The sequence below is a fragment of the Rhamphochromis longiceps genome, linkage group LG8 (genome assembly GCF_057381845.1).
Source record: "Rhamphochromis longiceps isolate RC_006_pf linkage group LG8, R_longiceps_female_GT1.1, whole genome shotgun sequence".
Lineage (NCBI taxonomy): Eukaryota > Metazoa > Chordata > Actinopteri > Cichliformes > Cichlidae > Rhamphochromis > Rhamphochromis longiceps.
Window position 1 is genome coordinate 4,511,445 of NC_140564.1, and position 70,851 is coordinate 4,582,295.

At 42.6% G+C, this 70,851-nt stretch overlaps 2 protein-coding genes and 1 pseudogene across 2 annotated transcripts; all 3 read right to left on the reverse strand.

Moving 5' to 3' along the window:
• Positions 1–28,453: 28,453 nt before the first annotated feature.
• On the reverse strand, positions 28,454–29,507 carry LOC146662933 (E3 SUMO-protein ligase ZBED1-like; annotated as a pseudogene).
• A 28,902-nt stretch (positions 29,508–58,409) lies between these two features.
• LOC146662934 (syncytin-2-like) lies at positions 58,410–60,018 on the reverse strand. Its single transcript, XM_085417337.1, has 3 exons — positions 60,007–60,018; positions 58,776–59,732; positions 58,410–58,514 (listed from the first exon to the last, which is right to left on the reverse strand). The coding sequence occupies exons 1-3, from the start codon at positions 60,016–60,018 to the stop codon at positions 58,410–58,412; spliced, it is 1,074 nt and encodes a 357-aa protein (XP_085273463.1).
• Positions 60,019–62,410: 2,392 nt separating this feature from the next.
• Positions 62,411–69,874, reverse strand: LOC146662935 (UDP-sugar transporter protein SLC35A5-like). The gene is made up of 2 exons (XM_085415526.1): positions 63,913–69,874; positions 62,411–63,289 (listed from the first exon to the last, which is right to left on the reverse strand). Exons 1-2 carry the CDS (start codon positions 64,132–64,134, stop codon positions 63,221–63,223), a joined length of 291 nt encoding a protein of 96 aa, XP_085271652.1. The 5' UTR covers positions 64,135–69,874; the 3' UTR covers positions 62,411–63,220.
• Between the last annotated feature and the right edge of the window lie 977 nt (positions 69,875–70,851).

The window sequence follows — 70,851 nt, forward strand, 5'->3', positions numbered from 1 at the left end:
AGAAACAGTTCATAACTTCCCTTCAACTCATTCATGTCACCTAAAAGGTAAACCTGTTTCTCCATCACCTGCTCAGCTCTGATGATCCAGTAAGGACATCTCCTGGTTTCATCTTCATGTTTCCCTCTCACCAGATAACCAAACCATATCATGACCAGCAGCTTTTTTTTTACAGCTGTGGCTCCAGCAAACATCAGCTGATACTAGAAATTAATATTAAATAAATTCTAACAACAGCTGATCAAGCTTAAACGTGCTGCTGTTGTTTAGCGCGACATCCGCTGGTTTCCTCTTTCGGCGCAAAGTGAGCGATAAACAAACAAGAGAGCCGATCAGCTGATCATTGATCAGTTTCATGATTGAAGTAGAAACAGGAGAGGGAGGGGGGAGAATAAGAGAAGAAGAGGCAGCTGTGCAGCAAAGACACAGAATAACTCCAGCTTTGTGCCTTTTTCATTGTAGCTGAATTACGGGACAAACTGTTCCTTTTCACCTCAATAAGAAACGCGTAATATTTTCTCTGAATACCAGACGGGACAGTTGGCAACTCTAATAACTTATGAACAAAATAAGGTTCAACATCATTAACTTCATAGCACCACCCAGCTGTATAGAAACTCCGTCATGCTAGCTAGCACGCAGTACGGAAAAAGTCAGAATAACGAAAATAAACTCCACCTAAACTTGGTTTATATCTGACCCAGAGAGACTGCAGGTCATAACTTCTTACCTGAAGTTCAGTTCACACTTGGACCGGCGGCCGCCTCGGGTCTCTTTTCCTTCTGCGTCCCTTTTCCTTCATCCACCTGCTGCCTCCACCACTTGCTAATGTTACTGAATCTGTGGAAACTCTGCGATGCCACCACACAAAGTAACGAGTAACGACCCTATCTAAATCCCAGTAACGAGTAACGCGTTCCTGATTTTGGCATAATAACTAGTTACCGTGCTCGTTACCACAATAATAACGTAGTTACTGTAACGCGTTACTTAATAACGCGTTAGTCCCAACACTGGTTATACCTGTATGCAAAAAAAAAAAAATTCATAGTTCAGCAATACTGATCAATCTAATAAACTTAAACCTACATCATCCTCCCTATTCTGGTATTTTAAAGAGTACTTAGCATAAATATTAAGCAACCTAACTAATAGGGTTCCAACTCCCAGCAACAACAAAAATAAATAAAAAAAAAATAGGGAACCACCCCTCACGCTCGACCTCATGATGCTTAATCGACGTAATCAACCTTAATTTGATGCAGTGTGAAAAAAAATGCACAGAAATCAATTATTTTTCAAGAAATATTAAACAGATTCAACATCTTTCTTCAACAAAATTGCAGACTGCACAGATGGTACCTTCCCAAAGGAAAAAGTACTATAGCTTACTAGGGTATATTAGACTTAATAGTTACTATATACAGTAATTGACTTCTATTCATTTTACATCAAATTAAAACTTTGGGTGTCAGATAATTATTTATTAAAAGCTAGACATTTTAAATGAGAATAAGAAAGAAAAGTATGTCTTTGTGCCCCCTTTTCCCTGTTAATGCCCTATCGGCCCCCCTGGCTAAACTTTGCTAGATCCGCCCCTGCACAGTTACCAGCGTCAGGTACGTAGGAAACGATCCTGGTGTAAAAAGTAATATTAAATAAATTCTAACAACAGCTTATCAAGCTTAAACGTGCTGCTGTTGTTCAGCCGCTGGTTTCCTCTTTCTGGTGCAAAGTGGGCCAAAAGCAAACAAGAGAGACGTACTGGCGACAGAAAAGCCGATCAGCTGATCAGTTTCATGATTGAAGTAGCAGCAAGAAGAGGCAGTCGCTCCATATATCGTTTGTTAAGCTTAACGCAGGAATGCTTTACAAACATTCAGAGATGGACTTACAGACTTGCTTTACTTCTCTCGGGGATAACTTTGTCGGAGATGAAATGCCGGGTTGCTAGCGAAGCTCCAAAATGCTATCCAGACCACCGACAGGTTCCCCATGCCACAGCCGCTCTATCACGTGATGCATACTGCTCCGACGTGCTAACGTTCTGAGGTGAGTTACGGCGTGTTGCAAGTTTTGTGAAGTGCTTTCGTGAAATTTAATGGATCGGATTACATTTTTTTATTTTTCTCCGATATCCGATCCAGTAATTTAGGTCAGTATCGGACCGATACCGATACGTAATATCGGATCGGTCCATCTCTACTCCGAAGTGGCCCGAGCGAGCCCCAGGCTCCAGGCCCCGATAAGCGGCCGCCAATGAGTGAGCCGGTGTGTACCTGGACGCCCATCCCCAGACACAAAGAACCACCAACGCACCGATGTCTGAGGGAGTCCGCCACTGGCAGGGGAAGTGGTGGTGGGGGGAGATAGGCCTCCAAACCTTGGAGGGCCTGAGATGTCCCCAGAGGGGTGGCGTCTGATACCCAACCTGACATATAGACACAGACATACAGGCACACACAGATACAAACATCCATTCCCACCCTCATGCTCTCATATGCACTTACTCCACACTCAACCAACGTGGAGACAGACATAAAGAGACGCTGTACACACGATCACACTCCCCAAGCGTACTCTACGAACCGGGTCTAGGTACCCCTGCCCCTGGAGGGGGGAACTGCACCCAGACCCAGGTGGTGTTACCCTTTTCCCTGCGGTGAGGAGAGGCAGACCGCCCCGACTCCGCAGCAGCAGGGAGGCCCCACACTCCAGACCGCAGTCGGACGGCCAACTCCTCCTCCTAGCCCCCCCGCTCCAGCAGGTCGCAGAGAATGGGGGTGTGATGGCATGCCACACATGGTAAGCTCCACACCTCACCACCCGCTGTTCACTTTAGTTTAATTTATAGTCACTACTTTAAAATATTCTACTTATTGTTCAATATTGTTTCTTTATTAAATGTATTCATTTTTCTATCACACCTTCCAATGTTTATATGGCGTGCACAGAACTTTGCAAGGTCAAAGTTCTGTTTTATGTTATATAATACATCTTTCTTTGTTTGAGTTACCTGGGGGTTGGTGTCTCCTCCTGTCTGGCAAAAGGTGTGGCAAAGGGCTGGGAGACCTGAAGTACTACTGACAGCCTAATTGGATTGCACCACATGCTTCATTGCCTGGGGGGTGTTTCATGTTTGTTTAAATGTTTTGTATTAGTTGGTTATATGGCAGCCATCTTGTTTTCCCCCGTGTGTGTCATTTGGTTTAGCTAAACCAGTATTTAAGTCCCCCTGTGTGTCATTTCAGGAGGTCAGTTTGTCATATGTTTGTTTGAGGTTTTGTTAATTATTATCTTGAGTTTAGTCTATTGAGTTGACCTCTTTTATTGGTCTGCCTGTTTTGGCTTTGTTAAATATGTTTTCATATTTTTGGGTCAATAAAACCCCTTTTTTGAATTAAAACCACCTGTGTCCTTTATGCTTTACTGCTTGGTCCCTGACAGGGGGTGAGAGAAGACTCCAAACCTCCCTCCACCCGCTCATTGTAGTGTTGATGCATGTGTGTTCTAAGGTGCATTTAAAACCCAGGAGGGCAAGGAGCTACCTGCCAGAGAGCAGCAGGTAAGCGCATAGTCCCTCCTGCTAGCCCTCAATGTCTACGTGTATTTAAAATTGAGAGGTGGGCAATGACGCCAGAGGTGAGGTGTACACCCTGATGGTAACTTGGACTCCGTGTATCGTGCCCACCCCCAAGATCCTATATGTATGTGTAATGAGGGTGTGAGTAATGTGAATGTCTAAGTTGTGGGATAAAATTGAGGCAGAGGCAGCCAGAAGGGGACAGAGGGGGGGTAGCCTCCTCTGCACCCTGGTGACATACCCCTACTCCAAGGCCCGGCATGGGTGGTTGTGGTGGAGCGGGAAGAGGGAGGCAGCTGGAGATGGGGAGGGGCCAGCTCCCCCGCTGACCCCAGTAGGCACCCCCATACTCCGCGACCCGCCAGGGAAAGGGGGCCCAGGCCCATCCAGACCGGGGCCCAGTGCAGCAAGGCAAGGCAAGGCAAGGCAAGGCAAGTTTATTTGTATAGCACAATTCAACAACAAGGTGATTCAAAGTGCTTTACAGAGACATTAGAAAAAACAAATAAAAAGCATGATTTAAAATTGATTAGAACAAGCAAATAAACTAACTAACTAATTAACAAACAAACAAACAGACAAACAAACAAAACAGTATATAAAATCAAAACAGATAAAATCAGAACAGTAGATAAAATCAGTAGTTAAATGTAAGTTTTGAAATTTAAGCTTAAAAGTGTGGATTTGGTGCTTTATTCAAATGCAGCTGAGAACAGGTGAGTCTTCAACCTGGATTTAAATAAACTGAGTGTTTCAGCTGATCTGAGGCTTTCTGGGAGTTTGTTCCAGATATAAGGAGCATAAAAGCTGAATGCAGCTTCTCCGTGTCTGGTTCTGACTCTGGGAACTAATAAAATACCGGATCCAGATGACCTGAGGGATCTGGAAGGTTCATACTGGGTCAGGAGGTCACTGATGTATTTTGATCCTAAACCATTCAGAGCTTTATAGACCAGCATCAGAACTTTAAAGTCTATCCTCTGACGGACAGGCAGCCAGTGTAAAGACCTCAGAGCTGGACTGATGTGGTCCACTTTTTTGGTCTTAGTGAGGACTCGAGCAGCAGAGTTCTGAATGAGCTGTAGTTGTCTGACTGATTTTTTAGGTAGACCTGTAAAGATGCTGTTACAGTAATCAAGCCTACTAAAGATGAATGCATGGACTAGTTTTTCCAGGTCCTGTTGAGACATCAGATCTTTTATCCTTGAAATATTCTTGAGGTGATAGTAAGCTGACTTTGTTATTGTCTTAATGTGTTTTTCTAAGTTTAGGTCTGCATCCATCACTACACCCAAATTTCTCGCCTGGTTTGTGGTTTTTAGATGTATAGATTGAAGTTCTCTGGTGACCTGTAATCGTTTTTCTTTGGCGCCAAAGACTATTACCTCAGTTTTGTTTTTGTTTAGCTGGAGAAAATTGTGGCACAACCAGTCATTGATTTCCTCAATGCATTTACCAAGAGCCTGCACAGGGCCTTGGTCTCCTGGTGACATTGTGATATATATTTGTGTGTCATCTGCATAGCTGTGATAGTTTATTTTGTTGTTGTTTATAATCTGTGCCAGTGGGAGCATGTAAATGTTAAACAGAAGGGGTCCCAAGATGGAACCTTGGGGAACTCCACATGTGATACTTGTCTGCTCAGATGTGAAGTTACCTATTGATACAAAGTATTTCCTGTTTTCTAAGTATGTTTTGAACCAGTTTAGTACAGTTCCTGAAAGACCTGTCCAGTTCTCCAGTCGTTTAAGTAATATGTTGTGGTCAACTGTATCAAATGCTGCACTGAGATCCAGTAAAACTAAGACTGACATTTTTCCACTGTCTGTATTCAGACATATGTCATTAAACACTTTGGTCAGAGCGGTTTCAGTGCTGTGGTTCTGTCTAAAACCTGACTGGAAGGCATCGTAGCAATTATTCTGTTTTAAGAAGTAATTGAGCTGTTGAGAAACTGCTTTTTCAATGATCTTACTTAAAAAGGGGAGATTTGAGATCGGCCTGTAGTTGTTCATTTGTGTCTTGTCAAGATTGTCCTTTTTCAGTATAGGTTTGATTACAGCAGTTTTTAGTGATTCTGGAAACACACCTGATAATAAAGAAAAGTTGACGATCTGTAACAGGTCTGACTCTAAAGTCTTTGAGACCTTTTTGAAAAAACTTGTTGGCAGGACATCTAAACAGCAGGAGGAGGAGTTCAGTTGACCTAAGATGTCCTCCAGGTCTTTGCTGTTAATAGGTTGAAACTGTTTCATGGTGTTTAAACAGTTTTTTGGTGGACACAGTACATATCCTGGATCTGCTGTTGATGTACCAATTGCTTGTCTAATTTTTTGGATTTTTTCTGTGAAGAATTTGGCAAAGTCATTGCAGGCCATGGTTGAATGAAGTTCAGCTGCCACTGACACAGGAGGGTTTGTTAGCCTGTCAACTGTAGAAAATAAGACCCGAGCATTATGGCTGTTTTTAGTGATGATGTCAGAGAAGTAGGACCTCCTTGCACTCCTCAGTTGTAAATTATAATTGTGAAGTTTCTCTTTATAAATGTCATAATGAACCTGGAGGTTTGTTTTTCTCCATCTGCGCTCAGCTTTCCTACACTCTCTTTTTTCATTTTTCACCAGTGTGGAGTTTCTCCATGGAGACTTTTTCCTTCCAGAGATAACCTTCACCTTAATGGGAGCAATAGTGTCCATTACATTTAACATGTTAGCATTGAAGCTATTGACGAGCTCATTGACTGACCCTCTGGACAGGTCAGGTGTTAATGGGAAGACCTGGTTAAAAATTGCACTACTGTGTTCAGTTATACATCGTTTTGTGATCACTGTTGTTGATATATTTGTGTGGGCTGAGATTTTACTTTCAAAGAAAACACAGTAATGATCAGACAGGCCCACATCAGACACAGTAACCTTTGAAATGCTCAGGCCTTTGGAGATCAGTAGGTCAAGAGTGTGTCCTCTATTATGTGTGGCCTCTGTTACATGCTGAGTCAGCCCAAAGTTGCCCAGAATGTTACTCAGGTCTTTAGTCCCTTTGTCCTGAGGGTTGTCCACATGAATGTTAAAATCCCCAACAATAATTACACCGTCGAAATCAACACAGATCACAGACAGCAGTTCACTGAGGTCATTAAAAAAATCTGTGCAGTATTTGGGAGGCCTGTAAACATTAAGAAACACAACTTTGGATGGGGCCTTCAGCTGTAAAGCCACATATTCAAAAGACTGAAAACTTCCAGGAGATAGCTGCTTACATTGAAATGATTCATTAAATAAGACAGCAACCCCCCCCTCCTCTCCTGCTCACCCTGGCCTCACTGATAAAACTGTAGTTAGGAGGGGTCGTCTCGATGAGAACAGCTCCACTGTTACTTTGGTCCAACCAAGTTTCAGTTAAAAACATAAAATCAAGGCTGTGCTCAGTGATTAAATCATTACAGTTTTTCTCAAATGTTAAAACACAAAAGCCAATTCTGTAACCCAAATGACCAGTAGTCTAAACACATTTACAAAATGTAGCCACCATATTCCAGTACCATAAACACATGTCACATGAAGACACAATTCACAAAACACAACCCTCTGTACTCATAAATCTAAACACATTTTCCCTTGCTAAAACACATGTGGCAAAACAACTCTGCTCATATTCTCAAATGAAAGCCCATGTGATGCAAAATGCTTGCCACAGTCACCAATCTGTGAACACAGGGAACACACCTGGCGTCAGTCACTACACACAACAACTCAAAATTGAAAACACGTGTTGCTAATGATGTGACCCCACCTATAAAAGCATAGTCTGGTGAAGATGCCAAACAATCACAATGGATGAAGGCATTCGAGCGTGCGGAAGGAGAAGAGCTGCAGGCCAAAGAGGAAGAGGGGTTGAGATCAGAGGAGGAAGAGGTGAAGGCCTAAGAAGAAGAGGAGTTCGGAGTAGAGGAGGAAGAGAAGGAGGCCAACAAGTGAGGGGAGAAGGTCCAGGTGGGAGAAGAAGACAACCTCGCACCATCATAACAGATGATATGCGAGCAACAGTAATTGATCATGTCATTGTCCATGGCATGACAATGGCTGAAGCGGGACGAAGAGTACATCCAAACCTGAGTAGGTTCACCGTGGCCACCATTATCAAGGCATTTAGACAACACAACAGGTATAGTACGCTATTGCTTTCTTTGTCACACTACAGTTCTACAGGCCTGTGACAGTGGTCTGTTACTTTACATGTAGTTTTACATATAAATCGGTCAATTGACAACACATGTTTCCTTCTTTAGAACTGAAAGAATGCCACATAGAGGTGGGAGGGTTGCCATATTCACAGCGGCACAAGAAACCCTCATTGCAGATATGGTCCATGAGAACAACTGCATTAGACTCCGAGAGATCAGAGACAAAGTCATTGCAGATAATGTCAACTTTGAGAACATTGATGCTGTCAGCGTGTCCACAATAGACCGTGTTCTCTGGCGCCAACAGATGAGGATGAAACAGGTCTACAGGGTTCCCTTTGAGCGCAACTCTGCGCGACACATAGAACAACGTTACGAGTACGTGCAAGTACGTATACATCCATGTCCACAGTACAGTTAGTGGACATACTGTGTTGCTTAGTGGCCTACAGTACTTCTGGACAATACTGTGCTACCTGATTGACCGTTCTAAACACCTGTACGCATTTCCATGTTCACAGAGGATAATGCAGTTGGACGCGATGGCCAGACCCCATGAGTACCTCTTCCTGGATGAGGCTGGCTTCAACCTCCAGGAACGAAGGCGAAGAGGCCGTAACATCATTGGCCAAAGAGCCATCACTGAGGTTCCTGGCCAACGGGGGGGGTTACAGTTTTTCTCAAATGTTAAAACACAAAAGCCAATCCTGTAACCCAAATGACCAGTAGTCTAAACACATTTACTAAATGTAGCCACCATATTCCAGTACCATAAACACATGTCACATGAAGACACAATTCACAAAACACAACCCTCTGTACTCATAAATCTAAACACATTTTTCCTTGCTAAAACACATGTTGCAAAACAACTCTGCTCATATTCTCAAATGAAAGCCCATGTGATGCAAAATGCTTGCCACAGTCACCAATCTTTGAACACAGGGAACACACCTGGCGTCAGTCACTACACACAACGACTCAAAACCGAAGACACCTGTTGCTAATGATGTGACCCCACCTATAAAAGCATAGTTTGGTGAAGATGCCAAACAATCGCAATGGATGAAGGCATACGAGCGTGCGGAAGGAGAAGAGCTGCAGGCCAAAGAGGAAGAGGGGTTGAGATCAGAGGAGGAAGAGGTGAAGGCCTAAGAAGAAGAGGAGTTCGGAGTAGAGGAGGAAGAGAAGGAGGCCAACAAGTGAGGGGAGAAGGTCCAGGTGGGAGAAGAAGACAACCTCGCACCATCATAACAGATGATATGCGAGCAACAGTAATTGATCATGTCATTGTCCATGGCATGACAATGGCTGAAGCGGGACGAAGAGTACATCCAAACCTGAGTAGGTTCACCGTGGCCACCATTATCAAGGCATTTAGACAACACAACAGGTATAGTACGCTATTGCTTTCTTTGTCACACTACAGTTCTACAGGCCTGTGACAGTGGTCTGTTACCTTACATGTAGTTTTACATATAAATCGGTCAATTGACAACACATGTGTCTTTCTTTAGAGCTGAAAGAATGCCACATGGAGATGGAAGGTGTATGACAGACAGCCATACACAAGAGAGAACCTCGTACGGGCAATGGAGCTGGCCTGTGCTGACATCCCAGTGGAGGCCTTCCAGGGATGGATTCGCCATTCCAGGGCGCCTTTCCCGCCCTGGAATGCCTAGCAACGGACAATATAGCCTGTGATGTGGATGAGGTGATGTGGCCCAATGCAGCTCGGCGACATGATGCCGCACAGTGACTGTGTGTAATACTGTAAAAAGACCGTGTAGACAATAAAAAAGACTTCACACCCTGATCATGTTTCCGAGAGTACTGTTGTGTGCGATAGATTCTGTTTTTGCATTGAGTTGTGTTACAGTAGTGTACGTACATGCAGGATGTTTTTATAGATTTATAGTCTTCATGTGAAACTCACAAATCTAAATTCCTAATCCTCTGCAGGGTTCTATGACGATCCGTTACTGTACAGTTTATAAAAATATGCATTGGCAGTTATGAACCAAAGAACCTTCTCACAGATTGTGCATTGTGTTTTCAATTGTTTTGCTGTAGTGTGTAATGCTGTGTATAGTGTTTACAGTTTTGACAGCTTCGAGCTGCTCTCTTGGTGTGGGAGTTTGAGTTTTGCAGTAGGAAGGTGTGGTTGTGTTTATGTAGCTTTAGAGAAGGGTGTTGTGTTTAGACATTGGGAAACATGGTGGAAACGTTTGTGAAATGTGTTTTAGCATTTGAGAAAAACTGTAAGCTGCGGAGTGCTGGAGTGGTTCACTTGAACCCCCAGAAGACACTCGAAGAGGCTACACAAACTGCCCAGTGATCCCCATGGAAACTGCAAGAGGCTCTTCAGGGAGTCCAGAGCAAACTGAGTCCTCCAACTCAGCCTCTGGATCCAACCTGGCCTGGGTCTCAGTCCCACAGAGGCTTAGATGAGCTTCATGGCTAGCATCTCCGGTGCAGACAGTCTTTAGGGGCCTTAAAGCAGTTGACAGAGGTGCCAGTTCAGCCAAATGATAACATTGTATGAGATCATGGTTTCAAGGGACTGACCTCCCAGCCCATTGTTCCTTCATTGGTCCTAGTTTCATTCATTATGCAAATGTACTGTTTATAAGGTTGGGGAAACCTGCAGTCAGTTGAGACTGAAGAAGTCACTTGGATGAGTGATGAAATGTTTTTCCAACTGAAAACACTACATCCGGATGGACAGAATCAAGTTTTGGGGATTTACTTACCTGAATTTTTGAGAATGCATTAAGATATACACTACGTAAGGTAAAATCATGCTAAAAACGTTCTCAGTATAAGCACTTAGTATTCAGGTCTCAAAAACACTGAGACTGAACTCAAGACAAGTAACCTTAACACTTGTGAGTGGAGGAATGAAACAGACAAAACTCACAAAACACAAGAAACAGCTAGACAATGAGGGAAGTAAAACATAATCACTAATAGCAAGGAACCAATTGACCTAACATAACCCACTCAGAGAACCTAAACATAGAATATTCTTTTAACCCAGAAACACAGTCCAAAGGAGACTGAACAGTAACGTAAACACAACAACTATAACTCATACAAAACCAAGGAATGTCAATCTTCAAAAAAAAAAGAAGAAAAAAAATAAATAAAAATGGACACTGGGTCACTGGACCCAAGACCATGGCATTTTTAGTCAGAAGAACAACCCAGTTATGGTCTATTTGCCCTCTGAATTTAAAAATTGCCTTTTAATCTTTAGGAGTTGAGTTCCTTGCAGGCTGGAAGGTGCTCCACCTAGAGACTCTGTTGTCCTCCTGTGTAGCTGTCACATTGAAATGTAATTATTATGTGATTGCAATGTTGAAAAATTTGGTGTTTAATCTGGATTCATGTTGTGTTGTCGCCACCTACTGGTGGGCCTGAGTGTGGCGCTTTGTGGTGCGCATGCTTTGGGGTGAGGCTCAATTAAGAGCACGTGTCACCAGAGACTGAGGCTCGAGCCACAAAGAGAATGCTGGCCTGTGTAAAGGGTGGAAATATAGAAAATATGGACTACAATTGCTCATGAATGTTCAGTAGAAAGGCGCACACGGTATGTTGGTGCATTTACTTTGTGTGTATGTTTTATTTGAGTTGTAATTTTTGTTCTGCTGATGTAATATCCGTGTTTTTCATTGATCATTTCACCATAGTTTTTCACGGTGTTTGCTGGTGAAAAGAAGATTAAAATACTGGCTGAACATCAGTTGGAGCATGGCCCTTTATTCTACTTCGAACATGAAAAACCTTCAGGAGCAGTTACAGTGAAAAACGTGGCCTGTTATAGAGCGAGCAGCCAGAGCCCTGCACGCCATTCTTCCAAGACGGCAGCCCATGTGGAAGAGTAGACTGTGAGATCTGCATAAAGAGATCTAAGAAAAAGCCAAAGGTAAAATTGTATGGTGTAGATATTGTACATCTGTTCATTTATTGAAAGTTTATTACTGTGCTGTTTGATATTTAAGGTAGTGTACTCTGGGTAAGTTTCCTTTTATTGTTCTAAGTTGTTGGTTCAAACATTGTAATGGAGCAGAGTACACAAGAAACTCATATCCTTGAGCAAATACTTATAGCCTTAGAAGATGAAAAGGCACAGTTAGAAAAGAAATTAGAAACTGAACTTGAAGATGCAGAAAGAGAAGAAGTTGAAGCACGCATAGGAGAAATTCATAGAGACCTTGAAATACACAAAGTAGGGCTGCCTCAGCCATCATCTAAACCTGACGCAGAGGTAAGACGGACAGACCGTCAAAGGCAACTAACAGAAAAAATGCGCGAGTTTAAACAGACAGAGATAACAAGCAAAGAAAGAAAGTTTATGTCAACATATTTAAACTTTAAGGCAGAAATTCAGCTCACTAGGTCCAAACTTAAAGAAGAATGTTCTAAAGCAGAATTAGCTGAAATGATCAAGTCAGTAGAAAAATGCGAGTTAGACCTACAGCAAGATTATGTGGCTTTACGTGCACTGACTACACCATCTCAAGATATGAGAAGAAAGATGGATAGCTGTACTTCAGTTTCTGCTGAGATGATGATACTTCTGAAAAGGCGTTACGCAGATGTTGACAAAGAGTTTGATGCAGGAGCTGTAAAAGAATCACTCCTTCAGTTACTCCAAAGAGAAGGTGCAGAATCAATTTATGGCTCAACTGTGTCTAGAGCTGGAAGAAATAGCCAGCACAGCCATAGTCAGCAAGGAAGTCATGTATCTGCAAGGAAAGCAGAGGCAGCAGCACGACTGGCATCGAAGCAAGCTGAAATAAACAGAGAAATGGAAATATCTGCCCGGAGAAAGGAGATATTAGCTCAACAAGAGCAATTGAAAATGTTGGAAAATCAAAGAGATCTTGAGGTCATTCAGGCAGAATACAATGTATATGCTGAAGAGGAATCAAAAATGAATGCTGAAATAAGAAATTGTGAAGTAAGGAGTACTTTGTCTTTCAGTCAGCTTCCTAAACCACTTAGCAGTCCCCCATGCACCCAAGTTCCTCAGAGCACTGCACCTCCTCACTCTGAAGGTAAATTCATCCTGACCTCACAAAGTGTTCACGCCCCTCAATATGATACTCAAGTGGTGCCAAAAGAAAGTGAGCTCTCTCTGGTGCAGGCATTAAAAGAGTCCTTAGTAATGTCTAGACTCCCAGTGCCAGAGCCGTTTACATTTACAGGAGACCCACTTAAATTTGTTGAGTGGAGCACTTGCTTTAAGGCGCTTATCGAGACTAGCTGCACAGATTCAGCCCATAAGCTGTTCTACTTGAAGAAGTACATTGGTGGAGAAGCTCTCTGTGTTTTAGAAGGGACATTTTATCGAAGTGACGAGGAAGCTTACAAACAAGCTTGGGATGCTCTGAACAAACGCTATGGACACCCATTTGTAGTTCAAAGAGCCTTTAGGGGAAAACTAAGCAGTTGGCCAAAGATTGGTCCAAAGGAGTCACTTAAATTGAGAGAGTTTAGTGATTTCCTCATTTCTTGTAAGAATGCTATGCCTCACGTCCAAGGCCTCAAGGTTTTAGATGATTGTGAAGAAAATCAAAAAATATTGCTGAAACTTCCTGACTGGGCCACAACCCGCTGGAATCGTTATGTCACAAAATTACTGGATGAAGAAAAGGCATATCCAGGGTTTGCAGAATTTGCAGACTTTGTGGCTGAAGAGGCGCGTATAGCATGTAATCCTGTTTCTTCTCTGTTTGCCTTAAAAAACACATTTGAAAAACCTGAGAAAGAACAAAAACGTCTGAAGGCCAGTGTCCTGGTGACATCAGCAAATGGGTCTAAAGATGTGAAGAACACAACTCCAGTTCAGAGCCACAGAAAATCAAAACCCAACCCTTCCTCAACTCAGAACAAACGGCAACTTGAATGTATCTGCTGCAAGCAAAACCATTTTATCTATAAATGTGCAAAGTTTACAGCAATGCCGCTTGAAGAAAAGAAACAGTTTATTAGGGACAACAATATGTGCTTTGCTTGTCTGCGAGTCGGCCACATTTCCAAAAACTGTCGACAGAGAGCAACATGTAATGTCTGCAGACGAAGCCACCCTTCTCCTCTCCATGAAGATCCTCCACAGGGAGATGAACCTGAACCACCATCAGAAGAGGAGAATGCAGTCACCGTATCGTGCAGTGTGAGAGTGGGCAACAATGATTGCACTTCAATGATTGTTCCAGTGTGGCTTTCTTCATCAGCGAAGAATCAAGAGACATTGGTTTATGCTCTGCTAGACACCCAAAGCAGCAACACATTTATTGACCAAGATATTTGTGAAAAGATACAGGCAAGCAGGGAACCAGTGAAGCTAAAGCTGACAACAATGACTGACAGGTGTTCGATTGTACCTAGTCAAAGAGTGGATGGACTGAGGGTAAGAGGGTACAACTCAGAAAAGTACATTGACTTGCCACCAACTTACACTCAAGAGTACATTCCATTGGAGAAACACACTATTCCAACTCGAGAGACAGCAAAGAAGTGGCCCCATCTACTTAGCATTGCAAATGAAATGCCAGATCTCTTGGACTGTCCTATAGCTCTTCTCATCGGTTACGACTGTGCAAGAGCACTAAAGCCAAGGGAAGTCATACCAGGAAATGATTATGATCCCTATGCAATAAAGACAGACTTAGGGTGGAGTATCGTGGGAGCCATTAAGCCATGGAAAAGTTCGATGGAAGCAGCAGGGATCTGTCATCGTGTCACAGTAAAGGAGCTGCCATCTGTCACACCTGCTTCTGTGATTAAAGCACTTGAAATTGACTTTCTGGACACAAACCATAAAGAAGGGAGTGTATCTCAAGAGGACATTCAGTTTCTAGAGATGCTGAATGAGAACATTCACTACAATGAGGAAGGCCATTTAGAAATGCCTCTGCCTTTTAGAGAACGCCCACAGCTTCCAAATAACAAGCAGCTTGCAATGTTTCGCTTGAAACGTTTAAAAGGAAAAATGGATAAGAACCCAAAGTACAAGGAAGACTACATCAAGTTCATGAATAGTGTCTTTAAGGATGGTGATGCAGAGGAAGCAGATGGCACATCAGGTAGTAACACATGGTACATTCCGCACCATGGCATGTATCATCCCAGGAAGCCAGAGAAAATTCGAGTTGTTTTCGACTGCTCTGCTAAACACGAAGGCATCTCTTTAAATGACCACCTACTCACAGGCCCAGACTTGATTAATGCTCTGGCAGGGGTTTTGTGCAGATTTCGAGAGCATCAAATAGCAATTATGTGTGATGTGGAAAAAATGTTTCATCGCTTCCATGTCAACCCAGAGGATCGAGACTTTCTTAAGGTTTCTGTGGTGGAAGGACGGGAATACAGATACTGAGCCTAAGGAGTATCGCATGCGAGTGCACATTTTTGGAGCGGCATCATCACCGGGATGTGCTAACTATGGCATGAAGTATCTCGCCAGGGAACAAAAAAAGGACTACCCACTGGCAGCCAGATTCATTCACAAAAACTTTTATGTGGATGACGGGCTAATCAGCATTGATTCAGTCAGGGAAGCCAAGCAGCTGGTCTGTGAAGCACAAGAGGTCTGTGCAAAAGGGAAACTGCGCTTGCACAAATTTGCATGCAACAACAAGGAGGTCATGAGCATTATCCCAGAAACAGAATGAGCCAGCAAGACTAAAGATGTAAACCTGAACTACTCTGTAATTCAAATGCAAAGTGTGCTGGGAGTAAAGTGGAACATAGAGGCTGACGTGTTCTCATTCAGTGTAGCACTCAAAGAAAGGCCAGCCACACGCAGAGGAATTCTAGCAACAGTTGCTAGTGTGTATGACCCGTTAGAATTTCTCTCACCCTACATTTTGACAGGAAAACAAGTACTCCAGGAAATGTGCAAACGCGGAGTGGGATGGGATGATCCTATTCCCCCGGCACTAGAGACCAAATGGAAAGCATGGCTCGGTGACTTGGAGAATCTAAAAAGGATTGAAATACCAAGATGCCTTGTTCCTGAGAATTTCGGCAAGGTCAAAAAAATTGAGCTGCATCATTTTTCGGATGCCAGCAGCAGTGGCTATGGACAATGTTCATACATCAGGATTGTTGCTGATAAGAACGTGCATTGTGCACTGGTCATGGGTAAAGCCAGAGTGGCACCCACAAGAATAATCACTATCCCACGCCTTGAGCTCACTGCAGCTGCAGTTTCTGCAGCTGTAAGTAACTTCCTCAGGTCAGAGCTCGAGCGGAAAATTGACGAGGAGTTTTTCTGGACAGATTCTAAAGTGACGCTTGGATACATAAAAAATGATGCTCGCCGCTTTCATGTCTTTGTGGCAAATCGAGTTCAGAAAATAAGAGACTCTACTGATCCGAAGCAATGGTTTTACATTGAATCTGATCAAAATCCAGCTGATCACACGTCTAGGGGCCTCAAGGTGGCAGATCTGCTAAGCTCGAATTGGCTCACTGGACCTAAATTCCTATGGGAAAGGGAAATTGTCACAAACCAACATTCCCCTAATCTTCTTGTTGGGGACCCAGAAGTAAAGGTCCTGAAGACAAATGCCCTTGAAGAAAACAGCTTTCTTGAGAGGTTCTCAAGATTTTCCAATTGGGATACAGCTCTTAACGTTGTGGCAAGAATTAAAAGACTTGCAAGGAGAGATAACTCAGGACCCATTAGTGTAAAAGAAAGACAAATGGCCGCTTTTGTACTCCTCCAGGCAGCACAGAGGGAAGTCTTTAAAGAAGAGCTCAAATGGTTCAGTCAAAACTCAGCTGGACTACCAAAAACTCATAAAATGTATCAACTTGATCCTATTTTGGCAGACAACTTGCTTAGGGTTGGAGGAAGGTTGAGAAAGTCCTCAGCATCATTTGCATTGAATCATCCAGTAATCCTTCCAAAGGAAGGCATTGTCACACAACTTGTTCTTGACCACTGTCACAAGAAAACGCAACACCAAGGCCGAGGCCAAACTCTGAACAAACTCAGGGAAAGTGGCTATTGGATCATAGGTGGCAGTAAGGTAGTGGCCAAATACCTTAAAGGGTGTGTCAATTGTAGAAAAGTGCGTGGGCCAGCTGAAGAACAACGCATGGCTGACTTGCCAGTTGACAGAGTGGATCCTTCGCCCCCATTCACCTACACTGGAGTTGATGTTTTCGGCCCCTTCTATACGAAACAAGGTCGAAAGGAATGGAAGAGGTATGGCCTTTTGTTTACGTGTTTAAGCTCGAGAGCCGCGCACATTGAGATGTTGGAGGATCTCTCCACTGACGCATTTATAAACGCTTTAAGATGCTTCATAGCAATCAGAGGCACAGTCAGACAGATTCGTTCTGACCAAGGGACAAATTTTGTCGGAGCTAAGAACGAGTTCAAGAAGGGTCTGTTGGAGTTAGACAAGGAGATGATTTCTACTTATCTAGCTAAAAACCAGTGTGACTTTCAAATGAATGTTCCTGAAGCTAGTCACAGAGGAGGCATTTGGGAACGACAGATCCGCACTGTTAGGAATGTCATGAGTTCTGTCCTAGCCCAAGCCACAGGGAGTTTAGATGACACCTCATTGAGAACTTTCTTCTACGAGGCCATGTCAATTTTGAACCATCGTCCACTCACTACTGATACAATCAACGACCCCAACAGTGCTGAGCCTTTGACGCCTAATCATTTGCTCACAATGAAAGAGTCTGTGCCACTTCCGCCTCCTGGTAGATTTGTAAGAGAAGATTTGTACGCCAGGAAGAGGTGGCGGAGGGTGCAATATTTAACAGAGTTGTTCTGGAGCAGGTGGCGCAAGGAATACCTAACCAGCATTAGTTTAAGACAACAATGGCATAGTCCTAAACAAAATGTACAGGTTGGAGATGTAGTGATTTTAAAGGAGGACAATATTCCAAGAAATGAGTGGAAATTGGCAAGGGTGGTTGAAGCCAATGAAGATGATGATGGGTTAGTGTGGAAGGTTAAGATCCAAATAGGGCAAAAGGATCTGGGAAAGAAAGGTGAACGTTTGAAACAAGTCTCTTTTCTTGAGAGACCAGTTCAGAAACTAGTGGTACTAGTTAAAGGGTCTAAACTACAGTGAAGTAGTACATGGGTTAAGAGCACAAACATAATATGTGATCTATAAGTTTATTTAAGAAGTGTTTTTTTTTTTTGTGACATAAGTTGATGTTTGATTGTCAATTTATTAAAAATTACAGGATTTAATTTTGTTTAACACTTGTAAATAGAAATCCTTTGTAATTTTGGTGGCAGTGTAGCTGTCACATTGAAATGTAATTATTATGTGATTGCAATGTTGAAAAATTTGGTGTTTAATCTGGATTCATGTTGTGTTGTCGCCACCTACTGGTGGGCCTGAGTGTGGCGCTTTGTGGTGCGCATGCTTTGGGGTGAGGCTCAATTAAGAGCACGTGTCACCAGAGACTGAGGCTCGAGCCACAAAGAGAATGCTGGCCTGTGTAAAGGGTGGAAATATAGAAAATATGGACTACAATTGCTCATGAATGTTCAGTAGAAAGGCGCACACGGTATGTTGGTGCATTTACTTTGTGTGTATGTTTTATTTGAGTTGTAATTTTTGTTCTGCTGATGTAATATCCGTGTTTTTCATTGATCATTTCACCATAGTTTTTCACGGTGTTTGCTGGTGAAAAGAAGATTAAAATACTGGCTGAACATCAGTTGGAGCATGGCCCTTTATTCTACTTCGAACATGAAAAACCTTCAGGAGCAGTTACATCCTGGGAGACTTCAATGCTCACGTGGGTAACGACAGCGAGACCTGGAGGGGCGGGATTGGGAGGAACGGCCTCCCTGATCTGAACCCGAGCGGCGTTTTGTTATTGGACTTATGTGCAAATCATAGTTTGGCCATAACGAACAACTTGTTCGAACATAAGAGTGTCCATAAGTGCACGTGGCACCAGGACGCTCTCCGCCGTAGGTCGATGATCAATTTTGTAATCGTATCACCAGACCTGCGACCATATGTTCTGGACAGTCGGGTAAAGAGAGGGGCTGAGCCGTCAACTGATCACCACCTGGTGGTGAGTTGGATCAGGTGGCGGGGGAGGACGCTGGACAGACCCGGTGCACCTAAACGCGTAGTGAGGGTGTGCTGGGAACGTCTAGCAGAGGCCCCAGTCCACGAGGTCTTCAACGCACACCTCCGGCAGAGCTTCAACAGCATTCCGAGGGAGGCTGGGGACATTGAGTCCGAATGGACCATGTTCAGCGTCTCCATTGCCGAAGCTGCTGCATTGAGCTGCGGCCGCAAGGTGGTTGGTGCCTGTCGTGGTGGTAATCCCCGAACCAAATGGTGGACACCAGAGGTGAAGGGAGCCACCAGGCTGAAGAAGGAGTCCTATCGGGCTTGGTTAGCCTGTGGGACTCCGGAGGCAGCCGACAGGTATCGACAGGCCAAGTGGAATGTGGCTCGGGCAGTGGCTGAAGCAAAAACTCGGGTGTGGGAGGAGTTCGGAGAGGCCATGGAAAAAGACTTTCGGACTGCCTCAAAGAGATTCTGGCAAACCGTCAGACGTCTCAGGAGAGGAAATCAGTGCTCTACCTGCACTGTGTATAGTGCTGGCAGAGCGCTGCTGACGTCGACTGAGAAAATTGTCAGGCGGTGGAAGGAATACTTCGAGGACCTCCTTAATCCCACTGACACATCTTCCGAGGAGGAAGCAGAGTCTGGGGATGAGGAGAATGACCCACCAATTTCTGGGGGCGAGGTCACTGAGGCAGTTAAACAGCTCCTTGGTAGCAGAGCCCCTGGTGTTGATGAGGTCCGCCCCGAGTTCCTGAAGGCTCTGGACGTTGTAGGGCTGTCCTGGTTGACACGCCTCTGCAATGTTGCGTGGAGATCAGGGGCAGTACCCCTGGACTGGCAGACCGGGGTGGTGGTCCCCATCTTTAAGAGGGGGGACCGGAGGGTGTGTTCCAACTACAGGGGGATCACACTCCTCAGCCTCCCTGGGAAAGTCTATGCCAGGGTGCTGGAAAGGAGAGTTCGTCTGCTAGTCGAACCTCGGATACAGGAGGAACAATGCAGTTTTCGTCCTGGTCGCGGAACACTGGTCCAGCTCTTTATCCTCTCGAGGATACTTGAGGGTGCATGGGATTTTGCCCAACCAGTCTACATGTGTTTTGTGGACTTGGAGAAGGCATTCGACCGTGTCCCTCAGGGTGTCCTGTGGGAGGTCTTGCAATGGAGTATGGGGTGTCTGGCCCATTGCTACGGGCCATTCGATCCCTATACAACCGTTGCAAGAGCTTGGTTCGCATTGCTGGCAATAAGTCGGACTCGTTCCCGGTGGGTGATGGGCTCCGCCAGGGCTGCCCTTTGTCACCGGTTCTGTTCATAATTTCACTTTGGTGGCCTCAGAATCTCATCTCTGATTTTTGCGGAAGATGTGGTTCTGTTGGCTTCATCGGGTGGGGGCCTCCAGCTCACACTGGAACGGTTCGCAACCGAGTGTGAAGCAGTGGGAATGAGGATCAGCACCTCCAAATCTGAGGCCATGGTTCTCAGCCGGAAAAGGGTAGAGTGCCCACTCCGGGTCGGGGATGAGTTTCTGCCCCAAGTGGAGGACTTCAAGTATCTCGAGTGATGGGAGAAGGGAGCCGAAGATCGACAGACGGATTGGGGCTGCAGTAATGCGGACGCTGCACCGGTTCGTCGTGGTGAAGAGGGAGCTGAGTGTAAAAGCGAAGCTCTCAATTTACCGGTCGATCTACGTCCCTACCCTCACCTATGACCACGAGCTGTGGGTAGTGACCGAAAGAACGAGATCGCGGATACAAGCGGCAGAAATGAGCTTCCTCCGAAGGGTGGCTGGCCTCACCCTTAGAGATAGGTTGAGAAGTTCGGCCATCTGGGAGGGGCTCAAAGTAGAGCCGCTGCTGCTCCACATCGAAAGGAGCCAGCTGAGGTGGTTCGGGCATCTGACAAGGATGCCTCCTGGGGGCCTCCTGGGTGAGGTGTTCCGGGCATGTCCCACCGGGAGGAGGCCCCGGGGCAGACCCAGGACACGCTGGAGAGATTATATCTCTCGGCTGGCCTGGGAACGCCTTGGTGTTCCCCCGGATAAGCTGGAGGAGGTGGCTGGGGAGAGGGAGGTCTGGGCCTCTCTGCTTAGGCTGCTGCCCCCGCGACCCGGCCTCGGATAAAGCGGATGAAGATGGATGGATGGATGGATGGATGGATGGATGGATGGATGGATGGATGGATGGATGGATGGATGTTTGTGTTTGTGTGAAAGTTTGTTTTTGCATGTGGACCTCTGACCTTTCCAGTTTGTAGGGCAAGCCATGCAGATTCTAAGGAGAAGACAGGATAAATTGCAGTGTAGCCACATCTGAGAGCTGCTTTCTGATCCTGGCCACTGGAGAGTTCTGGGATGCAGGTATATCATATAAGGGTGCTTTTAAATTCAACAGTTAATCTCTGAGTATGTGTTTTTCTATGTTTGTGTGTTTTTGCGTTTGTGTGAAAGAGTGTGTGGGTTTCTGTTTCTGTTTGTTTGAAAGAGAGAGATTTTGTTTTTTAAAATGCATTTGTTCACTTAATACTGATCAATGAAAACATCCAACTCAAATGAACACATTCCTAAATAAAATGAACTTCCAGTAACAGCCAATGTAAAGATGTAGATGTCCCAAGTCATTCTGTTTCCTTCAGCCTTGAAGCTTTTAACACACTAACTGTCATGGTCCTGGGTCATTTTGACCCAGCGTTTTGTGTTTCCTTGAAGTTCAGTTTTGTGCCTTGTGTTTATTCTGATTTTGTACTAGTTTAGGGTTGAACCTGAAGTTTGGTGTATATTCAGCCCTACCTGTGTCTGTCCTTGGTGCTCTGTTCATGTCCCCGTGTTGTGTTGTAAATCAGTCTGTGTGTTTCCTGCTTTACTTTGAAGGCTCGTGTTCTGGATTTCCTGTTCTATTCTGAAGGTCTGTGTCTGTTGTCATTGTGTTCAGCTTGTGTCCTCCAGTCATCATGTGTATTCAGATCAGCTGTTCTTCCCTCCTGTGTGCGATTACCCGATTACCTTGTGTATGTGTGTATATATAGTGGGTGTCGGTCTGTGTTTGTTGTCGGCTCGTCTGCGTTCATCTGTGTATCTCTGCGTTTTTGGTATCCTCCGTCAGTCTGCGTCTTTCTGCCTTTCACCCCGTGTCTTGAGGATTTCTAGTTGCTCTTTAGTTTTCCCAGTTTAGGTTTCCGTTACTATGTCTCATGATTCGTTGTCTGTTCTGCCACTGTCACCTGTAAATAAACCCTCACTCATATCGTCGGCTGTCTGCATTTTGGGTCCTCCTTTTCCTCCACACCACACGGCTCAACCCGCCAGCCGTGACAGTACGAGCCGACCAAACATGGACCCAGCAGCATCCGCACCTTCCCAGGAGTTTCGGGAGGAATTAATTGACTGTGTTTCTGTCACGGCCCAGCAGCACGAGGGAACAGAGATGGACACAGGTGCAGAAACCAACCCGGAAGCGAGACGATAAGGAACAAAGGATTTTTTTGCGCCCACAGGCAAACACAAGCAAAAAACAAAACGACGCCACCACACTAGTGGCGCGTAGGATAATCTAAGATAACGGAGGGTGACCTAGGCACCTCTAGGAGACGGCTGAACAGCAGAGGCAGCGGGGAGGCGGAAACAGGACTAGGCAGGGGCCGGGGCACTGGAATAAGAGGAGATCACGGTCAGTGGGATTCAGCAGACAAGCAACGATCCTCCACAGTTGAATTGAGTTGCCTTACTTGGTTCCAGGTGGAGGGGACAGGTGGGGCGGAAGGCCCGGAAGCGGTCGAGACGTGGGGAGGCAGGCCACGTCGTATCAGCAGCAAGCGGCCCAGATCCAGGAAGGCGGGAGTGAGGGAGACAAGACCTCCACTCCAGGTGCTACCTCTGAGAACAAGGAGAACAAGTAAGTCATCACACGGATTCTGGACAGAGTTATGATGCTCCACTTGACTAAGATGGGGATAGCAGATACTCAGGCGATGAACGGTTGAGAGCGCAGGTCTGATATACTGCTGGAATAATTGCTCACAGGTGGTCAGCCAGGGAGGAGCAACCGAACTCCGCCTAAAGGAGGAGGGGCCGCTGTTGGAGACCTGCAGGTACCCACCCAGACCATGACAGTTTCAAGGTTGGTCAATCTGTGGCTCGAACGTGAGGGAGAGGAGTTTCACCGCGCTGTAGAAGCCAGGCTACAGCAGTTAATCTCTGCTCACTCCTGGCTGCTGGACTCTCTTCACCCGCTCGCACAGAATTTCATACTCAACGAACTGCACCTTCACCCACCAGCCGCTATCGCTTCCCAACCCAGCCTGGCGGTGAAGGTTTTGCCCGGCCCGCTGGAGGTTTTGCCCGGCCCGCCGGAGGTTTTGCCCGGGAGGAAGCGACGATGGTGCCGTTGGCGCGTCACCCCACATCCGGATATTAGGACTTCAGAGTTGCCGGCTGTGGTGAATGGAAAAGACACTCTGTCTGTTTCGCCAGATCGTGTGACTGTTTATTCCGGGGCTGTGTTTTTTGAGTCAGCTGCCCAGCCGGTAGCTCGGTTAGCTGCCCAGCAGTCATTAGCTCAGTTAGTCGCTCAGTCATCACCTCCATCACATTCAGCCTCACTACCCATAGCCCAGTTACAGTCACAGCCAGACTTAGTAGACACTATGTTACAGTCCATAGCCCAGTCAATAGCTCAGTTGGTAAGAGACTCATCAGCCTTATTATCAGCTCAGCCATCATCTTCACCAACTCCTCCGGTACAAAAAGTTGAGTCCATCCAACCCGAAAATAACTATTTTTCATGTGTTCATTCCAAGCAGAGAGACACACCACACAATGTTGTAATCAGTCCTCAACAGCTGGCCAGTTCAGAGACTGTGACGCACTCCAGGGCCTCCCCAGAGGCTGGGTTTCAGCCCCCAGCCGACTCTGGACCCCTGGAGGCTGGCTGAAGCCAGCTGAGGACTGCATCCGGCTGTCGCTGCCTGAGCTGAGTCAATGCTCTGTGCAGCCGCAGTCTGCTTTGTGTTCGCCAGAGGCCCGTGCGCCTGCTGGTTCCGATCTGTTCCTGCCAGAGGCCTGTGCACCTACTGGCTCTGATCTGTGTTTTCCAGAGGCCAGTGTGCCTGCTGGTTCAGCCCTGCGTGTGCCAGGGGCCCCTGTGCCCGCTGGTTCAGTGACTATTTCCGCTGGGGGTTCTGGAGAGCCCGGCCAGCACTTTCCTGTCTCCGCTGGAGGGTCCGAGGGGCCCGTTCAGCCGCCTGTCTCCGCTGGAGGGCCCGAGGAGCCCGTCCAGCCTCCTGCCTCGTCAGCCGCAGGGCCCGAGGAGCCCATTCAGCCGCCTGTCTCCGCTGGAGGGCCCGAGGAGCCCGTCCAACCTCCTGCCTCGTCAGCCGGAGGGCCCGAGGAGCCCGTCCAGCTTCCTGCCTCGTCAGCTGGAGGGCCCGAGGAGCCCGTCCAGCTTCCTGCCTCGTCAGCTGGAGGGCCCGAGGAGCCCGTCCAGCCGCCAGCTGCAGCCTCATCATCCTCGCTGGCTGCAACAGCAGCTTCATCCTCGTCTGCTGCAGCTTCATCATCCTCGTCTCCTGCAGCTTCATCGTCTTCGCCTGGACCGGCTTCATCGTCTTCGCCTGGACCGGCTTCATCCTCGTCGCCTGGCTCGGCTTCATCCTCGTCGCCTGGACCGGCTTCATCGTCGTCGCCTGGCCCGGCTTCATCAGCGTCGCCTGGCCCGGCTTCAGCATCCGCTTCTGCCTCACCTGGCCCGGCTTCAGCATCCGCCTCGTCTGGCCCGGCCTCTGCTGCCGTCTCGTCTGGTGCTGCGAAGGCCACACCACCTTCAGGTCCCGAACTGCCGCCTCGACATCGGCGGTCATCTGCCAGGCCGCTTGTTGGGTGTCATCGCCGATATTGACGACCTCCCAAACGCCGCCGCTACTTTCCGTGCGGCCGGCCTCCAGACTTGTGTCGTCGCCGCCGTTGCTGTCCGCACGGTCAGCCTCCAGACTTGTGTCGTCGCTGCCGTTGCTGTCCGCACGGTCGGCCGCCTGAACTGTTTCCCCGTCCCCGACGTTGCTGTCCGCGCGGTCGGCCGCCTGAACGGTTTCCCCGTCGCCGCCGCTGCCGTGTGCACGGTCGGCCCCCTGAACTGTGTTTTGTTCTTGAACTCCAGCCTGTGTGTTTGTTTTGGACAATTCACTTGGTTCGCTGGAGCTTGTTTTTGTTCGGTGTTGGTTGATGGGGTCCTTCTATAAAACTGTGTTTCACAGACAAAGGGGTGAAGATTTTTGCAGAGGGACACACCGGCCTCGTCTTCCCTTCTAGAAGTGCATGCTTAAATGAAGATGAATAAAGATGAATAAAAGTTTTATGAAAATGACTACTGAGTCCGGTGCCATCTCTGGATGCTCGAGGAATAAAAAGAACCGGTGTAAAACTGATTTCTCAACAGTTTTGGTGCCGAAACCGCTGGGATTCGCTCGAGGCGCAGAGATGAATTGGCAGAGCTGAGATCATGAAACGAGGCGAACAGAGAGCTAGCTCACATGATTAAAAGGTAAGCACAACCTGTTTATTTTCGAACCGTGCATATTGTTTAAAGCCTAAATTATCTGTTCGCTAAGTTGAACGTATCCCAGTGTAAATTCACTCAGTAGAAAAAAAAGGCGGCTAGCGTCCGTCTCAGTGCGTTAAAGCAAGAGACTTTTCTAAGAACTCCAAGTTGATGTTTAGCGTACTGTGAGCGACTAAAGCAAGAGACTTTTGTAAGAACTCCAAGTTGATGTTTTGCGCCCCGTAAGAAAATCTCAGTGCGTTAAAGCAGGAGATTTTGGTTACGGATTAATAGCATCGGTGTTTCATCCGTCTTAGTTATTAGGAAAAAAGTGGCGGTGATCCGTCCTCGTGCGTTAAAGCAGGAAACTTGTGTTACTATTAGTTAGAAAGCGGGGCTGAAAGGCTGTGTCGCCAGCTGAGCGCTGCGCGTGTCACGGGTTTGGTTACCCCACCTAGTCTCGGACGCGGGGCTAGGACCTGAAGGCAGGAGATCCAGGGTGGTGACCTGGGGATTCGTGGCTCCTTAAATAACTAAGTCGGGGAGAGGTCCCTGTCACAGTCTGAAGTATGCATAAAAGCAGGATCGGTTGCTTTCGCGGGTTAGATTCCGAGCTGAGTTGAACCAGTGCCTGATGCAGAAGGAGGACGGTGTAGTGTGTGTGAAAGCGCCGTTAGAGTCGGCGTCTCGTCTGAAGTACGGGAGTTAATTAAAGTAACAAAAAGAATTCGTGTCTAAAAGTGTGTGTTTGTGGTGTGCAGAAATCGCGGCAGGATGCCGTGTCGCGAATTGTTGGAAACTGTGAAGTCAATTGGGGGTTTAATTTGGTTTTATATTGTTTAGGGGAAGAGAAACCGCGGTATCGAGTCCGTGGCGCAGTTTGAATGATTTGTGAAATGTACGAGAGCGGACGGCACCCGCTCTGTGTGCTGATTAGGGCGTTGTCCTGAATCAGCAGAAGTGTCTCGCAGAAAGTTTGAATGGGACTGCGAGAAGCATGAGGTGCGTGTGAGCCAGCCTCGAGGGGGCGGGTTCACAGGTGGAACGAACGAAGAGTAAAATGTGAGTGTGTGTGAGAGAGAAAGAAAAGGTGGGGGCGAGTGACCAGCCTGTGAGTGTGTGTGAATTCCTTGATGACAAAGAGGGAGACAAAGTAGATTAGTTGATTTTTTGTGAAATAATAAATAGTCAAGAAATCGTAGTGATCAAAGAGGAAAAAATGAACTAAAGTAAATAAAAAGAAAGAAAGAAAGAAAGAAAGGATTAGTGTTAAACTAATGATAAATAAATTGATAAAATTAACAGTGACATTTAAAGGTGATCAAGTATTCAAGTATTCAAGGATGAATGGAGAATTTGATTGCTGAGTGTATGAGAGCTGTTGGGGTGAAAGGAAAATGAGGTTGGAGGAGTGAGTTAACAGGTTAATGTGTGGGTGTAAAACAATGGGGTAAAAAAAAGAGAGAGAGAGAGAAAGAAAATGATGAAAACAAAGAAAACAAAAAGTGTGGAAGTGTGAGTGGGAAATTGTCTCCAACTGGGGGAAGCAGTGACGCTACAGGTCACCTTCTTCCCCTGCTGGACACAAAAGAAAACATAATTTGGAGTGTGGTGGATGAAAATAATTAACAATAACATTAAGAAGATTTTTGTGTTTGCGGTTAAGACCAAATAAAAAGTTCATTTTTGGGGTTTAAAGTCAGTAGAGTTCAAAACAAAATAAGCAGAGATGTGTTGCTTTAGGAGTGATGAAAACATATGCAGTCACAGTGAATAATGAAAGTCTCTCAGTCTGTCGATTACAGGTGGGGAACGGACCTGGATCAATTCTCCACGGGCAGCAGTCGGAAGAAAATTATAGGTTAAAATCATTAGAAAAAATAGAAACACCCAGCCAGAATTTTTTGGCTGAATTGTTTTGCAGCTTCCCATCCTCATCCTGAACAAGCAAGCTCCAAGGAAGCTAATCTCTCCCTGAAGACACCGAGTGCAGTTCCAGAAGCACAAGCATGAACATCAACGGTGGACAGAAGTCCAAGAGACAATACCAGAGTTCTGAGCAGAGAGGTCCAGCAGCGCTGTGGGCAAACAGCATCAGAAAGAGAAGAACCACCATCTAGATTGGATGGATGGAGATGCGTTTCCAGCAAGCTGCAACCTCACTGTGTGTGAAGGACTTTTGAGAAGACTGTCTGAGTTTGACATTTGCCATGTTTGGAGTGAGATGGCAATGAAAGAGACAGTGGGACAAAGAGAGACACGGGACAAAGCTGAAGAAAACTGACTCATGCAAGGGCAGTCACAGAGCACTGGCACGAGAGCGACAGCTCCGGGACTCGTGCTCTGCCACTGCCCTGTTCTATATTTATATACAACAGTAGGTGCATTTGATCAAAACATTGGAATGTGGATGTGTATATGTGTGTGTTTGTGCGCGTGTTCCAGGAGAGGCTCCTGCTACGAAGTGAAACTGCTTGTTAAGCTCTTATGTAGCAGGTACTGCTCCTTCCCTGCGTGATAACGGGTCACAGTGAATTAAAAACAGTCTGAGTTATAAAGAGATGATCACGCAGTATTCTATCATATGCAAACTTATATTATTCAAAAGATTATAATGACTACTAGGGCTGCTCGATAATGGCTAAAATGATAATCACGATTATTTTCAATGAAATTGAGATCACGATTATTTCACGATATTTATTTAACAATAACAATGCATTGAATAATTGCTTTAAAGATTGTCATAAAATAATGTGCAAATTCTGATAACCGTGCAAATGTTTGCAATATAAAAAATAAATAAAAAAATGTAAACATTAATGTTTAGTGAACTTCAAACTACTGCATAATATTTATGCATACAAATAACCAAACATCAAGGCAAGCTGTGTAGCCACACAATGCACAATTGCATCAAACTGACATTGAGGTATGTCAACTAAAGTTGCTGCCTGAACAAAAATAAAATTAAACACTGAAAGTAGTACCTTTTATAAGAAATAAATAAAAACTAGTAGGCCTGAGTCCCATACAATCTCAAAATGGCTCAACAAAACATGGTTCCTGCAACCTTTCAAAGGTTTTTAGCCAAAAACACCAGCCTATTGACATGATCAGGCTTCAGGGATGCACACAGGCAGTTGACAACATTTTCACCAGTGCTAAAGACCCTTTCTGATGAGGCACTTGTGGCTGGGATGCAAAGATATTTCTTTGCCAGGATGGAGAGTCGTGGGAAGAGGTTCTGTGATAGCTTCCACCACCCCAGTGGGTCTTCCTCTGTGTCCAGGGTCCCTGCCTGGAGGTAGGCTCAAAAAGCTCAAAAGCTATGGCCTGGTCCAGTTGAAGAGCATGTTCTGCACCTGGAGCTGTGCTGTGAGGGGCCTTAAAGAAGCTGCTTAGGCCCTTTTTCCTCTTCTTTTGGTTTGATGCACCATCATCAGCAACCTCCGTGTTGCCAACAGGTGTCCCCATCACTGCAGCCTCCTTTAATGGGACAAACATAAAATGACAGCAACACAGAATGAGGAACCGGTTTTATCTGTCTCGGGTTTGGCATTCTAAAATACAATCCTTAAATAATTACTATAAATAATGATAGATAGATGGATAGATAGATAGATGTTTAGTATCTTTATAAATACCATGATGGACTTCATTTCCATTGTCAGTCTGGCTTTTATTGTCTCTTGGCTGACCTCGCTTACATATCTCAGTTTGAACCTTGGGTCCAGGACAGTGGCCATGTCAAGCAACTCTTGTGTTGGTGAGTCACCATACTTTTCCTTTAGGTACTCCAGTATTCTCCTCTTGATGCATTTTGAGAGGTCTGTGTCATCATCTTGCTCAGCCAAGATTGAGTTGTTAAATAGGTGGAGTGTTGGTTTTATTAAAGACACACTCACATATTTCTCTCCAGAAAGTGCATCAGTGAATTCAACCAGAGGTCCCAAGGTCTTGTTGATGGCCTCAAGGACATCAATGTCCTGCCATGAGGGGATGAGGTGCCTGGTTCCTTTGTCTTGGGAGAGGACATGGGCAATGGCCTTCTGCTGCTCAAGGACTCTGGAAACCATGGCCTGCCTAGATCCCCATCTGGTTGGACATTCAGTCTTTAAGGAGTGGTCTGGCAGTTTGAGGTCTATCTGTGCCCTTTTCAGCTCTCTCTTTTTTTTCCAACTGAATGAAAAGGTGCTGAACACTTTTTTGCAGACCCCCACTGCACGCTCAATCCTGTGATCTTTCATGGCTCTTTCTATAAAAACATAAAAAATATAAACAAGCATTATCAGGATGATGATTGTCATTTCCTTGAGTGTGAATGAATAAGACAAAGTGATGGTAGCTTATTTATGTGTTTGTATAATTCATAGAAAATGTGTATGACTGTGAGAATGAATAAAAGTATCTCTGAATTTAAATTGTTTTTTATTTATTATATTCATTCGAAGCATTATGTTGTATACTTATTGAAAGAAAATCACATTATGCATCATATTCAGTAGGAATTAGGCCTACTCACCTATGGCCAAATGTAATCTGTGCCCAAAGCACTGGAGCCTCATCCAGCCATTCAGTTGTGCAGCCAGTATGATATTTGCAGCGTTGTCTGTGGTTATACAGACGAGTTTACTCTCCTCCAGATCCCACGTAGCCAGTGCTTGTTTCAGACCTGCAGCTATGTTCTGCCCTGTGTGGTCTTCTGGGAAAAATGCTGTCTGGAGACATTTTGTTTTCATGTTGAAATCCATGTCAATGAAATGTACCGTGAGGCTCAAATACGGCTCCATGGTGCGGCTTGACCACAAGTCCGTTGTGGTGGCAAAATATTGGGCTGTAGCCACTTCCTTTGTGACACCATCATGACACTCATCATATAAAGCGGGAATCGCCACTCGACTAAAATAGTGACGAGATGGCAAGTTATACCGTTTGTCCAAAGTGTTGATTAGTTTCTTAAAGCCGGGGGTGTCCACTGTGTTAATTGAGCATTGGTCTTTGGCGAGGAAAAACGTTACCGCGTTTGTTATCTCCTTGTGTCTCTGGGAGCTGGTGGGATATTTAGTCGCGTTGTACATGGTAGCGTGAATGGAGGTCTGTGAGGATGAAGCATGTGTTGTTGAGGGTTTTTCTCTATGCTCCTTCATTGTTTGATCGTATGTCACTTTGTGAGCGGTCTTCAAATGATTGAATAAATTTGTAGTGTTGCCCTGTGGTGCAGCTACAACATCGTAGCAAAGTTTACACACTATATCGACTTGATCCACGTCGGACTCATAATGTTTCCACACCACTGAAGTAGTTTTACCTCGCTTTTCAACCAACGGCATTCTTTCTTTAGCAGCCATTATCCTCTCCTCTCCAAATAACGTCTGGTTAGCTTTCCTCAGGTACTCTTAATTGATGTGACGTGTGTTCGATTTGCCACCTCGCGAGAGTAAAGCATGAGGGAGGGGCTAATAATAGGCCCAGTCATTTTTAATGATCGTTGAAAGCCCAGATCGTAATCGTGATTAAAATTCGATTAATTGAGCAGCCCTACTGACTACTAAGTACAATTTTCTATTGACAGTTCCTTTGGGTAAATTTTCTTTAGGTTATTTCGTTAATTTTGTAGAAAAGCCCAGATCCCACAACTCACTGGTTTGCCTGGTGTTGTTCTTTCTTTTCTTTTTTTGCCATCACTCCCTCTTCCTTTGGTTTTCATTAAACTGCATTCAAACATTGCTGCTTTTCAATTTATTTAAGGATGCACCACACTTATTTTAGACCATAATGACATTTTAAAAATGCATTGTATTACAGCTCTGACCTAATTCTTGTTTCTTCATCAGGAGGTATTGAATGACATCCGGAGTGTTTGGAATGCTCACCGTATAAGGCCCTCAAAGAATAACAACGTGCCCTGCGGGATACCTGATGTCATGCACATGGCCCCTCACCTTTAGGGTGCAGAAGACTGTCTCATTCCACTAACAGAAGATTTGACCTTGTGTAAAAATAGCTGCACTTTTGTTATTTCAGTCTCATGTGATGTGCAAGTGTTTGATTTGTGCACAATAATAATGGAGGAATCAAGCTTGTCCCATGTCCCAGGCCCTTGATTTATATTTTCATCTCAGGGATACAGTTCGTTCACAGTTATTTGAGGCTACTTAAATAGACACAAACATACAAATGTAGTACATTTTGTACTTAAGTACTTATTTCTACAGCTTAATGTACTTATTATTAAGTAATTATTTGTCTCCAGTGTGTGGTTACCTTGTCTTTGTATCAAAATTATCAGAAAAGACTGTATAACATAATTTTCATTTCATCCATGTCAGTAAATGAACTCATCATGAAGTGTTGCTTGCTCTTGGTAGCTACAAAGCGTGGAGTATTAAACTAAAATATGATACAGGTTAGAAAGAAAGAAATCTTTTTGGATTGAGTTAAACTTACCACACTGTTAAAGCATCAAATGTTGTTCATAATAGTTTTTGGTAGCAAAAATGCTTCTTCTTTTCTTTTAATCTTTGGGCTGAAGGAAGGACAGTACTCGGTGTATAAATGCTCAATCAACAATCATTTATTTCCATACAATTCAACACTTAAGAGCATTAAAACGTCCGGACGGGAGAGGTGTTTTGCAGAGGGTATGCAGCACGTCTCAACATGGCGACAGATCTCACAGTCTTTTATAGCTTCTGACGACCCCCACCTAGTCATAAAAGCTACATCTTCACATGTTTTTCTAATTCTTAGCGAGACTGGCTCCTGACCTTGGCTCCCTGTCTTTCTGCTTTCTGCAAAGGTGGGGGAATGGGCACGCTCTGAATTGCACTAATTCTTTTCAGCGCAGCGATGAAAATCTGCCTGCCTCTTAACCCGCCCATTGTTCGGGTGGAGCAACTTCATAATTTACACTGTATGTGAGTGTTGCTGTTAGTAGGAACTCACACACCCATTCTCTTACTTCTCAGAATCAGAATCAGAATCAGAGAGGGTTTTATTGCCAAATGTTGAGCAGGTTTACAACATTAGGAAATTGCTGCGGTGCTTCAGTGCAAACATAGTGTCATAAATTGCGCTTAAATAGACATGAAAAAAATAAAAGTAAGAATAAGAATTTAAAGTGCTACGTAGAAAGATATATGCATGAGATATACATGAGATATATACATGAGAATAAGAATTAAGAGTGCTACGTAGAAAGATATATACATGAGTGCAGGTGGTGATCAGTGCTAAACATGGAATGATGCAGTGAACACAGCGTAGGATCATGTGTTAGTGGTGGGAACAGTCATATGGTTATGACATGAGTCCAACAGCAGAGGGGAAGAAGCTGTTCTTATGGCGAGAGGTTCTGGTGCGAATGGACCGGAGCCTCCTGCCTGAGGGGAGCAGGTCAAACAGACTGTGTCCAGGGTGAGAAGGGTCAGCTGAGATCCAAGCTGCACGCCGCAATGTCCTGGAGGTGTACAGGTCCTGCAGAGATGGGAGTCTGCAGCCAATCACCTTCTCAGCAGAGCGCACAACACGCTGCAGTCTCTGTTTGTCCCTGATAGTGGCTCCAGCGTACCACACAGTGATGGAGGAGGTGAGGATGGACTCAATGATTGCGGTGTAGAACTGCATCATCGTCCGTGTTGGCAGGTTGAATTTCTTCAGCTGCCTCAGGAAGTACATCCTCTGCTGGGCTTTCTTTATGACGGAGGTGATGGTGGGCTCCCACTTCAGGTCCTGGGTGATGGTGGTACCCAGGAAGCGGAATGAGTCCACAGAGGTGATGGGGGTGTCAGTCAGGATGATGGGGGGGAGTGGAGCTGTGTGCTTCCTGAATTCCACAATAATCTCCACTGTTTTCTGGGAATTCAGCACCAGGTTGTTGTGGCTGCACCAAGACACCAGACGTTCAACCTCCCTCCTGTAGGCAGACTCATCCCCGTCCGAGATGAGCCCAATAAGGGTGGTGTCATCTGCAAACTTAATTAGCTTGACAGACTGGTGGGTGGAGGTGCAGCAGTTGGTGTACAGGGAGAAGAGCAGAGGAGAAAGAACACAGCCCTGAGGGGAGCCGGTGCTGATGGACCGAGAGTCCGAGACATTCTTTCCCAGCCTCACATGCTGCTTCCTGTCCGTCAGGAAGTCAGTGATCCACCGGCAGGTGGGATCAGGCACATTCATCTGGGAAAGCTTGCCTCGGAGATGGTCTGGAAGGATGGTGTTGAAGGCAGAGCTGAAGTCCACAAACAGGATCCTGGCGTAAGTTCCTGGGGAGTCCAGATGCTGCAGGATGGAGTGTAGGGCCATGTTGATGGCGTCGTCTACAGACCTGTTGGCTCTATATGCAAACTGCAGGGGGTCCAGGAGGGGGGGCGTGAGGGTCTTGAGATGGGAGAGAACTAGGCGCTCAAATGACTTCATGACCACAGATGTCAGAGCCACGGGTCTGTAGTCATTTAGTCCAGTGATCCTTGGTTTCTTGGGGACAGGGATTATGGTAGAGGACTTGAAGCAGGCAGGCACATGACATGCCTGCAGTGAGGAGTTGAAAATGCCAGAAAACACTGGGGCCAGCTCGTTTGCACAGTGTCTGAGGGTGGCAGGAGACACACCGTCTGGGCCGGGAGCTTTCCGAGCATTCAGATTCTTAAACTGCTTCCTCACATCTGCTTCATGAATATGAAGAGTTGTGGTTGGAGGAGGTGGTGTGAAATTCTCTTTTGTGTGGGGTGAGGAGGGGGGTGTTGTAGGTGAACAGTTTGAAGGTGGTGATGGCTCTATGGAGGGGGGAGAGGTGGGGGAATTAGTGTCCAAAGTGTCTCTATTGTTGGGGCCATTGGAGGTGTGAAGGCTGCCTGATGGCTCGTCAAAACGGCAGTAAAAGTCGTTGAGGGTGTTGGCCAAGAGCAGGTCATCAGTGGAGTGGGGGGTTTTAGGCTTGTAGTTCGTGATATTCCTAAAACCTTTCCACACAGAGGCCGAGTCATTCTCTGAGATCTGCTGCTGCATCTTCTCAGAGTGCTGATGTTTAGCAATGTCCACTTCTTTAGTGAACCTGTACTTGGCCTCTCTGTAGCAGTCCCTGTCTCCGCTTCTGAACGCCTTTCTCTTTTCCAGCCACAGCTTTTTGAGTTTAGGAGTAAACCAGGGTTTGTCATTGTTATAACTCACCGTGGTGCGTGATGGCACAATGCTGTCCTCACAGAAGTGGATATAGGAGGTGACAGTGTCCGTAAACTCGTCCAAGCTGTTAGAAGCAGCCTTCATTGTGTCCCAGTCTGTGGACTCCAAACACGTGCGAAGCTCCTCCACAGCCTCGTTGCTCCACAGTTTTTTAGTCCTCACGACAGGTTTGGAGAGCTTCAGCCTCTGTCTGTACGCGGGGATTAGGTGGATCATGACGTGGTCAGAAAGTCCAAGTGAAGCGCGGGGCACCGCGCGGTAGGCCCCGCTGATCATGCTGTAACAGTGGTCTAATGTCCTCTCCTCTCTGGTCAGGCATTTAATATACTGCTTATATTTCGGAAGCTCATGGCTCAGATTGGCTTTGTTAAAGTCCCCAAGAGCAATGATGAGAGAGTCCGGGAATGTCCGCTCCATGTGGAGTATCTGCTCTGCGAGTGCGCACTGAGCTGCCTGCGCATCCGCGTCTGGCGGGATGTAAAGAGCGGCCAGGATGAATGAAGCAACTCCCGCGGAGAAAGATATTCCAGAGAGGAAGAGCAGTGCTGAGCAATCACTGTCACATCTGTGCACCAGCCACTATTGATGTAGAAGCAGACGCCTCCACCGTTGGTCTTACCAGAGAGAGAGGCCTGCCGGTCCACGCGCAGCAGATGAAAACCCTCCAGCTCAAGCGCGCAGTCCGGGATGTTCTCGCTGAGCCACGACTCCGTAAAACATAAGACACAGGAGGAGGCAAAGTCTCTGTTCATGCTTCTCATCAGGGACAGTTCGTCTATCTTATTCCCGAGTGAGCGTACATTGGAAAGGAAGATCCCAGGAAGAGCAGTTCGCAGTCCGCGTCTCCTCAGACGCACGAGTGCGCCGGCTCGCTTCCCTCTCTTTCGGCGTCTCACTTTCCTGATCAGAGTCTGCAGTAAATCTGCCGCAGATGCGACAAATATCGGAAATAAATCCACAGGTGTTGTAGTCCTGTAGTTAAGAAGCACTTCTCTGGTGTAAGAGTATCCAGAGGAGTGCCCAGACACAGAAGAAATGCACAAAAACAAAACAAAAGTAACGCACTGAAGCACCAGGGCATCCATACGCGGCGCCATCTTGGTCTCCTGTTTCTCATTGCAAAACAAATGTAATTTATTCATATGCAAGAGAAATGACAAACCAAATCATTTTAACCTCTTCACATCGAAGCAGGAGGAGCGGTATAAGTCAGTGAACAACATGCATTCGGGTGTTTGTAACTACTGCTACTTAATTTGTTTTTAACACATTCATAGAGAACAAGAACACATACTCACCCTTTGTGGTTGGTATCAATTCATGATGGTAGGTATCAATTCATAGTCCTTAGGACAGTTAGTATAATGCCAGCATACAACTATACTATTAGAGGAACATCGCCAGAACGTGGCCAGAACACACAAAAACAAGAACAAGACGATATATAAAAGTTCAAGTTCAGGCTCAGCTTTGGAGAGCAATTCATGGAAAACAATTGTACTCCAGTTCTGAAACCTTTCATTTGAAAACCCGTGTTTGCTGCTGAAGATCCTCTGGGTGTGGACCCTTCTGCTGCTGCTGGCACAGTGACTAGTTATGCAGAGCCAGAGGACAGAGGCATATGAGATTTAAACAGACTTAGCCATTATCATGTCTGACATTTAGTAATAACGCAGTACTTACAGCTCTGCATGTCTAGTTTTGGAGGTGAGATGCTCAGCATTGCGTCCTCCAGGTCTTTATCCTCATCCATCCCTGTGATGCAGGCAACAATTAGATAAATATATACTGAACTTATTTCACATCAACAATGTTATTAAAATATTATTAAAACAACTTACCCAGGGGCTTAGTTGGAGCGTTTGTGGAAGCAGATGCAGACTGCTGCTTCTTCCACAGGTACTGCTGCAGCTTATGCATCCGTGTTCCTTGACTGCAGCTCTTCCTCGTGATAAAGTCCTGGAGAAGAACTGCATTGTGCCTGCAGTTCTTATGTACCATGACTACCATGACTACATCGCAAATGTTGATTCAGATTTTGTCTCTTCATTGTTCTCCTGCATCCTGCTGTTAAACCCAGCCACAATGTGCAGCAAGATTAAAACCTGAAATGTCTTTGTTTCTGTTTGGAATCAATTTTGTTTAATATAATTGTTTATTTTTTCACTGAATGTCAAGATTTTCCTGAACTGTGGGACTCTCCCCAGCCTCAGGGTCAGGTTAGAGATGTTCTACATCACCCAACACAGTTGGTCTGCGCAGGACCTGATGCCAACTTGGTTTTAATCCTCCTCATTTCCCTCCTAACCTGGGTGGTTGAGAGAGACAGGCTGGAGCCTTGTGTTAATGTGTGCTGGATGCTGTTGTTGGGGGTAGGTAGTAGTGAGTCTGCCCGAGGGTACAACTGCACTACAACTACACTTACTACAACTGCACATTCCAGGGTGGCCTTTTGTTGTGGGCAGTCTGAGGTACACCTGTGCACTACTCATGATGTCAGATCAGCATCCTGATGTGGCACACCTGTGAGGTGGGATGGATTATCTCAATATGGCAGATGTGCCCACTACCACACATTTGGACTGATTTGTGACCACTGTTTGGGAGGGATGGTTATATTGTGTATCTGGACTGAATTTTAGGTCTCTATGTCCATCCCATGGGGAATGGGAGCAGTAACAAAGGTGTTGCGTTTATATTTTTGTTGAGTGTACGTTCCTTTTCACCTCAATACGAAACGCATAATATTTTCTCTGAATACGAGACGATTCCGTTTTTACGGGACGGTTGGAAACTCTACTAACTAACCTTATGAACAAAATAAAGTTCAACATCAGTAACATCATAGCACCCACCCAGCTGTATAGAAACTTGTGATGCTAGCTAGTACCCAGTACGAAAAAGTCAGCATAACGAAAATAAACTCCACCTAAACGTAGTTTATATCTGACCCAGACAGACTGCAGGTCATACCTTCTTACCTGAAGTTCAGTTCACCTGACACTCGGACTCCTCGGGTCTCTGCTCCTCCTGCCTCACCTTTCCCTCATCCACCTGCTGGCCTCCACCACTTGCTAATGAATCTGTGGATGCGCCGCGATAGCCACCACAAGAAGTAATGAATAACGAGCCTATCTAAATCCCAGTAACGATAACGTGTTCCTGATTTTGACATAATAACTAGTTACCGTGCTCATTATCACAATAATAACGTAGTTACTGTAACGCATTACTTAATAACGCGTTAGTCCCTACACTGCTGAATTCCGCCTGGGTAAAGTTTCAATTTGTAATTGGCCCAGTTTAGCTGCACAACAGTTCCAGAAAAACTGTTATTATCCGGAACTGGGTAACAAAGCCTTGGAATAAACAATCTCAAGGCCCTTATCCATTAGCAGCTACTCAGATCGACTCACCCCCTTATCACCACAACTTGGCTTGGAATGACTGGTTTCCCATTACAACCTAGTACTACCTTGTGTGCATGCTTGTCAACATAGCAATGCATCTGCACGTCCCACGACGTCAATAATGTGCGATACGAAGACTAAAGGTGGACATTTAGGCAAGAATATACCTACTGCTTGGTCTGTGGCTTTTCGTCAGACTCAAGGATCACCGCATTTCTTTTTTTTTGGGAGCTATTTCCCTCGTTGCTGGGTTTCAAAGATGACGGTTTTGACTTTCGTGAATGAGAAGCTCTCATGACTCATTGAGTGACACTACTGACCAGCCAATCAGTGTCATGCAGTGTGACGACATCACATTTTAGTACCTGCTCGGATCGTTTGGATCTGAAAAAGTACCAGGTACCAGGTACCAGGTACTATGACCTAATGGAAAACTGCGGTAAACTGTCAATGCGCGAAGGTACTAACACAAAAGGGGCTATAAAGTTTCCAGGCTTGGGAGGAGTGTGAAGAAAACAGTCTTCTAAATTCTTTGAGCTGGAGTTACCAGTCTCTGTAGTAATACTTCCAGGCTTGGAAGGAGCATGATGAAAACTTTTTTTTTTTTTTTAAAATGGAGGAAACTGCGTCAGAATAAACAGTTTTAGAATCTAAACACTCAGATCAGGACAGCTTTGTCTTTAAAAAAAAAACTTGGGACCTGGAGGAGGAGAGACATGGAAAATTTCTTCCGCTGCTGCAGCTGTGGTGATGTAGAAGACTCCTGCTGCTGTGGTGACGTAGTAATGGAGGAATTAAGCTGCAGCGCCGTAGAAGAGGAGGACCAATGACCTGGGCCAGCTCTCAGTGCCTCCTTAGCCTGAGTCAGGGAACAGCCAAAATCCTAAGCTATACATGTAAACAAAACCTAACAGTGATTGGAAACTGAGAACTGAAAACTCGAAACCAGGATCAGGAACTGGGGAGAATAAGAGAAGAGAGGGACACAAGGACAGCAGGGGAATACACAGCAATGTGAGACAACACAACAACAGGCAGAGGAAGGCGGTGGACTAAATACAAAGAGACATGACAGGGAGGAAGCAAAACTGAATACAATAAACACAGGACATGGGACTATCAAAATAAAACAGGAAACATGCACACACACTAAGACGTGGGGTTGACACTGGGACTGGGGACGAGACAGACATAGGGACATAGCCAACTGGGGAGACAGAAAGGAAACACGGAAATCAGACACAGGAGATAAATGAACATGAAGACAAGGGAGATGTGGAGCAGGGAAATTATTTTACTGCTATTGCTAAATAATTATTATCATTACCATTGCATTAAAAATATAATCTGGAGTTGATATTGTATTCAGAGGTTTAAACAGTGTGTGTCTTTCAGAAAGATTAAGTGACAGGCTGACAGGAAACAGGAAGTTGCAGAGAGTTTGCAGGACTGAAACCGAAAGTTATTCTGAGGAGCAGGCTAGACGAGGCTATTTTAATTGCTAGGTTATTTAAAAGATTCTGTTATACTTTTATATTCTTGTATTAAGCTTTTTAGTAGAGGTTCTTGATTAAAACATTTATTTTAAGTAGATGATATATCCATAGTTTCAGTTCGATTATTACATATACGAGAGTGGTTTCTGTCTCTCTGTCTGGTGAGAGGTCAGGAGCTAGTCGTGAGGTGAAACAGGGTGCAATTGTGGTTAAGCACACAGACACACACACTCAGTTAGAGAGAATCATTTATGGGGGAAAGTTTAATTATGTTTTGCTTGGCTTGCAAAAGCAGTTTGTCGCCAAACTGCTGCTGAGGTGTCAGGATGACAAAGCGAGCATCCGGCAGGGACAGGATGCACCTGTTAGGGAGATGGAAGACGATGTTCTTAAAAACTGTGTTAAAAGGTCTTTGTGGTTTTGATCTGACGTATGTATATATCCTGTTTGTGACGTATGAAGGGGCGTCAGTAAATTCAAACCCTGATGCTATAAGAATCTGTGTATGTGTTGATTAAGTCGAAGACAACTGGCTGTCTGCGTACAGAGTGTCTTCCCACATGTGTCATTAAAAATCAACTGTTTGACCAAAGACCTTCTGGACCATGGTGGTTTGTACTCTCCTTCCTCAATTTTTGAACCATAACAGAGACTAAACATGAAATGAGGAAAACAGGGGAGGAACAGTATCAAAAACCTAAAGACTAGAACTATAAATATAACCTGAGCAGATAGTAACTAAGAAAATTAGAAATACAAATGTTTAAACTGGAAACTTAAACAAAAGCCTAAGACTTAGAAATGCTGGTACCATGACAAAATAAGAAGATGATCAAAGTGTCTCATCTACCAAATCAGTTCAGATATGTACTGTAAGTCATGAGTAATCAGTCAGGGGGGATAAAGTGGACCTGCAGATTTAATTGGAGCTTCCTGCCCTTTAATCGTGCTCACTGGGCTTTCAAATTCCTTTTGTGTCTCATATGTCTGCACAATGACCGTCTTGAACACAGAGTGCTCAGCTGATGTTTGGTTTTAATGGATGTGGTGGTGACTGCTTGTGTGTCTGTGTGTAAGAGAGCAGGATTTTGTATTTAATACATAGTATAAGACATATAATCAGAATTATTTTATTGTATCTGTGGGTTATAGAGATACATAATTTCTTTCCCCTTTGAAAACTTGTGAATTTTCAGACGCAGTGAACCAAGCCATACTCTGTGAAACAGGGCAAAGTAGGCTTCTTTACTTAAACTCAAGATCAAATTCAACACACTTCTTAAGTCTTCAAATAGCTTAAGTTCAGATAGCATGTAAAAGTTTAAACAGTAGATCTTAAAGTTCTGTATTTTTATATATATGAAAGGCCTGTATAGCTGTTTGGTATAGTACTTGCACAACACGAGCGTTTGGTGATTGCTGTGCACATTTTTCTTAGTAATATTTGTTGTTGTTGTTTCTTCTTTCTGGATGAAAGAGGGAAGTTAAGAAAAAATCGAGGCAGTGTGCAAAAATGTTTCAGTTCTCTTTATTCGAAGAAATATTAAAATGATGTTAATCAAAAACATATCAACAATCAAAAATGACGTCTTTAAAAACATTTTGAAATAGACCATTCAGCATTATATCAACTTTCAACTGTTAGAGCTTTGAGCCAATCAACAAAGAGTATATTGGGACGCTGTGGAGTAGGTTGCCTGATGGAGGGAAAGCTTTGTGTAAAATGAAAAGTTCTTGAAACGTTTAACCTGACCCATTCAACCTGACCAGGCATAAAGGGAAACTCACACAATATATACACATGAGAGTGACAAGGGAAGTAGAAACACATGGGGAACACAGCTGGGACTAAACACACTGAACGCAGGATGAGAGAGACTGTCAAAATAAAACAGGAAACACTGAGGGAGAACACACATGGATACACATGACAGACAGGGGAGACATGGGAACAGAAAAGGGAGACGAGAGACGAAGAAAGAGAAAGTGAGCTAGAGAAATGGAGGGAAACACAGACATGACTGAGGAAACATACACAAAGGACATAACAGACTCTCAGATGAGACACAGGAATGAGCCAGAGGCAGGAAAACATGAACTAGAAATACAAAAAAACTTCGTACTAACTGCAAAAACTTGAACTTCTTGAAAAATGCAGTAAAAAGCAATCATAAATACAAAATAAACTCACTGTCAGGGTGGACCAACGACCCAGCAACCTGACAGTGTCTGTTTTCTTCTTAATTCTTCAGCTTTTCCTTAAATCACCACTTAGACCTTTGAAACCTGGACACAGCTGAGCGTTTCAACAGGTCAATAATTGCTGAAGTCCGGATTTCATAATTATTATATTAATATTAATATATTATATATATATATATATATATATATATATATATATATATATATATATATATATATATATATATATATATATATATATATATATAATATTATATTATATTATATTATTATATTATTGTAGCTATAAATAATTATTAGTAGCTTGCTGCTGCTACTGCACATTCACCCAATGTACATACTATATATATATATTTATATGTAATGGTCTTCCTCTACCCCCCCAATTTGTGCACAAGTCGAGGAGCGTGTCAGGCTACATTGCACTGTGTGTTATACTTGTATGACTATGCATGTGACAAATAAAGAAACTTGAACTTGAACTGGTAGATCCCGCACTTAATGGTGACTTGTGCTATGAGCTTGAAGTTGGCCTAGTGTTGTACGCCACATCCCCATTGAGTTCCTAACGAAGGCTCTTAGGGTCCTGTTGATTGTACAATTCTAGGCATTCCAGTATCCAGCTGTGGGGCATTGAGTCATAGGCCTTCTTGTAATCAATCTAGGCAGAGCACAATTTGGTCAAAAGAAAAACAATGGTGTGCTTGGTTTCAACGTAACCAACTAATCTTGACTAATCTTTTGTCCAGTATTAAATATTGATTATGTTTAACTCATAGCTATGTGACTCACACTATTAAGAAATAAAATGATTTAAAACAGGTCTGCTTGCAGAAGAGACCTGCAGCACAGAGCTAATGTCCGTAGTTTGAGAAATTGTTTTTATCAAATCAAATACATACCTCAAGTGGAAATATAACAAGATTTTTAGATTATTGCTTCTATGTTTATAATGTTTACACGTTTTATAATTGTCTGTTTTTTGGGGGGGGGTTTTAGACATTGAGCTGCAAGAATATGGGGAAAGCAGCAAGTTCCACAGAATGCCGCGCCTAGCGCACACTCTCCATCTCACAATGAAAGATGCCATGAAACACCCAACTGCTGATTCAGTCATAACTAAAGCAAGAAATCTGGTACATGCTGTAAGAAAATCATCAGTGACAAATGAAGAAGTGTTTAAAAGGTGTGACAAAAGTCTGATCTGGGATTGTACCACTTGTTGGAACAGTACCAAACCAGAGCTGAACTAAACCAACTACTTGAGAAGCTGGGGATGGATACACTTCTCACAAGTGATTGGACCAAGATGGAGAACCTTGTCAAGTTGTTTGAACCCTTTGTCATTCATACAGACAGTGTTGGGGAGTAACAGAGTACATGTACCGCCGTTACATATTTAAAATACAAAATATGAGTAACTGTATTGTTGCGGGTCAGGATTGTTTGGGTTTTGTTTGACAGCTATGCTCTGTTGTTCCAGGCAGCAGCGTTATGGTTGCCATGGTGACGCGCGCTCTCTTTGCGACTGTGTGTTTCCAGGGTGAGAGAGCGCCTTTTTGTTGTTGTTGTGCTAAGCTAAAAGGGAGAGTGTTACAGACATAGCCCTAAAGAATGTAGCCTCATCGGCAGTGTAGTCCGTGCTGCAGGGAGAATGGACTGCCATACCCGTTATGTGTCTGTGAGTGCGAGGAGGGAGAAAAAGGAGAGTGGAAAAGTACGAGCTGTCATTGAGCAGAAACGGGAGCTGGAAGCATGTAAATATAATAATAACCACTGCAGCCAAGAAGAGTGCCTGACGAGCCCAGTTGTAAGTAAGCTATTAAGACTCGACTGTACACCGTGTTTGTGTTTTCCTCCGAAACAATAAGTTCTGTTGGAGCAGCCTTTCAACGCCTCTCTCTGTCTCTTGCTAGCAAAGATGACCCAGACAACAAAGTAAAGCTAGTTTTCGGCTACGACGTATTAGCCAGAGGTCCCTTTACTACGGTTCGGAGCCGCAGACCTTCAGTAATAGTAATAAATCTCATTCATGTAGTTGTAAACAGCATGATAATATATTAATATATTTTCTTTGTGTGAACTGCTGTCATCTTGGCTGAGAAACAGAACAACCACATCTCTGGAGTAGCGAGTTTTCCTTATGATCAACAAAAAATTGTTACTTCACTGATGTACCCTATATCCTTTTTGACCGACCTGGACATGCACACTTGCAGTTCAGTTCAGGGCCTTTTTTTTCATGTTTTACTGATGGATAACTAAACACTTAAAAACTACTCATGATGGCTTGGCTTTTGTGTTTTGTTGTGTATTGCCAGTCAGTTGCAGTGTTTTATCACAACACAACACAACAGTTGCAGCTTTCATTGACAGCACAAGTGGTACTTGAACCTTTGTACTGTTTTCATTAATTAATTTTGCAGTTAACTTGTGAACATGTTGGATGCTCTGTCTGCTGTCACTGGTTGGTGCTGAGGTCTGAATCTGATGGCAGCTTCTGTAATCATGATGAGAACAGAATCATCACAAACTGAAATATAAAGTTTATTTCTCGAAATTGAAATAAAAGCAATCCTTCTCTGTCCTCACACACTGGGGATCTGAAGTTCTATTGTTACATTTTTTCGGTTCTACAGTTTTGCAGACAACAAAAATTAATGCTTCAATTATTTCTTTCAAAGGATGTAAGTTGTACTGAGTACTGTACATTTAACCATGAACAATACTAAGAATTATCCAGACTGTTTCTTAACCTGAATATTTAGTATATTTGCAGAATGGCAGATAGAGACAAAATACTGTTAATCTGACTATCTTCAGGTTTTACATGCTTACATATACACATGCAGTTACTGTCCCTTCATTTAGAAAGGCAGAGGCGTCAAGGTGTAATTGTTTTACATGTCGTTGTTTTTTTCCTGTGTAATAATATTCAACATTGCTATCAATACATTTTTCAAAAAATGCCTCTCTGTGCAAAATGGGTTCAAAAACATAAACAACTGTGGGATACTGTTTGTGATTTGAACCGGGGGAACAAATTGTGGCAGGATCAGCCTGATATTATTTGTATCCCGCTGTAACTTTACTGTATAAAGAGCTAACATCTCCAAAATATCAGGAGTAGTTAGTCAATACAACAAGTGTGTGTGAACTAAAAATCAAGAATGTGGGATGCTGTTTGACCTACCTTGGCACTTGTGCAGGTGAAGCCAAAGGGAAGATATGCTTCACCATATTTTCTAGTCTTTGGATTAGAATGAAGTTGGTTTTGAAACATATTCAGCTATGTTTCATCTCCTGCTTTGCATTTCTGTGGGCACCCCGTGCTAGCAGCGTCCACACCTGAGACCTGACACTTGAGGCCTGACACCTGACTTTTGAGACCTGACACCTGACTTTTGTGACCTGACACCTGACTTTTGTGACCTGACACCTGAGACCTGACTTCTGACACCCGAGACCTGACTTTTGAGACCCGAGACCTGACTTTTGAGACCTGACAGCTGAGACCTAACTTTTGAGACCTGACGACTTTTTGTCTGAGACCTGACACCTGACAGCGTTTTGTCTGAGACCTGACAGCTTTTTCCTGAAACTTGACATTTTTCTGTCTGTGACCTGACAACTTTTTGTCTGAGACCTGAGTATGTCCTAAAATGTACACCGTTTAAAGGCCATACTTTGGACCTTGTTTGTTGCTCTGGACTTACTCCTTCCAACTGCAAAGCTAATGAACTGCTAATTTCTGATGACTTGCTTCTTTCTTTCAATTGCAAAATTACCTTTTCTATAACCAAGTACAATTTCTTTTCGGAATATTAAGAAAATCAATCCTGAGAACGTTTCTTTTGCTTTCTCTAGTCATTTGCATTTTCATAACTTGCTCAGCCAAGAGCACTTGGATTCCTATTATAACTCTAGTCTCAACAGTATTCTAAACTCTGTTGCCCCACTCAAAACTGAATCTGTATCATTCTCTCAGTCAGCACCCGGGTTTATAGCTGAACTAAGGCTTCTGAAAGCAAAAAGTCAAAGGCTTGAATGTCTCTATAAGAAAACTTACTATTCATAAGGACCTTCTAATTCTTGGCAGATCTGCCTTTTGGTGATTCTTGGTTGACTCTTTACCCTCCTGACCAATTTTCTCTCAGCAGCAGGTGATAGCTTGCGTTCTCTTCCTGATCTTGGCAGTGACGAAACAGTGCCATGCACTTTATACTTACAAACAATTGTTTGCACTGTTGCTCTTGGGACATGCAGCTGCTTTGAAATGGCCCCAAGTGACTTTCCTGACTTGTTCAAGTCAATAATTCACTTTTTCAGATCCATGCTGAGCTCCTTTGACTTTCCCATTGTAGCATTTGTGGGCGTTTGTATCCAATGAGCCCTATTTAACTGGTCTAAGAGAAGTCACCAGCTGTCGTCACTCATAATCACTCACAAGAAGTTAAGAGGCCATGCTATGAAGCTCAGTTCACTGACAACTTTCTAAGTCACCAAAATTGCTAATTCATGTTGCTGTATGTATATTTTTGACCCAGCAGATGTGATCACTTTTTTCTGTTAACCCATAATAGAGTTATTAAAGAACCAAACTTCATGAATGTTTTTTGTGACAAAGAAGTATCTGTTCCAATCACTCTATCAGAGGAAAATCAGAGTTTTAGAAATAATGGGACACTCGGTAGAGCCATTATGTTATATTGTTTACAAGTGTATGTAAACTTTTGACCACAACTGTACACATGCAGATATACACTCATCCCCCCTCTCCTTCCAAATGCCTTCGACGCTTATTCCCTCCCGATGCAAACGGTAGATCAAAGGGGACCAGCGCATATGCTGCAGGCCTAGATGTGCTGTCTAAACTGGCTGTCTCTCACCTTTTACCCATCCATGCCGATTGTCATGTGTTTCTGTGGTGTATTAAGAGTTTTTTCATGTGCTATGCACAGAGTTGTTTTTTTCTGTTGTCAAACTGATCTCCCTGTTCGAGCTCAGTCTTGGGGGAGTTCGTTTTTCTTGTTGTTTTTCTTGATGTTGTGTATTTCCCATTGTTCAATTCCAGGTCGCTGCTCATGCGGCTGACCGGCCAACTACCTAGCCTGACCTGTGTTAAGGTTCAAAATATTGGGGATGGACACCAGAGGAAAAACCCACAATAACAACACTGGTCCGGTCGGGTTGAGTCAAACGATGATTTTAATGGTCACACGTGGGAGATGGACACTGTATGCAGACAGTCTCAGATCTCAAAATGGTGGAGCATTGCTCAAACTCTTATAGCCTCTGGAGCCTCCACCTTATCATAAAAGCCTAAACATTCACATACTTTTCTCTCACACGGCGCCTAAGCTACGACCTTGGCTCCCCGTTTATCTGGTCCTGCTGAGACGGGGCAGAAAACTCCAGCATGTTCTGTTCTCTTCTAATCAGACAAATAAGGCAATGTCTTTTCTGCGAACAGTATTTCTCATAACTCAGCAGTATAATGCATCATAAAACAATATCATTCATCCACAATAAATCAGCAGTCTAATGTAATGCAAATCAGTTTAACTAATGCAATAGTTATCAGCTTCTTCTAATTCATAAGGCAAACTAAAACTACCTAATAATTCACAATCTTTAACTAAGGGCATAACATGGCATAAAATAATATTCCACTTTTTACACTCCCCCTGATGAGCTCGTTAGAATAATGAGCTCACCAACACCCTCTAATCCAGTGTGGCCGGGATCATCTCTTCTCACTCCTGAGGTCCTTTGTCCCTCTGATGGGCGAACCATATGTGAGATGACCTCTGTGTTTGCGCAGTTCAGGTGCAAGACAAACTATCACTACAACAATAGCAGGTACAGATGACACTCCCCAGTTCTCCCACAACTTTATTTGGTGCTACCTTATACCCTTCAGACGTACTCAGACTAGAACCTCTGTCCAAGGGACTTTTAACCTTTATTTTATTGCTGCAGCTACCAGTGTCTTCCAGTTGGGTGATCCTCTGCTCTTCTTTCTTCAACCTCAGGGGTTAGACAACCCTTCAGTCGTGGCACAGATCAGGGGATTATTCTGCCCCGATTTCAAACAACGATCTGTGTATCCTCCAGAAAAAGGAACAGGAACGTGTCCCCCTTTTTGCCCAAGAGCCTCTCGAACCTCGTTGGTCTGGTGTTCCCGAATTTCCGCCAACCCCTTCATGGTTATTGCTGTGTTTATGGGATCCATCCTTTTGTGGTGACTAGCTGGAGCCCAAACGCCATGACCTTTGGACCCAGGTGGTGTCTCGGCAGTCACCGTATCTGTTTCCGCTGCGAAGGATCCTCGCATATCTGTAACCTCGTCTGGTGTCTGTTCCTTTCTCTGCAAGAGACAGAAAACCAAAACACCTCTCTGCCTAGCTCTAATAATCTAATGTTGTTATCTACTGACCTTCTAGTGATTCAGAATTGGTTTAAAACAGTCAGAATGTTCCAGGGACTTATTCTAATCATATCCTATGTGTGTGTAAGCGTGTTTGCATTTAGCCCTCTGCACTCAAGGCATTTCCTACACTTTATCAGTCCGGACAATCACGCCGAACGAAGCTTCTGACCTTCAAAAGGCCGAGTGCCAACTCATTATAAGCACATTTGCAAGGTTTGTCTGAAAATTATTGAAACCACTCTTTTTAACAAAAGGCAAACAAATTAACGAATCTTCTAAACGCTCTTCAGTTCATTTCAATGATCGATGCTTAAACATGGAAATAATGATTTATGCTTCTCACTGATTCTCTAAAAGGAGTCCAGAAACTTCTCGGGCCACTATTAGCTTAAGCTTTACCATACCTAAATTATTAAAGACACAAATCAAGTTTTTGACACATTCCAATGTGTCAAATCAACGGAGCTAGAACATTTAAAGAAAAGGTTAGGCAGCTACAAGGTTTCCCAGATTGTTAAGTTGATCTGCGTGTAATGTTCTGACTCAGGTATTTAATATTTTTATAAATGTCATTCAATCAACTACCACTACTTAAACTTAGCAAAAGACATAATTGAATAAAAATCACAAACAATAAGATGATATCAGTGGTGTGTAAGCGCGTGCGGCCTTCTTTGCTTCAAGTCACTCAAATCCATAGATCAGCCAAACATCGCGCTGACTGTAGCTTTTAACCCTTATTAGCTTGAGCACAACTCTATAATGAGCAACAAACTGCAATATGTATAAAAATAATCATGGTTACACCTGCGAAGAAAGATTATCTGATTACCCTAACACCTGTGAATAAAAGATCAACCTGAGGTTATAACAATCACTGAAACACAAATGTTAGTATAATGTCAAAAACTTCAATAAATGATGATCAATGCAATGCTTAGTACTTGATTCTGATACAATAATAATGCCGATGTGAAAATAACAGTAAAACACCCCCTTTTGTCCCGTTTAACTTGACACATAAATGTTTATAGATGGTCCTCTTAAATTTGATTTTCCCCTGGTTTCTTCCTCACTGACCACAGCAGGGGGAAACTCTGTTTTGATTCAGCCATGAATGCAGCTCACCTAATTAATCACTGAGCTCCTTCATGACTGACATCTGAGAGGGTGGCGCTGCCTACTCTTCCTTTAATGGGTCTATTTTCAATCTGTTAATTAGATTACTTAAACATGAAGCAGACTACATCCACCACAAGTCAATACAGCTGTAGATGTGGCCAATCATCAATCTATTACCAATTAATAACAACAGATAGCTTTTATTTTATACATGCTCTTAATCAACCACTCACCCAGAGGATCTTCAATCCCAGGAAATTCCTTCTCCTCTTAAATTAGTCTGTCCTCCTTCCATGCCCTGGTAACTGGTCCATCCAGAGCCACATGATCTCGAAATATACATACAACAAGCCAAACCACACCTTGGTCACACTAACCCTTTTCCGCCCTGATAATGTCCAATGCCATCCTAGTATGGACTGTCAAAAGTAACTTTAACGCTGACTGTTCTGACAATCCATTTTATAACATTTCCTGGTCAGATTTGTCAATCTCTGCACCAGGGTTTTAAACGTTTCGCCATTGTCATTAGTTTTTATTTTCATTTAGTTTTACCTCCAGATTTTCAATAATCATCAGTCCTGATGTTTATACCAGTTGCAATTAGTTTTTACCAATTCTTTGCTAGTTTAGTCTAGTTTTTATTTTCTGAAAATCCTTAGTTTAGATTTCAGTTTTAATCAGTGCCAGTTATAGTTTTAGTTGTGTTTTGCAAAAATTAAGTGTCGCCAAATCCTAGCTCCATCCTATCAGTCATGCTCTTCTGCTTATCTTTGGGTATTAAGACTATTAACTCTTGCAGCACCGGGTGTTCCTAATTTTGGTTCAAGTAAATTGATAAACTTTTGAAGGCGATTGACTCACACAGTTATTTAGATGTCCCAGTCCTGTTGTCTCGGGATGCATCACGCTGCCTTATCTGGGGTTAGCTGTTTTCTGGGGATGCGGGTTGAGTGGGTGAGCTCTTCAAGGAGGGGGAGTGTGCTCCCCCTGATGAGGTCTTCTAGGTAAACTAGGTTAACCTTCTTGTGTGAGCTTTTCAAATGCACTTCAAGGTTTGTGGGACTTTTGTTTTATAAATGTCCCTCATAACCCCTGATGACCCAGTATTTCATTTTTTGCACACTGTAGTACACATTTAGTTTTGCTTGTAGCTCTCATACTCTACTTACCACTCATCTAAGTCCTGATGTTAAAATTTTTATCCCATATGTGGGGGTACGGCCTTGCCAACTGTTCTTCCTATTCAAAATGGCTGGCATCCCCACAAGCACATTTTTGGAAGAAAAAGGTAAGCATGATATTTACATTTAAGATATTTTTATTTAAACTCAGATTTTACTTAATTTTCAAAACTAAACATCTAGTAAATGATCTTAGGTTATCTTTAGGATTAGGCTTATTTAGTTTCAGAGAAAACATGACTAATTTATTAATGTGTGCTCTAATGTACATTGGGACCTGGTACTTATATTTATTTATTTCACTTTTTTTTTTTTCTAGTAGAGAACTCTTTGACAAAGGCAGGGAGAATTCTTAACAGAATAACTGAGCGAGATTCAAGCATAGTTTTTTCAAGGAATGAGAGTCATGTGAGCCAAATAGGAGAGAGTGAGACCCCAGTAGGAACTACACAAAGATTATCGAGATGCAGTGGCAGGTGTATTAGAGAAAAACACAGGGCCACCTGATATCTATCATCGTATCTGGTTCAAAACCGATATGTAGGAGAATCCGGAAATTTTAATTTTTAAGTTAAAAATAAAATCTGGGTGAAATGCAGAAATGTTTTCCACTAAAGTAAAAATAAGAGTCGCAATTATAGATGAATCCATGGCCCCTAATTGTTTCTACAAGATCACGTCGTTGCTGAAAGTTATCAGTGATCTCAATATACGAAAAGGATTCACTGTATCTCGAGTTCAGGGTCCTCTTAACTGAGAAACCTGGGACAAACATATGGGTATGACCTGAATGATATCAGTAATGAAGAGTTCTCTCCAAAACTCAAGAAAAGGAGGTTCCAATCAGACGAAAGTGTAACCAAACGTTTCACTCCACTTGCCTGAACTGTTTAGCAGTCCAAGGCATTTCAATTATAGAATGGTTGGGTGTAACAATGAAACAGATGTGTGAAGAGGGAAATGCCAAATGTTCCTTTGTGTCTCCAAATAAAATCAGTACTTCCTCAGATATCCTAAATAAATTGACTTTTGTGAAACAGAAAGTTCAGTGCCATCACTTATTCCTGAACCAATAGTTTACAGCTAGTGAAGTGTCAGTGACTTCTGGGTTGGTCCCTGATCTTCATCTTATGAGATTGTTATTTTAATAACACTTGATTTATTTAAAAGAAAAAAGAAAAAAAAAGAAGAAAAAACGAAAATATTTTTCTCCCTGTTTTATCTTTTTCTCTGGGTCTCAGGAGGACATTATGTCTCTCTCCACTACAAGACTCTTGTTATGTCTAAAGAACAGTCATATTAAAATGATCCTCAATTGGACTCTGGCGCTTTCTCCCGACTTTCCTGACATGATTCTGCGCGTGGACGGAGCAGCCGCACAGACGACTCGACTACCGTAGCGCCTTAACTTAGCTATTGTAGGGCGCGCACACATCAATGAAACTAAACACATTTTACAATAAATCCAATTGACTTTGGCTAATTTTGTGAACATTCATTACAGTTTTAGGTAGTTTTCCTTTTTGTTTTGATTTTATTTCCGTTAAAGCAAACGTTGTTCCACCTCTAGTTTTCGTTATTTCATTTAAATAACATTTATTTTCTTTAATAATAATAACCCTGCTCTGCACACTGGAATAAACATAATCAACATGATCAACATTTTACTGCGTGTTATTTCACTATCTTATTGAGTCAAATACTCCATGCTTATGTGGTTTACGACATTATGTTTATGTACTCTGTCTCTAAATGTTTGAAGAATTTTCAAGTTTGGGGTCAACTTTTGAGAATTTGACCATAAGTGAAAGTCATGGCATTATCACCCCCTTTGGGGCTTACCTTTCCCAGTTTTGATGATATTCCTCCCCATTCTCTATTCTTTGCAAGTACCCTTTTTCGGTGGCGAGAAACTGTTGGTGTGGCCAAGTGGGTGCTGTAAAAACAAAAGCTCAAGACAGAACAGTCACCAGTCATGTACTTCATACAAACTTAAGATATATTGACCTTCATATTGATCCTCTGAGTGTAATGTTACATTTTAATTTAAACTTCTCAAAGCTAAACACAATATTTTACTTTATTTTACTCTTGTTCTTGTGCAGCACCACCCCTATCGGTTCTCTCTTAGTTTTAAATTGCTGACTATTTCAAAAAGCACCCAAAAGGCGGGGGCCAGTGTTTATCATTATATATCTCTCTTTTGAGTTTGGCAAGTCTATCATTCCCCTGTTATTCATAGACCTCAGTGGAGGATTTTTTATTTTATTGTTTTTTTATAACCATTAATTGAATTTTTACAATGGCCTGCTATGGTTAACAATAACATGTTCAGTCATGGGCGAAAACGGACCTTTTCTTCACTTTAGCATTTAACATTCCCAACAATTTTATAATGATACATTAATCGAAACACAGCTACTATAACACAATTTTCTTAATGCAAACATCAATAACTCAAAATTAGCAACCAAAGGGTTAAGTCTGCAGTTCACACTCATGTGACGCTGCAGCCTCCCCCTTTAGTCTCTGTCATTCTTCTGTTCTTATAAAAAACAACCCAAAGCAAGACAACTTTTCTCAAACTAGGCGTTACCTTAAAAGGAGCCTTTCTCTCACATTTCTCTGCTTGTGTGTGTTTTTGTTTCACCTTTTGTTGTGATGCTCCGGACGCCTTCCCAACCTCCACAAGTTTGTTGGGCCCAATGTTATATGTTAAAAACTCCTCTTAATTTCTCCTTTAACTCTCTGCTAGCTGCTGTCTTTTCCACAGCTGCTGATTCTTGCTGAATTTGGTTTCCATAACTATAATTTGCTTCGGCCGCTGTGCTTGTGGGGGCAGTTGGTCCAGGCCCGTAGCCACCTGTATCAACACACTGAGAGATTTATTTAATATCATTTTCATCACAATCTTAATCTGCCGACTGAGGTGCCGGTCTTAATCATATACGATTTGTCTCTTCTATATCAAAACCCAGCCGAACATCAAACATTCAGCGTAGTCATTCAAAACCTTATTTATAATATTATAATCAGTAAAATCAGCGTTTTAATTACAGGCATGTATCATTGTTTGCAAATCAAAATTATAAAACTCAATAACACGCTAAACAGCAACAAAAGTCCTCTGTACTCCTCCCAGCTCATTTGCATGTTCACACACAGTCTAAAAATAGCTTGCAGCGCTGCAGCTGCACGTCACACAGAGTCTCACACAAAGCTCAGGCAAAACTCTATTATTTTATATTACAAAGACGTCTTATATTTACAACCACTGAAAGGCCTGACAGATTCAGCACCTAACAAATTTCGACAAATTTAACCATAACGGGTCCAACCGAAGAAAGTCTCACTGTTTCTGATTTCACTGAAATCAGACAAATAAGGCAATGTCTTTTCTGCGAACAGTATTTCCCATAACTCAGCAGTATAATGCATCATAAAACAATATCATTCATCCACAATAAATCAGCAGTCTAATGTAATGCAAATCAGTTTAACTAATGCAATAGTTATCAGCTTCTTCTAATTCATAAGGCAAACTAAAACTACCTAATAATTCACAATCTTTAACTAAGGGCATAACATGGCATAAAATAATATTCCACTTTTTACACCTGTCTCCCCAATGTGATGTTTGTGTATTGTATGTACGGTTGGCAAAGTCAGTCTCTAAATTGCCCCTCGGGGATAAAGAGTCTTCTGAATCTGAATCTAAATTTCTTTGTGCCCTCCTTTCCCTGTTAATGCCCTACCTGACCCCCTGGCAAAGGTTTGCTAGACCCGCCCCTGCACAGTTACCAGCTGTCAGCTAGCTTTTAATAAATGATTATCTGAATCTTACAACCAAAGTTTTTATCTGACGTAAAATGTATACAAATCATACATATACCAACAAGACAAATAATTCAACAAATAATTCACCTGTTCTGGTGTGTATTCTTCTCTACAGGAAAAATGCCACGTCAGATGACAGAATGCCCAATATGCTTGGTTCCATATGTTGCAGTTGGGCAGCATTTAAAAAAAACCCACCATGTTGTAAACAAAGAAGAATTACATTTACTGCTAAATTACTGCTCTACAGTGTAAGTCACTGTCATACAGTATATGACAAAACATTGCAACAATTTAAAGTTGTAGTTACATTTGTCAAACTGGATGTGATATGCAGTTACAGGGGCAGGCTGGACTGTCCAGTATGTAAAGCTAAAAACCGTATAAGACTGGATAAGCACTTGGAAAATGTCCACTGTGAGATTGAGGTTAGTGTTTTGTATAGCTTACATTTTGTTGTTAAATTAGAATGCATTCTTATGTGACATGTTTCACTAACTTTCTCAAACATTGCTGTTCTATTGTTTATACCCTTTCAGAAATCAGATCAGAAGAAAGTAATAAGGACAGCGAAACGATTGGCTAATCTGAAAGCCCTCAAAGCTCTCAGACGTTCAAATCCACAGCCTCCAATGGTGACCTCACTGGACATAGAGCAGCTGACTGAAAGCAGTGATCAAGAGGAGCGAAGTGATAGCAGTGATACCAGTGAAGATTGTGTGGAGATTAGAGAAGACAGCTCAGTCCATTCCCCTCTCAATCAATTAGATGATGCTCAAGTCCAACATCAGACTTGCAAAAAGTGCAAAGAACAGGATTTGTTACTTCAACTCCTGAAAAGGAATCTGAAAAGTTTGAAATCCACTAAGGATAAACTTGGCTTCAAACCTCTCAGCCCCCCAAAGCGCCAGAAATTTGAAAGAAGTAAACGTGACCCAACAGCCCGGCTTCCTAAATTTGGTATGAATTCTTTGGCAATAATATTGTTTCTTGTGTAGTGTAATCTGAATTTGTATATCTGGTTGTTCTATTTTGGAACTCACATCCCGCTAATTAAACAGATACTACTAATTAGCAATATCTTCCAAATATCATTGTCAACCAATTGAATTAGAAGAATGTTTTCTGTACCTCATCAGTTTGTCATGACACTTCTAATTGCTATGTTGTTACTACACTTTATTTTAAACAGAGAAAGACCTGAATGCTTGGTTTCAGCACATTTGTGGGACAGGTAAAAAGGACGTTGAAAATGCCAAACAACGGGTCCAATATGTCCGTGCCTGGGCATATTTCATGTCTCACAATCAAGTTCCTGCAATGACGTTTGCATTTATGGACAACAGAGAAAGACTGACTGAGTACATTTTTACAAATTTCTGTGATATATTAGTCCAGTAATCTCAATAATACTAAAGTGATTACTGATTTGTGTTTGTTTGTGGGCCTTTTTAGATGGACAACGTATCTGAATAAATATGCTGTAACAACCAAAAGGATCTGGATTGGAAGTGTGAGGGCGTTCTTGCAATTTCTGATTGATGCACAACTGCCAGAGGTCAGAGCCTCCCGTAAGGCTTTAAAGGGGACTTTATTTGCACTTCAGTCGGAGATGAAGAAGAGCAGAAGGGAGTTACAAACCCACAGGCAAGACATCCAAATCAAAAAATCACGTAAGATCCAACTTTACTACTTATTCATCACTGTCGTTACTTAGCATGTGTAATAAATACATTATTTATAAATGTCATGATGTCATTACTGTGATGTAGTGAGGAAGGAGGACTCAAAATGTTATAATGTAAGGTATAAATTGTATTTAAGTATATATTTTGTACACTGGAAAGGTATACATTGTACAAAATAGAAACTAGGAAATGCAGAGTAACACAAACAGGCAGGCAGCAAAACAGTTTGTCACCACAAGGAAACAGTGGCACACCAAAGCTACTTATTCCAAAGTAAGAAGGAAGTAAAGATAGCTGAGAGAACCTACCACAGATGTAGACAACAAAATTGTCTACATCTGTGGTAGGTTGAAAGTGAGGGGTAAAAGTTATACTAAACAAAAGAAAAATGTCACCAAAAACAGGAGACATGACCAGCAACTAACCAGTGGGAAAACATAACTAAACATACAAACGCAGAAAGAAAAAACCTAAAATATGTCTATCTAAACAATAAGCAAACTAGTAATCAAATTAAAGATACCTAATGATAAAATGAACTATACAGTCAAAAAACACAAAGACTAAAATGGTAAAGGAAATGAGACTATCAAAATTTAGGATATTGATATTTCCTTTTTTCACATGAATGTGTTATATTCAGTACTAAGCTTAGTAAACTTCGAAAATTTAGGAAGTAGGATAAATAAATTGAAAGGGTTAGTATTCTGGATTGGGAAAGTAAGATTTAAGTTCAAAATGGCAATCCAATTCATTTTCATATACTGTGAGCTCTGATCGCCAGTTCTTCTTCCTTACAAAATAATTTTTTGAAAAAAATTAGGTCTAAACTACAACTTGTTTTATATTTACATCATTGCGTGCAGCATGAATGAGCATGACTGGAGCTGCAGGAACATAAAAACATTCTGTGTCTTTTAGAAATGCTTGTAGATCCTGTCCACATCACTGATTTTCTCAAGAAGACCACCACACACATCCCTGAAGCACTTGGTAAGTGTTTAGTTCATTTATCCATAAGGACAACTCTAATAACCCCAATAATATCTCTGTTAATGAGAAATTATATAATATTTACTTACCAGCTGTAATCTGTATGTATATATATAGTTCAGAATCTCAGATTTACAGAAATATATGACAGAACTTTTTGCTTTCAATTAGAACAGACTGCTCATTTATAATCACTTGTTGGACTTTTGATTTTTGTTCAAATATATAATACATATACAAACAGTAGCATTTGTGAGGTTTATATAGGATTATATTAGGGGGAGTATATAGCAATATAAGGGATATGCTCCCCTATCCCTTGTGTCTTATCGTGCAACCTCTATGTTACTCAATAGTCGAGCTTGAGAAACATCCCACAACTGAGAACCTAGACTGGTTCTATGGTCTTCTGGCTGGATTTGTCATCTGCACAACTGGGCACAGAAGAGGCGTCATATCAAATATGACAGTTGACGAAGTTGGCACTGCTGAAGCGGATGGTGATGGCCGGCGGATAATCAGAGTAAAATCATTAAGAAATTATTTTTTCTCCCTGATTAAAGGTTTTTTCTTACCAGCGACATCAATGACTGTGTGCAATGTAATTTAGTTGCTGATTCTTTTACAGGTAAAAGAGCACAAGACCAAAGAAACATTTGGCCATGCACTTGTTCCGCTAATGAACGACGAATACATATGGTTTCACCGCTTTGTGTACCACCACCACAGATAGCCTGGTGTATCATCACAATTGATTTTTGCCAACACTGATGGAGGGCCTTATTCTAAGATGCTGACATCATTTCAAGATGCATGGAGGAAGTTTGGTATCCCAGGAAAACCAACCTTCTCTATGATTAGGAGCAGCATCAGCACTTTTGTGAGTAGTTTCCACTTTATGGTGATTCAGTGTTTTTATCTTCCTATCCTTTTAGAGGGATGATATAAAACAGTCACCCTTCCTGGTTCTACTCCCAGTGTTTTAATGTTGAAAGGACATTTCTTTTTCTTTATATTGTCTTCGGTTGTACTTCTTTTTGTGGTTCTGTCCTTAGCTCTGCAAATCTCCTTGAAAATGTCAAATGTTAGTGCAATTAATAGGGCTGTCAAAACTGAGAGCATTGTCCTTGTTTCAGACTGTCCCACAACATTATCGGCTTTGTGGACCACTTTATTGAGCCAGTTGGCATCTGCAAACTGCAACCTGCTGCCCCAGCATGCAACAGCAAAGAGGATGGCACTGGCCACAACAAACTCATAGAAAATCGTCAACCACCTCAGAAAATTACCTGGGCACTCTCGAGTGCAGTAGTGTTTTTTTACCCAGTCCAGTTTATCTTCAGTGTGTACTTATATTTACAGTGCTCCACTATGTCTGCATTGACCCCTTTGATTAAAACAGGGGTCACGGGTTTCCTGGTCTTCCTAAAGTACAAAATCAATTATTTGGTCTTTTTCACTTTAAACTGCAGAGGATTTTGCTCACACTACATGACAAAGGGGTCCACCACAGCCTGGCACTCATCACCCTCAGTGATGCATCCAACCACCGCAGAGTCATCAGAAAATGATGATGGCAGGTCTTGCAGTGGCTGAAGTTTGTGATGTAGAGGGTGAAGAGAAAGGGGAGAGGACCGTCTCTTGTGATGCCACTGTTTTGCTGATCACCTTGTCAGACACCTTGTGTTGAAGATGCATTTATTGTGGTTGTCCTGTCAGGTAATCAACAATCTAGGACCAAGAGTGACCTGACTATGTCGAGAGTGATTTAGGAAAATTATGGCCAGTGCTGTGGCTAAGAATAAATGAAGCAGGCAAAAATAATGCTTTACATAAAGCATGTGTAGTCTTACCCACACTAAACGACCAATTACAGTTATTCTAGTATCCATGTCACTCTGCTGCAACAGTATGTAATTGGTAAAGGTGTTAGCAATCATTTTATTCACCATCGATCTTACACATGGCAAAATGCAACCTGTAAACAAGCAAAGCAACGCCAATAATGTAAGAATGGGAGTCAAAAACTTTAAGAACATATTCCACCATGGTCCAGATGTCAACCAGGCTATCCAGCCTTGTGACGCGTCTCCTCCTGATGTGTGGTCTGCCACATATTTCTGCAGAGCAGTCAAGTTTTGCAGTGCCTCATAGATGTCTCCTCCAGTCGTATATCCATCCGGAATAAACGTACAACATGTCTCTCCAATCAGCTTACACACACCTCCTTGTGATGCTGTTATCAAGTCTAGGGTCAGCCTGTTCTGCAGTACCATCGTTCTGATGGCCTGTTGCTCCTCCGCTAAGGCTGTTCCCAGAGTCTTAGTGAGATTAATGTGTCGCAGTAGGGCATATCGGTTGATCTCCACATGATCCCGCACCTCTGCAACTCCGATGTTTGGGATCAAACTTTGGAAGAACTTAGCTCCTCCACTCCAAATGCGGAATTCTCGCGGCACTCCAGTGTCTACTGTCACTCCAAACGAGTCAGGTGAGGCTAAATTCACCTCACGCTTCTGTCGGTTGCTAGCGTGATGTTCAACTCTGTCCATGAAGAAGACATGATCGGATAATTTCACCACGGCACACAATCCTCCCCATCCCTCAGGGAGTGATAGATAGGCTTTATGTCCACACAGGAAATACCAATCAGCCAAAACTCTTGTTCCTTTGCTGCTCGGCACCGTCCTTGAACATCCTGTCCACTTCTGACTCTTTGCCTTTACTGGTATCCTGTAAGCCCGGTTGGACTTGCATTCAGTCCTCCTTAATGTCAAGTTCTCAGCGCACTTTGCATCGGTCAAGTATACCTGTTGTAGTGACTTGTGAATAATTTAATTCAGGTTTAGGTAAATAGGGCCAGACCACAGTCACATCAAGCCATGTTATATTGATAATAAAGGGGCAGCCAAAAGTAGCTAGTGTGTGATGGGCAGCCCCATAACAGAATGGCCGTGCTGTGTAGATCAATTAACTTGTTGAATACTTAAATTAATGCGGTGTGAATTTGGAAAGCATGTAAGTCAAGCTGTTTTTTCACTCTAAAATGTAAAGATGTCCCCTAAATGAACCACACACACTCACGTCTTGATGCATTCTCAATCATCCAGGAGATGATTGGAGATTCACACACACTCACATTTTTGTTTTGAAAAGAAGAGTTATAAACATATACTCACTGAATGTGACGTTGTCAAGGAAGAAGGTGGTGTGGTGAGCTTTTTTGAGAACTGTGGTTTCACGCTGTGATGAAATTCTTAAACGTTACATGTTTTTGGGCAGCTCTTATATTTCACACCAATTTCAAGTCCTGTTGGAGGGACTTGGGAATGCATTACTGTCAATCAATATCCTCTCAAAGAGCCATATAAATATACAGTGGGGCAAAAAAGTATTTAGTCAGCCACCGATTGTGCAAGTTCCCCCACCTAAAATGATGACAGAGGTCAGTAATTTGCACCAGAGGTACACTTCAACTGTGAGAGACAGAATGTGAAAAAAAAATCCATGAATTCACATGGTAGGATTTGTAAAGAATTTATTCGTAAATCAGGGTGGATAATAAGTATTTGGTCAATAACAAAAATACAACTCAGTACTTTGTAACATAACCTTTGTTGGCAATAACAGAGGTCAAACGTTTACTATAGGTCTTTACCAGGTTTGCACACACAGTAGCTGGTATTTTGGCCCTAGTCTAGTCTAGTCTACCCTCTTCCTGACCAAGGATGGGATGTTTGCCTTCGTGCTTTTATGTTATATGACCCTTTTGACCACACACACACACACACACACACACACACACACACAGTATTCTTTGTTCACATGTATACCTATGTAAGATGCTATATGTTAATGACCCTATGCATATTCATGTAACCACAATAAAAGGAGTGCTATGGGGAGCCTGGCTGAGAGTCTGACAGAGGTCAAGTGGTGGGACGACACTTGGCTCCAGGCAGATCTCCCTCATGCATGAGTAAACCAGAGCCTTGTGTCTTGCTTTTTGCTGCGTAGCAGATTGTCTGCAAATTACCTGCAAATTAGGGGCATAATACTATAAATAAGACTTTGCCAGTGTGGTTCTTTATCACAACTGATCAAGATGGCAAAAGATTATCTGCTGTGAGGGCCATCCAATTGATTTTGGAAAAGAGAGGGGCTTCGGATGATGATGTTGACAAAGAGGTTTCAGAATATTTCACATTTCTGAAAATTCAGAGTCTGACAGGGACTTTGAAGAAGAGGATGAGGTTGAGCACCATTTAGTAACAAAACGAAGACGAGCACCCCATCTGCTGCCAGCTCCAGGACCAGAACAAGCCCACCAGACAGCAAGTGAAGAAATATGGATGTCAATAACTGGTGAAATTGAATGGTCTTCTTGCCCAAGAAATGAGCCACCCTGCAGAGCTGCTACTGGCCAGGGCCAACACGGCTGACAGTTACTCATGTGCAGGACATCAAGTCTTCATTTGAGCTTTTCATCCCAGATTCCATCCAGAAAATTATTCTGGATTGCAGTAATCTAGAAGGAAGGTGTGTTTTTGGAGAGAGGTGGAAGGAGATGGAACAAATTCATCTAAGAACCCCAAAGGCCTACTTTGGGGTTCTTATCCTTGCAGGAGTTTTCAGGTCCGAAGGGGAATCCACAGAACCCCTGTGGGATGCAGAAACTGGCAAGAACCTTTCCGTGCATCAATGTCTCTGGAAAACTTCCACAAAATTTCCAGGATTATCCGTTTTGATAACCGAGACGACAGACCAGCTCGACGGCAGAGAGACAAGCTAGCTGCCATCAGGACAGTGTGGGATAAGTGTGTGCACCACCTCCCCCTGTTTTACAACCCTGGGCCTAATGTCACCATTGATGAGCAGCTGATCCCATTTAGTTGTGAAACATATTGCTTCACGTGTAAATGTGTTGTGTCTTTCCACTCACTCCACTTGATTATAACTGATTTATTTTTTTTATAACATTTTATAAAAAAAACAAAAAAAAAACGAGAAGCACATTAATTCATAAATGTGATCTAACAAAGGGAAAGGGAAAAAAATTAACCATCTTTGCTGTTCATATGGCTTGTAATTGGGATGAAGTAAACATCTGTTGAGTAATTTAACATAAAATTGTTTGATAGTGTTAATTTGGAAAGCCAAAACTCTAGTGGGTCCACCAGACCCATGAACACTGGCTGAGTAACAAAAATATGAACACCACACAAGGGTTAAAGCTTAGACATCAGACTGCGTTACAGTCTCTCTTCTCTTGGATCTGTATAATGTTAGTGGGTGTGGAACACTGTTATTCAGCAGGTGGGTAAAATATCTAAGAGTTGGCTTAAAGGAACTGATAGGGAGCTAAAACAGCTATCAAGCATGTGCAAAGTAATAGAAGAAAAACATGGAGTTAGAGCAGCTAGTACCCTTTAGGTCTTCCTCCAGAAAACCTCAGTATTTAAATAAATGCACAAATTTATGACAAGACATCAGCGATTGTATTAAATTGCATTACTTGCACAGAAGTAAAACAACTTGCCATTTATTTTACAAGAAAATGCATTTACACGTGAGGATTTTAATGGCACAAACAACAATCTTTAGACAATGTTATTTTACAGTTTAACAAGAAAATATTCAAGCCCCAAGTAAGAGAGGCAGGGAGTTTGTGGTGCTGACAGAAAGTCAGGCATTAGTGGCAATTATGTCAATACCACTTATTCTGGCTCAGAAAATAAACAAATAAAAAAAATAAACTGCCTCTTCCACAGTACAATACAAACTGAATTCATCATAGTGTGGATAAAGATTCAAAATCACCACAATTTCAAACAAATCTATTATCAAAACAATCCTGAAACTGCAGTTTCTGGTCCTTAGACGTCCAGCACCAGCAAGCAGTCAAATAGCAGCATGTACAACAGGAATCATGTAAAGAAATACACTGTCCATAAAAGGAATCCATAATGAATCCAAAAGTATCACTTATTTTCCAACAAACAGCGTTGCTGGTACTTTCCCCCATATGAATGACAGCAGTCATCCACAGACAGGCACGTTTCCAAAATATACACATTTCGCTAATTCTGTTATTAAACACTTTGTTTTTAATACTAGGAGTCTATCATATAATCTATCAACAGTATCTTTCACCGTTTACCTGCTTATCACTGTTCAAATAAATGCTTTCACAGACAATCTGTGACCATGTTCCATCCAGTCAATTGTCCAGTTCGATATCAGCAGCAGGAAAGATGCAGAGTATCCTCTGGATACTTGGGAGTGAGCTCTGTCATTACTACAAGGACTCTTCATCAGAAACACTGTCTGCATTTACCTTTGTCAGGAGATCGAGCTCCTCACTGTCCTGCAACACAAAAAAGAGACAAGGCATCAGAATGAATGAACAAGTGATCAAATCCAGTGGACAAATCTGCAGACATTGAGGCACTGTGCACATCTTTTTTCTGTTTTCAGAAAGTGGAGGGCAGTATTTACTCCCCGAAAAACACCGGGGAAGTACCGTGCATTTTAAAGCCACGGCTGCCAATGGAGAGGGTATTTTTGTTAGTGCTCTAGCAAAGAAACAAACACCTGAAACCTGGCATTTCACCTGAATTACAGGGTTTCTTCAATACAGAACAGGACGCTGGGGATGAAAAGAATTCCAGGATAGTATCCCCACAGACTACTGTATTGTTAAATAGCTTCTTCCATCAAAAAACACTTGACTACTAAAGGAATTCTATGACGTAAGGCTCCAGCATGAGCCTGGATGCTATTTTCATAGCTGGGAATCAGGTTTCCTCTTGCACTCAAGAAATGACATTACAGAGAAACAAGAGCCAAGTTTCCTGCAGAGCACTTGGTATGTGGGCGGGAGTAGAGGAAGTGGATATACATCGGGGTTAGGTGAGCGAAGTTGTGTGAGGAAAAGGAGTGTGTGGGCTTGTGTGCGTGACTACTGAGGATTTGTGGTTTGTCTCCTACCCCTCTTGACCTCTCAAACACCTCCCCGTTGATGACCCGTAGTTTCTCCCGCTGCAGGCTATATTCCAGGTCCTTGGGCCAGCTGGCATTGTAGATAAAGATGGCCAGCAGGACCGTGGGTGCCTGGAGGAAGAAGTCCAGCGAAGGGTGGAAGTCAAAGAGGAAGAGGGAGAGGCCTGTGACCAGAACAGTAGTGAACTGGCCAGTCAGCACATGGAACATGTTGTCTCTGAATTTTAAGATGAAGGCCACGGATAAGCCCAGGGCAGCTAGGGAGAACACAGAAGATTATGAGTTCTTCAAATGCATACTAGAGATAGATAAATGAACTAGTCCAGTTAATAACAAATTACACCCAGCAGCTGGATTAGTGTAACTTAGCACTGATGCCAGAAGCAGGACCAAATACCCACCAGGCTCTGTTCAAAGGCATAAAACAACTCAAGTACCAGCAGCTTACAAGATCACAAGTTAAGATGATTTTGTCTGTAGACGACAGAAATTGTACAAAGTAGTGGTTTTGCATGCTACAGTCTTTTGGAGCCCCCACCCCAACCCCTCCTCTATTTACGCCAGCTTTCATCTGATTGGCTGCCCCTACATCTGAGCTTCTACAAACAGAACCAGGTGCTGCACCACTTCCTCTGCTTATCAATTTGACAGACTTCCTTCAACCCAGCCATGCCTTCCAGCTCATCCTGGAGGACACAGTATTCCCCAAGCCCGCTGAGACCTCCTCCCAGTAGGACATGGCCAAAAACATCTCACCTACCAAGGAGTCCAGGAGGAATCCTGGTTAGATACCTCAACTGTCTTCTTTTGATGAACATATTTTCTCTTCCTCAAGCAACTTATATAATCCACATGGACATGTTTGCATATAATTCAAAGCAGCAAACTAATTAAATTAAATTAAATTAAATTAGAGTGGACATCTCCAGCAACAGAAATGACAGTAGGAGATCTCAGTTCAATCAACATCACACTTATGCCTGCTTGATATTCATCTTCCAGTCATATGCTGTATAAAACAGTATTCAAATGTCCCTCTGATGTGAGAATGATGCACTACAGTGCTGACTGAAGTTATCAATCTTGTGATAGGCAGAAACACCAAAAGTTAAAAATGGAACAGTCAGGTCACTAAACTGCTGAGACTGGAGTGGGGCTGGTGGAAACTGCGGCAGACCAGGGCACTGAAACATAGACAGACAGTTCTTTTGCAATGAAAAACATAAACACCCATGCTCCCGGTAGGTTTCCGCTGTGTCAGCTGTTTACATTATAGGTGCTTATGCAGTAACCATGGTAACCACGGACTCTGAGCGGCTGGATCGACGGAGGTCAGACAACAATTTTACATATATGATCTTCAAACAGGACACAGCCATTATCCGTCCTGGCCTCATATCAAATGTGAACGCAGACTGAGTCTATGTTTGACGTTTGCTTTATATCTAATCTTCCTCTCAAACATTTAAACAGTAGCGAGTCTGCAGCTGAGGGAACACAAACTCAAATTGTCGGAACAGGTTTGCTCGTTTCTTGCGTGTATTCATTTGGTGATTTATTAAATGTGTAACTGTTATTCTAATCTGCTGCTGAGTCTCTTACGCTGATGAAAATGCAGAAAACACAGATCACGAACACCTGTTCAACCAATCACTTTCATTCCACTTTGATCTGCGACAAACTGACGGTTCATCTCTGTTACAGTGTTGCGTTAGACTGCTATATTTTTTTGTTCTTTATGCTGTAGATTTTCACGTCTCTGGAATAGTTGGCAGTAATAAGGATGATCTTCTGTAAAATCATATTGATATGACCCGTGACATATTCGTAGATGTCAGTTAGACTAGTCAGCTGGGAAACTGTTAACTCATAGAGCTGAAGATATCGTGGATATGCTGACCTCGCTCCGTGGTGTACAGGGCCGTTTACCCTCATGATTACTATTCACAATAAAAATATTAGCCGAACATCATGAAGTCTGTATGTGTTTCATAGTGTCGAACAACCTTTGTACAGTTAAAGCCAGCAGTTACTACATGACGGAAACACCAACATTATCTCATTTATACGTTTATACGCAGGTCACGCTGATTACTGAACAAAAACCCAAAGATCAGCTCTTAATCAAATTTATTTGCTCTCTCTCCTCCTTAAACATGTTTTTAATGTTAGTTATAATTCAGAATTGGCGACTGAACATCAGGAAATAAAACCCCGATAAATATAACCTCAGTAAAAGAAGTCAGTGTCAGCGGGGGTTATTACAGCTGTGTACCGGGGCCTGCGCTTTGTCAGTGGTAATAACAACTTGATTGCTTGCGAGGCAAACGGGTCTATCCTGGGCAGACATCTCCAAAATCATCGAAGCACTTTTGCAAAGAGGCTGTATCTTGACAAACCGACCAGACATATGAAGATTAAATCACTACATTCTCGCTAAAAAAAATATTAAAACGGTATTTGGTGGCACACAAACAGGGTTTTTCAAAGTTCAGTTCTGTGAGTTTCCACATGCTGGTTGTTGTGTGCTAAAAACAATGGCCACCAGGCCAAAGCAATGGTTTTGACTCGATCAGTGTTAACCCCGCCTCCTGAGTTTGATGGGTGAGGTTGACAGATAAAATTATTTCATGGTGAGACCTGAAGGAGTCAACTGTGCCAAAATGAATTAATTAAATACACAATTAAATAATTATTTAAATGTGGCAATAATTAATTAAAATGTGAAATAAATAAATAAATAAATAAATAATTAAATGTGTCAATAATTAATTAATTACATTTGTTGTAAATATTTATGTAATTAATTATTTCCGATAATTAATTAATTTGTGCATGTAAATGGAGAGTCCTCTTCACACACTGAGGTTAATTATGGAGTTCCACAGGGTTCAGTGCTAGGACCAATTCTGTTTACATTATACATGCTTCCCAGCAAGAGCAGCAGTCATCAGGAACAGAGGAGCTTTTAGACAGAACGCTCTTCCAGTGTAGCAGTAACAATGTGTGCCCTGATTCCCTTGGTAAGAGTTTTGATTGTTTGGACTTCTTTCATATATAATCATTTACTCCATCATGAACAAAACATATTTAATTTGTACCATAAACAGATGGTGAGCCCAGGTCAGGGTGAGGGTGCCGGTAGTGCCGGAGCCACAATAAGAGAAACTAAACAGGATTTGAAAAAGGAGGTGGAGCATCTACAAAAAGTGACATACCAGTTGCGCAAGAGAAAAGTATGTAATGTATGTTCTTGCACTTGTTTTTAGTGTTTTCACTGACCACTGGCCACGGAAAAGGTCAAAATTGTCCTCGGTTTCAATGCCTTGACCAAAATATGTATTCTTTTACATCAGATGGTCAGCTCATCTGAAATATGCAAGGAGTAAAGGTATTAAAGGTAAATGAGTTTAAATACCTGGGGTCATTTTAAGCAAATTGACTTCCATGTCTCCTCAGAAATATTAATATTTAGGTCATTTCTCCAAGATTATAACTTAGAAACTGATGTTTCTGGGGAGGCAGAGACAATCCAGTTATAGAATGTTGAAATTAAGCCTTTGTTACCACTTTTTTTCCCTCCACCATTAACTCCTCTAAATTAGTTAACTGGGGAAGGTTGAGAGACTGATTTTGCATGGAAGAAATGAAGCTTCAAATCTGTAAATGCTTAAAGAAGTGTTTTTGGAGGATTTGAAATTTTGAGGCTAAATCCTCAAATGGAACCATTATTCCATCACAAAAAAGATCACCCACTTTCCTAACACCTTTTTCTGCCCAACCCTGGAACCCTGCGTCCATATTTCCTGGTGCAAATAAGGCATTTTCCCCAAATAGGACTAAAATGAGAGAGATTATTCTTAATATTCAAAATTTCTTTTATTGTAAACCAAACTTCAATCATATTTCGGACTATAGGATTATTTGTTTCTTTCTTTAATTGTTTTGGCTGTGCAGAGTATAAGTACAAGTTTAATGGCATTTTAAGAGAATTTGCTTCCATGAAAAATAAAACATTATTGTCCTTAGATGAATAGCCAGATAGTACCAGTAAAAGTTGGGGCATTTCAACCCCCCTGTATCAAAGGCAAGATACAACAAAGACAAACAAATGCGGGGATGCTTCTTGTTCCAAATAAACTCTCTGATTAATGACGCTAGTTTGGTAAACAATCCAGCAGGAGGAGCCAGTGGGACATTCTGAAACATATACAAGAGTTTAGGTAATACATTTATTTTAAGAACACTTATAGATAGTGGTAAACTTATCCAACGCTCCAGATCTTTGGAAATTTTCTGTAGAATTGTATTATATTTAAGTACCACCACATCTTTTATTTTAATGCCTAGATGAGTGAATTCAGAATTAACAGTAAAGCTCTTGTTTAAGTAACATTAATGATGATTTTGTTACATTTACTTTATACCCTGAGAAGGCCCCAAACTGGTCTATTAAATCCTTTACAGCAGACACAGAAGTTTTTAGTTGCTTTAAAAATAATATGACATCATCAGCAAATAACGCAATTCTATGCTCCTTTCTACCAATCTTAACACCTTGTATTTGTCCACTGGTTCTAACCGCTATTGCCAGAGGTTCAATAGCTAAAAGGAATAAAAGTGGAGATAATGGTGAATCCTGCGGGCACCCTCATTGTTGCATTCTGAATTATATAGCGTTTCATAAAAAACTTTAAATGCATTGTTTATCTCGATTGGGTCTATTATGATATTTCCATTTGAAGTTTCAAGTTTGGTAATTGCCCTTTCAGATTGCTGCTGTTTTATACGCTAAGCCAGGAGTTTGCTGGGTTTTTCACCTTGGTCATAGGATTGTTACTTTAATCTCAATAAATGTACAGCTGCTTTTTCGCTTGTCATTTCGTTATATTGCGTTCTCAATAGTAATAATTCTTTGACATTGTCCTCCTTATTCTGGCCTGATTGAAAGCTGGTCTCTTCTAACATTTTTATTTTTTTATTCCAGATATTTTATCTTTTGGTTTCGTTCTCTTGTTTTCTTACTAGTATAGCTTATAATTTGCCCTCTTAAGTATGCCTTGAAGGCGTCCCATCTCACACTTGCCGATGTTTGATTTGAATTGTGCTCAAAGTATTCATTAATTTGCTTGCCTAAAACTCAAGAAACTGTTTGTCTTGCATCCACTTCAATTGAAACCTCCATTCAATTCGAGTTTTAATCAGTTTTGACTCTATGAAAGTCAAAGTAACGGCTGCATGGTCAGATATTATTATTTCCTTATACTGTATACTATATCTTTTGTATAAGGAGCCAGCTCAGTTGATACCAAAAAGTAGTCTATTCTGGAATACACTTTGTGTGTACCTGACCAGCAAGAATATTGTAATTTGGTTGGATTTTGATCGCGCCATATGTCGGTTATATTGAACTCCTTCATAAATTGTTTGATCACCTTTAGTGTTCTATTGTAAGTGTTATCCATGCCTGACGATTTATCCTTCTGTGGGTTCAAAGCAAATTGCAATCCCCAGCAATTATACATTTACCTTGTAAATCTGAAATTTTAAGAAATAAATTGCTATAAAAATGTGGATTATCTTCATTTGGGCCATAAGTATTAATTAAATTTAGTCTAGTAGATAGTAGGTTACCTTGTAGTATTAAAAAAAAACGTCCATTAGAATCCTGAAGCACATGCTCAACATGAAAAGGTATGGATTTGTGTATCATTATCATAACGCCCCTAGAATTGGAGGAGTAAGGAGGTGATAAAATTTGACCTGGCCATCTGTGTTTGATTCTATTTGTCTCACTGCCTAGCATATGAGTTTCTTGTAGAAACACAATTTTGGCTTTCAATTTCTTGATCCTACTAATGGCTTGTTTTATTTTTACTAACTTGGGTTTCAACCCAGCCCACGACCACCACTGCGACTACTACAACAACCAGAGCAACTACAATGACAACCAGAAAACCCACCACAAAAAGGCCGCTGATCCATAACTCATTTCACCATCATTTTTTATGTGTACAAAGAAAAGTTTACCACGACACCAGCTCAAGACCAAATCATTCTCACAATGTTTGAATCAGTGAAGAAAATGAAAAATAATATCTGCTTTTGTGCGCTGGTGTTGACTAACGAGTATGAAGACAAGTATGAGCCTAGCAAGCCAACAGCAAGCAATCCAGAGGAGTCAGAAGTCATCACTGTTATCACTCCTACCAGGAAGGGAAAGCACGATAAGCATGACAAGAAGAAGAAACCGAATGACAAGGGTGCCAAGAAAGCCGACAGAAGAAGAAAGCCAGGAAAGGAGGGAAAGATTGGGGGAAAGAAAAATGGAAAGAAGGCGTCAAAGTGGACTATCCAAAGCCCACTAAAAAGCCAACGCCACCACCAAAGGGTGCCCTTGCCTCCTTTCTGGATTACTTTGAAAACAGGAGGCGGCTGCTGGTGAGACGTAATAGCATGACATAATATTGACAGTTCATAAGAGGCTCTTTCACCTGGCAAAACTCCAGGCTTCGAGCTTTGGCCAGAGGGAAATGTCAGTACTCAGAGCACCATCGCTAAGTGTGAGGACAGGTTTAACATTTTGGCCAAAGTGCTTATTTGATTTCTTGCCAAAATACAGATGAATTCAAATGTCAGACTATGGGCATCTGGAACAGTTGCTTATTAGCCTATTATATTTCAAACACAGCCACTTCCTGATAAGCAGATAGCATGGACTTCTCTGCACCCAGCCAAAAAATGGCTCCAACAGATGAAGCATGATATGTGATTTAATTTCTGATTTAGCATTACCTCAGTAATTAATTGATGTTGCCTCCTTTCTGTAATAATCTAAATATCTCCTCAGTAATTAACTGAGTTTTCTGTCAAATACAACTATCAGCCAGCTTTATGCTAAGCTAACTGGCCAATAGCTGTAACTTA

What these genes read in the sequence shown, in the direction of transcription:
- LOC146662934 (XM_085417337.1), bottom strand. An exon ending in TAATTGGTCGTTTAGTGTGG is followed by an intron (nt 58,515 to 58,775) that starts GTAAGACTACAC and finishes CACAAACTTCAG; the next exon opens with CCACTGCAAGACCTGCCATC.
- LOC146662935 (XM_085415526.1), bottom strand. Translation starts at nt 64,134, where the DNA reads ATGTTCCATGTGCTGACTGGCCAGTTCACTACTGTTCTGGTCACAGGC. An exon ending in TGTTTGAGAGGTCAAGAGGG is followed by an intron (nt 63,290 to 63,912) that starts GTAGGAGACAAA and finishes TTTGTGTTGCAG; the next exon opens with GACAGTGAGGAGCTCGATCT.